Source organism: Nicotiana attenuata, unplaced genomic scaffold, assembly GCF_001879085.1.
Source record: "Nicotiana attenuata strain UT unplaced genomic scaffold, NIATTr2, whole genome shotgun sequence".
In the NCBI taxonomy this organism is placed as follows: domain Eukaryota; kingdom Viridiplantae; phylum Streptophyta; class Magnoliopsida; order Solanales; family Solanaceae; genus Nicotiana; species Nicotiana attenuata.
The window spans coordinates 15367-71176 of NW_017675285.1; the positions used below are offsets into that span (position 1 = coordinate 15367).

Below are 55810 nucleotides of genomic sequence, written 5' to 3' on the forward strand. Positions count from 1 at the left end.
GGGGGGGGAGGGCGATTCTGTTTTGGGAAAAGGGAAGGACACGATGTATATTTATATGTATAGCATCTTTGTTAAGACGCTATATCTATAGCGTCTTAACAAAAGACGCTATAGTTTCCCGCTTAAATTAATTCACATATAGCATGTTTTAAAAGACGATATACTTAACTGGCCAAACGGACGTTAAGGTATAGCTTCTTTTAAAAAGATGCTATATATATTTTGTTCACTATATTTTTTTTCCACATATTTTCTTTCTTTGAGTCCAAAAGAACCACATTTTAATTCCGGACTCCCCAAACGGTACGTAAGTCTTGAAGTGATAACCCTTAGGAGAGAACATCTTTATTCTTAATTAGTCAAAAAGCTTTTTTTAAGCATCGCTCACAAATGATTTTTTCCCCTTCTAGATGTACTAGAACCCCTTTACCTTCCTCTCTCTATAGCTTTCGTTTGTCGTATAAATTATACAATATGATAGAATCATGGGCGGATTTATATAATAGATTTTGGGGTACGTGAACCTATGATCGCTCCATCAAACTAGATATTTTATGTATGTATTTTTTAGAATTAATCTAATATTATATGTTGACATCTATGCTTGACGGCTGCATGATAGTAAATACTGAGTTATTTACCCAAAGAAACAGGGATCAATTCCCACTTAGAGTCTGTTTGGAAAGTCATGTGTAATTACTTGGATGTTTAATTACTAGGGTAGTAATTACTCAGTCTGGTAATTATACAGTATAGTAATTACAATGGCTTACTTGTTTGTCGTGATGTAATTACAGTGTAATTATCAGTGTCATATTTGGTTGTACTAGTGTAATTATATAGTTAAATAAAAAACTTCAGATTAACATATAAAAAAATTTATTGTGACAAATACTTATGTTATATAACAAATATTAAATATTACACTATTTATTATTATGTATTAAATATGTATTTTTGTAATAAAATATACAAATAATTATAAAATAGTAAATAATATTATAATAAAATAACTGGTATCCATATAAATAATTTTATTATTTAAAAGAGAAAAATGAAAATATAGCATAATTTAATAATAACAATATATGTCAAATTTCAACAACACATAAGATAAGCTCATTTGGTGCTTATTTGGTCTATTGATGAAGGTCATTGTAGCAATTATAGTGAAAGGAACAAAACTTGGAGAAGCTGTATAATGTATGGCTTGGTCCATTGATGGATTACAATCTATCTGAATAAGTTAGAAGGCACTCACTTCTTTAAAACTGACTAACAACATGGGTTTAATGAATTATCCCAAATGAAATTAACGAATCAGCTAGCAATAAACTAAGCATATGCAACAGGACAACGTTGGAGTGAAGTTGCAGAGAACGTTGGTGAAGAAATCTAGAGTAGAAAAAAATCTAACTATTTGCTCATATGAAAAATATATTTGAAAGGAAAAAAGAATTAGAAAGGTTGCCTTGTAATTACATGATGTAACTACACCCAATTCTTTACTCCCTCTTGAGAATTGGAGAGTGTAATTACTCTCTCCCAATTACTCCCAATTTCCCACTAACCAAGTAATTACCTGATCAAACAAACATGCCAAGTTGTGTAATTACACTCAATTACACACAAATCCAATCTCTTAATATTTTATATGTAACCACTGTTGGGATATACTATTAACCATGCGGTTTAGACATAGTACAATATTTTGTTCATTATGAAACAATTGTTTATTTAATTTATTCAATTCAATAAAGCACTGTTTTAAATAGATCATTTGTAATATGTGTGTCCTTTTAATTATGTAGTAGACAATTTAGTGTATGGAGTCTTAGCTCATGCACAGAAGATTAAATTGTTGGTTCTCATAATTAATAAACTATGTTCACAATCGAAGATATTATCGGACAAAATATCTTGATGATTGTAGCACAAGATTATTGTATAATTTGTCTTGATTATGGGAGTAGGTTTACTCCAACTTCTTGTGCTAGTATACTCAGTGTATATTAAACGGACCAAGTAGAGAAAAGGTATTTTTGTACTGAATACATATAAAACATTTTCTCTAATTCATTAAATGAGCTTATACTCCTAATCTTGATATAATTGTTATGATCGATGTAATTTGTTTATTGTTTTGATTTATCAAAAGGTACGACTCTATTTAGAGTTAGTATATGCCTAATAAATTGGACAATAACAAATAATATTTGTGAATAATAATTAGTTGATAGAATCCATGACTTGGTTTTGGGTTTGATGATACCCCTTTATATAAGCTTATAAATTTTCATGTGAAAACCCGGCCGGTGGATTTTGTATCAGTCACATGAGATAGTTTAAGCGGAATTATAAAGGATTTAATTAGTTAATTGAATTATCAGTGATTTAATTTAATTAACTGGTATTTGAAATCTTAACATGGGGAGTTAAAATAAGTGTTGATAAATTTTTGAAATTCATATTGAGGAGTTCCACTGCAGTTTTTTAGTGGAATAAATTGCAATTAATTATAGTAAGAATTAATTCATGCTAATTTAGAATTAATACTATAATTAGTAGCCTCTTATTATTTCTGTGGTCCCTGCTATACCAAGTAAAATCGGGACATACTTGGGTAAAAGTAGCTTGGGAGAAAAGTTACCCTTTTTGAGTTAGAGTAGGATTCTACTTGTAGAATCCTACACGATTTTGGGCTCCCTTTTAGGGCTTAATTTCAAGTCTATAAAAGGGAGACAGGTTTCACCTAATGATATACCCTAGAGTTGTATTGTTCTTGCCCACCCAAAAGCAAAAGTGTTCAATGTTTTACTAGGCATATAGTAGAAGACTGCAGCCCTAGATCCTTGCTGTTTGGAAGATTTGTGCGACTATTTCAAGAGGTTAGTGTTCCTAATCTCGTTATTACTGCGTTGTCTAGTTTACATGTAATTGATGCCTGATTGAATGATTGCTTCCACTGCACATGTTCTAACAACCACATCCATCCCTTTCTCTCCTCTCCCCTTCTTTCGCCCCAAAATTAATCCAAACAACATTAAACTTACACTTTTCTCCCCTCTTCTTTCTCCTCAAAAGAAGAGGTGGGTCCATAATTTGAAGTTTATGGGTTCTTATTATAATATTAAATTAATATGCAATGATATCTGGGTTCATAGTTATATATTTATTGATATTTAATTAAAAAATTAATAAAATACAGAGTCTACACAAAAATTATTGGATTTCCGAAAACCCTTAACTATATCTACATCCGCCACTCCTCAAAAGGTACATAAGTCCTGAATTAATGACCCTTAGGGGAGAACATCTTCATCCTTAATTAGTCCAAAGCTTTTCTTGAGCATAGCTCACAAATGGTTTTTTCCGCCTGGATGTACTAGAACACCTTTACCCTCCTCTCTCTCCATATCTCACAAATCATTTTTTCGTACATGGGACAATGCAATGCAAGTTCCATGGAATTATAATTACTTAGGTTGTTTGGTTCAAAAGAGGATTATTCACGAATTAATAATTATAGGATTATAATCCTGGCCAGGATTATTATCCCATATACACTATGGTATAGTTGATATTAAGATTTTGATATAAATTTTATATTGGTATTGACTAATACCTATAATCAAATATGAGATAAATGCAGGCTTATATTTTATTATGGGATTAGCCATGGTAACCAAACGATCCTTATAAGGTTTTCAGCATGAAATTATTAGTGACCTACATATAGAAAATAATTTAGGATCCATTTGTCCATAAAAAAAAATTCTAATTTTATTCTTTTAAAATTTGTTTTTCCATGCATTTTGCAATTTTTTGAATTTTTTTTCAAAAATGAGTGTTTCAAAAATCAAAAGGTGGTCATTTTTTCGTCACGCTCACAAAACTGCAATATATTTTTAAGTGAAATATATGTCCCAAGGGCGACCTAACGGTAAGGCAAATGAAGCCATGGCCTTAGGCCCCCAAAATATTAAAGGCCCCAATTTTAAGTACTATATGTCACATATATTTTATATAATTACTATTAATAAAATATTTTTAAAATATTGATTAAAGTTATACAGTTGAGTGATATAACGATAAATTTCTCTCTCGTTTAATTAAATAATATATTTATCTTCATTATCAAATCTAAATTTATTTCTTCTCTATGTACACTCATGTTTTTTTTTTTTTTATATTTATGTTTCTAATGATTTCACTTTCTAATTGTAATTCAGTTTCTCTGACTTAGCTATTTCTTTTCATCATATTTTATTGATCCATCCATTAGAAAGCAATTTTTTTGTTCATCTTTTTAAGAGAAATTCCCAAATGCAATGGGAAGCAACGTTCGAAAGTCGACAGATTATCGTCATGCCCCTCTACCTTCTTTCACTTAATTAATGCCATATTTTTATTTACGACAGAATTCCGAACCATGACGTGCACCTAATTCACACATCACGTGTTGTACACTTACCACTAAGCAAAAATCCTAGGAATTTGCTTTGTATGTCCTTATTATGGATTTTACAAAAGAAAATTAAAGGCCTTTTAATATATTTTGGCTTTAGGCCATAAAATCTGTTGAACCGCCCCTGACATGTCCGAATATAATTTCAAATTTCAAATAATATTTTTTAAAATTTAACTCCAAATATTATTTTTTTTCAGAAAATTATACTAGTAAATTTTATGTCCTTGCTTAGTTGCACAATCTAGTTGGGCTCCGACCAAAAAAAAAACAATCTAGTTGGGCAACTAGTTGCATTTATAGCTAGCTGGTTATTTTACTTTCTCCCACTTACTAAATCCTTAAAATAAGAACGGTTAAGGGTTAAATATATCCTTGTACTATCGAAAATAGGCCTTATTTATCCCCCGTTTGAGTTTCTTATTAAAAATATCCCCACCGTTATACATTAGTTGCATATTTATCCATCAGCCGTTAAAACACCCTCCCAAATTTTTAAGGATGACGTGGCATCCTATGATTGGACCAGACGACCCGCCCCATTCTTTTAACTAAAACCCGCCCGACCTATCGTTCTTAGACCCATCGTTATATTTGTTCCATTTTCCATCGAGCCTTTCTTCTCCCTCACAAAGAAAAGACCTAGGGTTTCTTATCAGTCGCTATTTTCAGCTCCACTGAAAGGCCTTCTCTCCCATTTGCTTTCTTCTTCGCTTAACATAAATTGGGTTGTGAAGATTTTCCACCATAGCAAGTTTTTTCATGTCAGAAAGTAGTTATTAATCAAAGAGGAGGTGCCATTGTGGGGAAATTGCCAATCACTTCACTTCAACGACTCCATTTAATCCCGGAAGGAGATTCTTTAAGTGCCCTAAACCTGATGTATGTATTATTTCGTTTATTCTGGTTCCATCTGATTTTTTTCGATAATTTAAATTTTTCCCTTGTATTATTGGTTCATAATTACAAGTCGTATGCTTTGTGTTTGGTAGATAAGCTGGTGCGGTTATTGGGAATGGCAAGATGATGTGTTACCAGATCGAGCGGTCATTACAATTAACAATATGAATTACAAATTGGATGCCACTAATGTTAAACTCAACAATATGAAGTCGACGTTGGATGCGATTATTCTTGAAAGGGACAGATTAAAGGTAAGAGTGGATAGCTTGAAGGCTTTAAAGAATTCGGAAGCGAACAAAGCCCGTAAATTGGAAGAGAAAGTCCTAAATATGAAGATCGTCATTATGATTTCATGGGCAATATTTATGGGATTTGTTACTGCAATGCTAATGAAGTGAAGTTGATATATGAAGTGCAGCTTTTCAAGTTTTTGTATTAGTACTTAAAGTTGTAAACAATGAAGTGTTTTAGGTCTGATTTTGGTACTTAAGTTAGGTAAATATGTAATTGGTAAAATTGTTATCTGCTTATTCAAATATTCCTTCCATTTGCAAGCTATCTTAAGCTTCTGTGTTCCGTCACCTCAGTACTTCTTGGGCATGTTATAGTTAAGCTATCTTTAGCTCTCTTCTTCTTTTTTTCTCTTTTGGACAATTTGTACTATTGTATTAGTCCCCTGTATTTAGTTCCCATTCAATTAATTAGAATGGTTATGGTTCCTACCATCTGGGCAGAGGAAAGAAACGGAAAGAGATCAAGTTAAGCCGAATATGTATTAATCATCTAATGTAGAAGGAAAAGAAAAGATTCACATCATGGGTATTAAAGAATTCCTACAAGCAGCATACAGGAAAAGAAGGATTCACGAAAAAGCACTCTCAAAAAGAGGAACAGATACAACGGATTAGTATAGCAAACACAGCTACAATGGAATTTGGGACCAAGGCAGAGTTAACTGATCAAGTGTACAAGGAAAAGGCATGGAATTCCATATATCTCAAGAGTAGGAAGTACAAGCAAGAGCATCAATATGCTAGTCCAAATGTGCATATAACAATCTGTAAGCAGATGATGAAAAACAACTATATTCAGTTAATAAACAACGAACAACTATCGCAAAGAATGATAATAGACAAATCTGCCCAGCAGCACTACAGAAATAGCAGCAGCAGTAAACAAATCTGAAATTTGCTATACTAACAGCAGCAAGAAATAGCAGCTAACAGCAGGAGCAAACAAACAACAGAACTAAAATCTGAAATTTTCATAACAGCAACAGTAAACAAATCTGCCCAGCACCACTACACAAATAGCAAATTTCATTTTGATGGACTGTTGGATGCAAAATTATGACCCCCAAAAACTTACAGACACTTGGTCATAATAAGACCTCCAATTTATCATCAAATTGAACAAAAAAATAGCAGTTGATTATACTGTCACAATGCAGTAATTACAAGCCCAAAAGACATCCTAGACCACACATCATTTGTTTCTCTTCCTTGGCACCAACTTCTCAATTCTTTGCCTACTTTGCATTTCCAATTGTCTTCCAGTAATAGCAGCTTTTCCCTCCCATGTAAGGCTGCCTGGTGAGTAAGGAAGATTTGATGGAACACTTAAACCATTATGATCACCTTTGAATGCAATTACCCTTGATCCTGAAGGCTGTGATGGTTGTTGTCTCTGCTGAAGCCTTGTTTTATCTTCTGACACAACCATAGGCCTTATAGCTGGTTCATCTTCTAGTTCTGGATGCTCAAAAGCAGCAGCACAGCTTGAAGTCTCTAAAATAAAATAAATACAGTATGGACTACCTGAATCAATCCCTACATAAAATAAATACAAATAAGAATAGTTAAAGGATACAAATAAGATAGACTTAACAGTAAGGAAATAGATAACTAGAATGGAAAGACTACCTTCTGTTAACAAATGAACTGAATGATAAATAGAAATTAAGACAAGAATTAAATTGAAGGTTAAACTGAAACTGAAAATCTATTAAACAGTTAAAAAATGAAGACTATTACACTGTTAAACAATAAAGAAAATCTATAAACTAAAAGCTATAAAAAATGACTATTAAACAATATAGAAAATGTTATCAAACAATAAATTAATGGACCACAAGGAAAGACAAACATGGGGACCAGAAAATCTATTAAATTTGTAACAACAGGACGACATAGAATAAGAAAGTGAAGACCCACTAGCTTTAAAATATTCAGTTGGGGTCAACAACCATATACCGACAAAAAATACCTTAAACCCCAAACTTAAGACCCCACAATCTCAGTTCTGTCACCATTTCTTTCATTAAACAAACAAAAAGGCTTCAGCAGACCACAAACTATACAAAAATCCAAAAATAAATCTATCTCGAATAAACACAAACGGAAAACCCACCTAGACAACCCATGCAAACAAAATCCACTCATAAAAAACACGTCTAGCGGTCAACTATAAATATTTAAGCTCATACTCAAAGCCATAACATGATTAAAGAACAAAATCCCTATAGGTGACTAATTCGCGGCAAATTTAAGCAAGAAAATACATATAACAGCTTCAACAAACATTTACTTGAAGAAAGCACTTACCTTTGGTTCTTGTTGTTGGAGATAGCATGTGGAACGAATGGATTTGAATGGGGTGTGATGAACCCTAGGTTTCTTTCTGAGGGAGATGAAAGGAACGATTGGAAAATGAAAATGGAAAATGGGGCCTGTTTTAGGAAAATGGATTCAAAATAACGATGGGTCTAAGATAAGTTATTGGGTCGGGCGGGTTTTAATTAAAGGAATGGGGCGGGTCGTCTGGTCCAATCAAAGGATGCCACGTGCTCCTTAAAAATCTGGGAGGGTGTTTTTAACGGGTGAGGGACAAATGTACAACTAATGTATAACGGTGGGGATTTTTTTGATAAGAAACTCAAACGGGGGATAAATAAGGCCTGTTTTCGATAGTAGAAGGACAAATCAGACCCTTAACCGAAATAAGAATGCATATAGTAGGTCGGTTGGTACAAATGGCCATCCCATACTAAATGCAGGCATTGATTGTTCAAAGTACAAAGGACCATCCTATTCTGGCTTTTTCCTACATCGCTATCACCTACTAATCCACGAACTAGCGATAGAGTAAGAGTTCAGAACCTTTTTATTGTCTTTTTGGACAAATGTGGCGTTAATAAGTGTAAAAAAAAGTTACTTTTCTATATATAACGCCGAAATTCTAGGCGCTATACCTTAACGGTAACTTTTGCCGTTAAGGCATAGCGCAAAGAATAAGTGCGATATACTTTTTGGCGCCGAAAATCTGTGCGCTATACTCTGACGACTTGACTGCCAGGTATAGCGTTTGGAATTAAAATGCTATATATATATATATATATATATATATATATATATATATATATATATATATATATATATAGCGCCTGGAATTAAAACGCTATACCTGTTTATGGGCCGACCAATAAGTTAACTGACATAACAATAATTTAAATGTGTATAGCGCACATTCAAAGAGCGCTATACATCAAAAATTTCAGTCCCCCGGGCTAGCCATTTCCTATATAAAGGGGTTAGGATTTTAGGAAAATCCATTCACAGAAAATTCTAACTCCCGTTCAAACTTTTCTTCTTGTTAAATTCTCAAGCATTTTTTCATAATGTCTGAAGAGCGTAGAATAAGAGTTTCATTATATTGGAGGGGGGGTGAGGTTGTGATGGAGAATAACTCTGTGATGTACAGTTTATATCCACAGTGTCATGTTAAATTACCACTTACAATGGAGTACGATAAATTGATATCGTTATTATGCAAAAAAATGAGTGTGAGTAAACGTTCAGTGATACTTAAAGTAACCGGAAGATATCCGTATTTCGTCACTCCGCAAGGGGTTGCTTTTTACTCGGAGTTAAACATCGACGATGATGAAACTTTGAGGGATTTTCTGAGGACTTCGGATGAATACCGGGAATTTCTTGTAATCAAAATGTTGGATATGTACTTCAAGGTCGAAGACGTTCCCAACAATGAAGTTGCCGGACAGGTTCCGGATAACCCCCAGTCATCGGGTGATTATTCTGGAGCAGTTTTTGCCGGACAGGTTCCGGATAAAAGAGTTTTCCTTGATTTAAACTTATCACCGCCTACTTTATATAATTCACAAGAGGAGTGGTAAACTTTAATTTTCCTTTGTGTTACGATGTACATTTTTGTTGTATTGAATTTGTATTAACGCTCATATATTTAACAGGGGGTACCGGCCGGATATGAATTTTACAATTTATGAACCCAAGCATAATTTTGGTGTGTTGGATCATGGTGGTCCATCCGGTAGTAATCACCTAAATGAAAATGTCTATCATTGATTTTATCACATTACGACTTGTAAGTGAAGTGATATAGCTATATGGAAAGTATTTATTAAATTCAGTAGCTTATTATTGTGTTGATTGTGCAGTGAAAACGAGCAAGTTGAACCACATGTACTCACTCAATTGCCCGAAGATGACGTATTAAATCGGGATCTGGCAGATGCACAGAGTGAGGAAGAGAACAGTGATTACGACAACAATTCTGATGGATCTGGAGATGAGACACCCTTTCCTCGTGAGGATGAGAAGGAAGGACCTGATTTGACGAGAGAGTATGCTCTAGGGGTGGGCATCGGTCGGTTCACTTCGATTATGAATATTATCGATTTTTTCTATCGGTTATCGGTTTACAAATACCATAACCCGATAACCAAACCGATAAGATATTGATTATCGGTTATCGGTTAATCGATTATCGATCATTATCGGTTTGGTTATCGGTTTACCCGATAAGATAAAACAACTAAAACAGCTTCGCAATGTATAAAACTGTTTCGCAATGTATAAAACAGTTTCAGTACAAAACTGTTTTGCTAAAACAGTTTTATAAGATTTTAAGAACTGTTTTGCTAAAGCTATTTTGCTAAAACTCTTTTCAAAACTGTTCTATTTCACAAGAATTTAAATTTACTGCAACATCCAATAAAATAAACACTAACCAAAGTTTCTATCTTTCATTCTTCAACCCAAAAAATATAAACAAAAATCCCAATATCAGTCAGTGACGAAAAAACAGAATATCAGTCATATTTTCACTTCGACACTTTCTGTAAATACAAGGGATCTAAATGAATAACAAATACAAGTGTCAGCCACGATGCACATGTTTGTGATGCAATTTTTGTAAATGTCAAAAGAAAAAGTGAGAAGTTGAGTCACTACCCTTCGACTGCTTTAAAGACTGGACAGCTTCATCAAATAGTTCTGCTAAACATAGAACTAATAGTTCTGCTAACAATAGAACTAAATCTACAACAATAGAACAGAGTTCAATACTAATAGTTCAACACTTCAACTAAGAAATGCGACTGAAGAGTGAAGAAGATGCGACTGAAGAATCTGATGGATCTGAGAAATGAAGTGAAGATGTGACTGAAGAGTGAAAGAAAGAAGCTGAGAAATGCGACTGACGCCGGCCAGAGTCTTGACGGGCTGACTAGTGAGGGCATGATGCGACTGACGCCGGCCTGAGTCTTTATGGGCTGACTGGTGAGGGCGTAAGGCGGAGAAACTGAGAAAGAATAAGAAAATCAAAGAGTGAACTATGAAGTATGAATTATGAAACCGTAGCATGTATATACTTAAGGGTAAACTAGTAAATTAGTTAATCCTTATTGGGTTATCGGTTTTACCCAATAACAGAATTGTCAAACCGAGCCCGAACTGATAACCCAATAAAAAAATTTTAACCCGGTACCGAACCATTAAACCAATAACCTGTAACGATCCGACCGGTCGTTTTGCATTTTTGAACCCCGTTCCCTTAAATAAGACTTCCCGCACTTGCTTTAGCTAATTTATGACTTACGGGGTCGGGTGGTTCGGAATTTAGAAGAGTTTTGAGCAAGAATAAGTCTAGTTGCTTCTTTAAGTTTCTTTAAAAAGGCCAAGTTTGACTTTGGTCAACATTTTGGGGAAACGGACCCGGAATCATGATTTGACAATTTCTGTGGGTCCGTGGGAAAATATGAAACCTAGGCGTATGCCCGGAATCGAATTCCGAGGTCCCTAGCCCGAGTAATGAATTTTTATGTGAAATTGTTAAGTTAAAGTTTCAAAGGTTTAAATAAACTAAGAAATCATTGTTTTCCTAGGTATAGGGTTCGGATTTCGATTCCGAAACTTGGTACAAGTCTGAAATATCAGTTAAGACTTACCCGTAAAATTTGGTGTCAATCCGAGTAGTTTAAGGGCGTTTTGACCCGTTGGAGGAGAATTAAGAACTTGAAGTTCAACAATTTGATTCATTTGGTTTTGGGGTTGATTCCTCGATTTAGCGTTGTTTTGAGTGTTTCGAGGGTTCAAGTAGGTCCGCCTCGTGATTTCATACTTGTCAGTATGTCGGGCGGGGCACGGGAGCCCCGAGCGTCAAACGAGCGAGGCTCGAGTGAAGTTAGACTTTGGAAAATGACCGAAGCTTGCTGCTTCTGTCATAACCGCATCTGCGGTTCTTGGACCGCAGAAGCGGGACCGCAGATGCGGTCATTAGATCGCAGAAGCGGAGAAGGGGCAGGCCAGGGGAAATCGCAAAAGCGGCCCAGGGACCGCAGAAGCGGTTCCGCCTATGCGGCCCCCAGACCGCAGAAGCGGTCGAGCCCCAAATCCCAAAAGCCGCAGAAGCGGCCAAATTCCGCAGAAGCGGATTCCGTAGAAGCGGAAATTCTTCCGCAGATGCGAAAATAACTGGGGGCAGAAGGGTTCATTAAATACGAACTCAAACTCATTTCTCTCATTTTTCACTCTACACTTAGGCGATTTGGGTTCTTCCAAGAGAGGGTTTCCACATAACTTGGCAAGGTAAGTAATTTCCCTTCATCCTTAGCTTAAATACATGTATATTAGGTATATATTAAACACCAAAAATTTAGTAAAAATCAAGAATTTGAGCTAGACCTAGGATTTTAATAAAACTAAGAATTTATCATAAAAATTTGCCATGTAATGAACTAGAAATCATATTTTTGTGATCCTTAGGTGATAGAGAACAACTTCCTTCGAAAAATTTCGGAATCCGGGCACGTGGGCCCGGGGTCAGAATTTAGGAAACTTGTGTTAACGGTTATAAAATTGCCTAAATAGTTAGAGTTCGACCTTGTAAGCCTTTATTTACTAGTTCTTACTTCGTTTGATTAGTTTGGGAATTTTCGGCTTCGAATTAAGGACTAGGGCTCGTTCTTGGACATTGGAAGTGTACTTTGGAGCGAGGTGAGTCTCCTTTCCAACCTTGTAAGAGGGAATTGTCCCCATAGGATTATAAATGAGTAATTGTTGTTAAATGCGGGGGCTACGTACGTACTAGGTGACGAGAGTCCGTGCGTAGCTACTATAATGATAATTGTTCGGGTAGTTTAGGACCCACGTCATGTCTAATTGGGGAATATTTCTTGTTTTAAATTGCCAATATGATCGTTTATGATTTGCTAGAGACTTGAGGAAATGAAAAGTGAACTTATGAGTTTGTTGAGTCTTGGTAGGAATTCCCTTGTATGTAATTGAGCTTATCTGCTTTCCTGATATTTTCTTGATGATTATGGACCGGGCCGATCGCCTCGGTGAGAATAGATGCATCTATGGTTCGTGCCGCTCGACGGATACTTACTGAGTACATGTGATTTATGTACTCATACTACGCTTCTGTACTTAAATGTACAGGATTTGAGGCAGGTGGATCTGGACATCATCCTGGTGCGCATCAGTGAGCACGCTTGGGGACTTCTACGGTGAGCTGTTTCTCTTTCATGCCGATCCGCAGCCGAAGAAGTCCTTTCTTGTACTTTTTGTTTCTGTCTAATCTGATTCAGACAGTAGGATAGTGTATTATTCTTTTGTGTATATTCTACTAGTCGCCCGTAGCTTGTGACACCAGGTGCTGGCACACACTGTAGTAGACATTTATTTTGGGGTTGTATCGCTATTTTAGCACTTTATGATCTTTACTGGTCTTATCTTTAAATTCGAAAATCTAGTATAACTGTCTTTGGCTTAAGTAAAATGAGAACTTAATCACATTCCGCATCGGCTGGCCTGACAACGGTGTTAGGCGCCATCATGACCTATTATGAAAAATGGGTCGTGACAACATGGTATCAGAGCACTAGGTTCACGTAGGTCTCACAAGTTACGGGCAAACCTGATAGAGTCTTGTAGATCGGTACGGAGACGTCTGTATTTATCTTCGAGGGGCTATAGGGTGTTAGGAAAGACTACTCTTTATTCATTATCCATCGTGCAGTGGTCAGTGTACTAAGTTTCCTCTTCTATTCTCTCACAGATGGTGAGGACTCGTACCGCNGCTCAAAGGACCCATCAAATCCCAATTTGAAATATCAAAACTCAAGCCCTAGTTCATCAATTTTATGCTTAATTTCCATGAATTCTAGACCAACTTCACAATATAATCGTGTTTAAGTTCAAAAATCTTACTTCCAATCGATTCCCCTTGTAAACCCTCTTTGATTTCCTTCAAAAACCTTCAAAAACGAGCAGCCATGGGTGAAAATAGACCCACCTTCGCGAACAAGCTGGTTTTTAAAAAACGTTCTGCCCAGGGGTGTTTTCCTTCTATGCGATCGCGGAACACTCCACGCGATCGCGAAGAACAAAATTCCAGCCCTCAAAATTCCTCTTATGCGATCGCACTCATCACTTGTGCGAACGCGATGAACAGACCCGCTGAGCTACGCGATCGCGAACAATATGCTGCGTTCGCACTAAACAACCCCTTAACCTTCTGCGATCGCAATTCACCCCTTTGCGAACGCATTGCACAATTATGGACATCTCCAAAAAAGCTTCTACGTGATCGCAATTGAGCCTTTGCGATCACATTGAGCAATTATACTTGCAACTGAAGCCTGCAATTTCTGCCAACTTTTAAGGTACAAAATGGTCCGTTTCACCATCCGAAACTCACCCGAGGCCCCCGGGACCTCAACCAAAAGCACCTACATGACTTAAAAACATCATCCAAACTTGTTCCAATCATCAAAACACACCTAACAACACTAAAATCATCAATTCACATCGGATTCAAGCCTAAGTTCTTCAAGAACTTCCGAAACACGCATTCGATCAAAAACCCAACCAAACGACGTCCAAATGACCTGAAATTTTGCACACACATCACAAATCACATAACGAAGCTACAGCAACTCTCGGAATTCCATTCTGATCCTCGGATCAAAATCTCACCCATCAACCGGAATACGCCAAAGTACTAACTTCGCCAATTCAAGCCTAATTCTACGCCGGACCTCCAAAATCAATTCCGATCGCACTCCTAAGTCACAAATCATCCCCCGAAGCTAACCGAATCACCGAAAATCACATTCGAGCCCTATAACTCATAAGTGAACGTCCGGTTGACTTTTTCAACTTAAGCCTTCCTTAAAGAGACTAAGTGTCTTATTTCTTATCAAAACCAATCCAAATCAACTCTCCCACACCAACTACCGATAACGAAACATGAAGAAGCAATAAACGGGGAAAACGGAGTAGTAACACATGAGACGACGGGTCGGGTCGTCACACGACTTAACCGATATTGCACATACACCTGCCAAGATAGGTATAACTAATGCCGCAACAATGGTTGAAGAAGATCCGAATGCACGATTATCAGGAAATAAAATCAAGAGAGTATTTAAGAAGAAGAAAACAACATAAGGTATTTGGGAATGTTGCAGTTGGAGAAATGAAGAACTGTTTGATTAGTTAATTTAGTATATTATTAGTACTATTATTAGTTATGAACAATATATTTGAATCATTTCACCTTTCTTCTCCTGTTTACTTTTTCAGTTTTACTTAATGTGGAGATTTCAATGGACAAGATATTTAAAACTTTTCATGGTCCTTTCTGTTATTAGAACTCACATTACTGTTTATGTAATTATATTTCAGTAAATAGTCAGTATCCGAACAGAAAACTACGAGAAAACACTTGCTGTTCCAGACAATAACTTTGGAGTTAATAGTGACAAAAACATACTTGCAGATCTCATATTTTACCATGAAACCTTTTGGGCAGCGACTATTTCTTTTGGAGATCTCATTACTTTATTCTTTTGCCAATATTCTTAGCATTTTCAATACTATAATTCTCACCTAAGAGAGATATAAATTTGTAATTTTCCTCCATTGTTCAGTGAAAGCAAGGGCAATTCCTCTTAGTTATTCTCTAAATTACAAAAGTTGCCGATTGTTACCATGTACTAGGATTATTTAAGAACTGATGTGTTATGAGTGGTTTAAGCATTTGCATTTAGGTATTCTTGACACTTTAATATCCATGAGATGTTAGTTTTATGTATAAGTTCTGTGAATGATATTGCACTTTTTGTTTTGCTTTGTCAAAAAGGCATACTAGTTGAGTGAACTGTATCTCTTTGGTGGTACTGATGCAATACCTATACTTTATAGCATTTACAGCACAATCTATAAGTTACTTACTTAGGTCTGCCAATGATGTCTGATCTTTGCTCTTACATTTTCCAGCTTTACGGACTGATAGGATAGAAAATTCATGTTCTACTACTACAGGCTAATATCGTGAATCATTTTGCACATTGACTTTCTGATAGTGATCACTAAATTAGATGCCTTCATGTCTTCCTATTGAACTGATGATTGTGTCCAACAAAGTCAAAAAAATTAATTTTGTTGTTTCTTAATGGGTCCAGCTTATTTAAACTCACCATTCTTCAACTTTTTTTGGCTTTTAATCATTTTGAATTAATTAACTTCTGCCTTTTTATTATTAGTCGTTCGTGCTTATAGTTTTTTTAAGTGAAATTACTAGAATACATCAAATCAATACCGTCTTATAATGTATATTTTACCAGAGTATTAGGAATTCAAGATAATATGGACATTAGTTTATGACATGATAGAGAAAATAAAGCGTGCAACTACAACGACATTTAATTAAATTTCTTGATATGTACTTGTGGACAGAAAGGTTTCGCTACAAAATTAGTATATATGTTTATAAAATCAAAGTTATTCAATTATATATTTTAGGCATTCATTTACTCCAAATTTACAGTACCTTATGAGTGTCAAGAATGGCTGTATTAGCAATTGTTGGTCTAACGCCATATTGCTGATATTTTATTCCAATTTTTTTTTAGCTGATTTGTATGTTTTATCGTTTGCAGACTTTATTTGTCCTGTTACTATCACAGGGGATGCATTTGGAAAACAAAAGGCACCACAACCTTTAACAGACATAACCAATCATCAACATTTCACACGATTACATTATACACCTTTAGAGAGTTGTGCACACGCTTCATCGTCTCAATCTCAGGCACGATATCCAAATTTACCTCGACAGGAACATTTGCAATTTGGTTTGTCAAATTCAAATGTGCAGACAAATTATCTTCTACCAGATTTAAATGAGCTTATTGCCAGGTTCGTATTATAAATAAATTTATTAATATAACATGAATCGTTTATTTATACTAACGGCATTTAATTATAATTTATTATTAGAACTTGAGGATGTCAATATTGATGGTTATGTACCAGGTATGTTTTTAATCAATAAAATTTTTATCTATTAAATTACACAAATAAATTACATTTATACTAATATTCAAAGTAATGGTAGTTTGATTAAATACTTAACGTAATAATACGTAAAAACAATCACAGAAAATAATGATGCAACTGAAGATGAAGACGAGTATGAAGGTATGTCTATCTTAACACAAACAATGATTCATTCATGTCCCCCTTTTCAATTTATATGGCTAAATTAATATGATTTTAATACTATTTAGAGCCTGATGTTGGATATGCAATTATTGACAATGAATGTATGCATATTTATTATTTCTATATGTATATACAATAAGTAGGCTAACCATAATATAACACCTTGACATTAATCTTACATTTGCTTATTTTATTCATAGAGTTCTGGGATATAGGCGATCCTACATATGAATGTGAACATTGTGGTGCTTACTTTTGGTACGAAGAAAGAATCAACAAGAAAATCAAAGCTAAAAAACCAGAGTTCTCTTTGTGTTGTAATCATGGAAAGATACTCTTACCAAAGCCAAAAGAACCTCCCATAATTTTAAAACAATTATTATTCGGATCAGGTAACAGGAAAATCTACTTTTACCATACTTCAATAGTATCTTCAATATATGAATAAATATTTATTCACCAACAAATACTTTTATCTAGGTCCAAAAAGTAACCACTTCAGAGATAATATTAGAAGTTATAACTCAATGTTTTCATTTACCTCAATGGGAGGAAAAGTTGATGCTTCTGTCAACCAAACAAAGGGGCCAAGAACATTCAAATTATCTGGGCAAAACTATCATCAAATCGGTAGTTTATTGCCTCCCGAAGGATCCACTCCCAAGTTTGCACAATTATATATATACGACACAGAAAATGAAGTTTAGAATAGAATTCATGCACTGGGGTTAGTATTTAATTATTCCAAATTTATATATGCATGAATAATCTAACAAAAACAAAAATTAGATCAATTTTATAAAACCTATTTTTATGCAGTCGTGGTGATAGAATAAACCAACTTCATGCTGAAATTGTTCAAAATTTGAAACAAATGCTTGATGAGCAGAATGTTTTGACAAAGTCATTTAGAATGGTGAGAGACAAATTTCAGGAAGTTACTCACTCCAATTTTAGACTCAGATTGATAGGAAAACGGAACTATGATGGAAGAAGATATAACTTACCATCAATTTCAGAGGTTGCTGCTTTGGTAGTTGGAGATTTTGATGTATCTAGATGTGACCGAGACATCATAGTTGAAACCCAATCTGGACATCTACAAAGGATAAATGAGTTGAATGCTGCCTATTTAGGTCTTCAATATCCTTTATTGTTTCCATTCGGCGAAGATGGTTATAGGGAAGACATTCCTTTAAATGGAAATGACGAATCAACTAGAGGAAGGCATTTTGTTAGCATGCGTGAATATTTCGCATACAAAATTCAAGAAAGGAAAGGCGAAGTACCAACAATTGTGAACTCAAGAAGATTATTTCAACAATTCTTGGTCGATGGATTTATAATGGTTGAAGCGTCTAGGTTGAAGTATATCAGAACTCATCAAAAACAATTGCGAGCTCAATTGTATAAAGGATTAGAAGATGCAGTTTTACATGGAGAGATAAATCCTTCTTCTCAAGGTAAAAGGGTAATTCTTTCATCCAGCTTCACAGGGGGTGCAAGATACATGATCCAAAATTATCAAGATGCTATGGCAATCTGCAAGTGGGCTGGATATCCAAATCTCTTCATCACATTTACTTGCAACCCAAAGTGGCCTGAAATTAGTAGATTTGTAAAGAGCAGGGGATTGCAACCAGAAGATCGCCCAGACATTTTATCTAGGGTGTTCATGTAACGACCCGACCGGTCGTTTTGCATTTTTGAACCCCGTTCCTTTAAATAAGACTTCCCGCACTTGCTTTAGCTAATTTATGACTTGCGGGGATGGGTGGTTCGGAATTTAGAAGAGTTTTGAGCAAGAATAAGTCTAGTTGCTTCTTTAAGTTTCTTTAAAAAGGCCAAGTGTGACTTCGGTCAACATTTTGGGGAAACGTACCCGGAATCATGATTTGACAATTTCTGAGGGTCCGTGAGAAAATATGGGACCTGGGCGTATGCCCGGAATCGAATTCCGAGGTCCCTAGCCCGAGTAATAAATTTTTATGTGAAATTGTTAAGTTAAAGTTTCAAAGGTTTAAATAAACTAAGAAATCATTGTTTTCCTAGGTATCGGGTTCGGATTTCGATTCCGAAACTTGGTACAAGTCTGAAATATCAGTTAAGACTTACTCTTAAAATTTGGTGTCAATCCGAGTAGTTTAAGGGCGTTTTGACCCGTTGGAGGAGAATTAAGAACTTGAAGTTTAATGATTTGATTCATTTGTTTTGGGGTTGATTCCTCGATTTAGCGTTGTTTTGAGTGTTACGAGGGTTCGAGTAGGTCCGCCTCGTGATTTCAGACTTGTCGGTATGTTCGGGCAGGGCACAGGAGCCCCGAGCACCAAACGAGCGAGGCTCGAGTGAAGTTAGAATTTGGAAAATGACTGAAGCTTGCTGCTTCTGTCATAACCGCATCTGCGGTTCTTGGACCGCAGATGCGGTCATTAGATCGCAGAAGCGGAGAAGGGGCAGGCCAGGGGAAACCACGAAAGCGGCCCAGGGACCGCATAGGCGGTTCCGCCTATGCGGCCCCCAGACCGCAGAAGCGGTCGAGCCCCAAATCCAAAAAGCTGCAGAAGCGGCCAAATTCCGCAGAAGCGGATTCCGCAAAAGCGGAAATACTTCCGCAGATGCGAAAATAACTGGGGGCAGAAGGGTTCATTTAATACGAACTCAAACTCATTTCTCTCATTTTTCACTCTACACTTAGGCGATTTGGGTCTTCCAAGAGAGGGTTTCCACATAACTTGGTAGGGTAAGTAATTTCCCTTCATCCTTAGCTTAAATACATGTATATTAGATAGATTAAACACCAAAAATTTAGTAAATTTCAAGAATTTGAGCTAGACCTAGGGTTATAATAAAACTAAGAATTTAACATAAAAATTTTCCATGTAATGAACTAGAAATCATATATTTGTGATCCTTAGGTGATAGAGAACAACTTCCTTCGAAAAATCTCGGAATCCGGGCACGTGGGCCCGGGGTCGGAATTTAGGAAACTTGTGTTAATGATTAGAAAATTGCCTAAATAGTTAGAGTTCGACCTTGTAAGCCTTTATTCACTAGTTCTTACTTTGTTTGATTAGTTTGGGATTGTTCGGCTTCGAATTAAGGAATTGGGCTCGTTCTTGGACATTGGAAGTGCACTTCGGAGAGAGGTGAGTCTCCTTTCTAACCTCGTAAGAGGGAATTGTCCCCTTAGGATTAATGTTTGATTGTTTGTTGCTAAATGCGTGGACTACGCACGCGTTAGGTGACGAGAGCCCGTGCGTAGCTACTACTATGATAAATGTCCGGGCAGCTTAGGGCCTACAACATGCCTATTAAATATATCTCTTATGTTAAATCATTGTTATGAACACCTAGTGTGTACTAGAGACTTAAAAGGGGATAGGAGCATACCCGTATAGTTAATTAAGTTTGATTTGTTATTCTTGACCATTTATGTGCCATGTGTGTGAACTTGATATTTCATCCTTATTTGTGGATCGGGCCGATCGCCTCGGTATGAATAGATGCATCTATAGGCGCGCCGTCGACCCTCGGCAAGTGCATAGTTTATTTCTGTTGGGTCAGGTCGTCGCCTCGGTATTATGTGCGCATGCTAATTGTGGAAAAGCCTATACATGCTTTATTTTGCCATTATCTCATATGATAAATTATAAACTTGATGCTGTAAAGTTCTTGACTTATACCACTTGCCATAAACTGTTGATACTTGTAAATACCATGATTTAAATACATCATACTTATATACATATATATTAATTGACCTTAGTAAGTATCGAGTCGACCTCTCGTCTCTACTTCTTCGAGATTAAACGTGATACTTACTGGGTACATATTGTTTATGTACTCATGCTACACTTCTGTACTTAAATGTACAGGATTTGAGGCAGGTGGATCCGGACATCACTATGGTGCATATCAGTGAGCGCATCTGGGACTTCTACGGTGAGCTGCACTCCCTTCTTGCCGATCCGCAGCCGAAGAAGTCTTCCTTGTATTTTTTTGTTTTGTTGTTGTTTCTGTCTATCCTCATTCAGACAGTAGGATAGGGCATTATTCATTTTGTGTATATTCTACTAGTTGCCCGTAGCTTGTGACACCAGGTTCTGGCACACACAGTAGTAGACGTTATTTTGGGTTGTATAACTGTCTTTACATTTTATTGATCCTTACTGGTTATGACTTTAATTGGGGGAAAAATCTATTATAATGGTTTTTGGTAAGGGTAACAGGAGAATTTAATTATACTTCCGCGTTGGCTGGCCTGACAAATGGTGTCGGGCGCCATCATGACCTATTATGGAAAAATGGGTCGTGACAACATGGTATCAGAGCACTAGGTTCACGTAGGTTTCTCATGTTACGAGCAAGCCTAATAGAGTCTTGTAGATCGGTACGGAGACGTCTGTATTTATCTTCGAGGGGCTATAGGGTGTTAGGAAAGACTACTCTTTATTCATTTTCCATCGTGCAGTGGTCAGTATACTAAGTTTCCTCTTCTATTCTCTCACAGATGGTGAGGACTCGTGCCGCCGACGTTCCGGACCCGGGAGGAGCTGATCCCTCCATTGCCAGAGGCCGAGGTAGAGGCCGGGGGAGGGCACTGGCTCGCTGTAGGGGACGAGGGCGTCCCAGAGCTATTCCAGATGCACCACCAGCAGACCCTGCGAGGGATCCCACTATGAGGAGCAGGGCGAGGCGCCTGCAGCTGTGCCTACTCCGGCAGATTTCATGACTGCGCCGGGATTTCAGGAGGTCATGGGCCGTATGCTCTGGTTCATGGACACCATGACTCAGGATGGTTTATTTCCAGCAGACCCAGCTGCTTCGCAGGCAGGAGGGAGAGCACAGACCCCTACTGCTCAGGCTCCAGGTCATGCAGTCGCGGTATATCAGACTCCGGGTGCACTACCCGCAGAGGGGGTTCAGCCAGTTGCTGCAGAGGTACCCCAGCCTAGGCCAGCTGTGGAGTTCGATCCGCAGAAGTTACTAGAGAGATGGACCAGACTTCACCCTCCAGTCTTTGGAGGTGAGCGTCATGAGGACGCTCAGGATTTCATCGACAGGTGCAGGGACAGACTGCACGCTATGAGGATATTGGAGTCGCATGGAGTCGACTTCACTACTTTTCAGCTTGAGGGCAGGGCCCGTAGATGGTGGCAGTCCTATGTTCTTGGTAGGCCCGCCGGTTCACCTCCCATCACTTGGGGTCAGTTCGTACAGTTGTTTCTGGACAGGTATATTCCGCCCTCTGAATCGAAAGAGCTGCGGTATTAGTTTGAGCACCTTGAGCAGGGTCAGATGTCTGTGACCGACTACGAGGCGAGGTTTTCTGAGTTATCTCGCCATGCACTTATGATACTCCCTACAGATGCAGAGAGAGTGCGGAGGTTTGTCGCCGGATTGCAGCCCAGTATTCGATCAGGTATGGCCCGAGAGGTGGAGATGGGTACAGAGTACTAGCTTGTGGTCGAGATTGCTCGCCAGATTGAGGGATATCGTCAGAGGGGTAGGGAGCAGATACAGCAGGACAAGAGAGCAAGATTCTTTGGAGAGTTCAGAGGTGCCCCAGCTAGGGGCAGAGGTTAGTATGGGAGGGGTCAGCCCAGTAGGCCCTCATCTTCAGCACCACCACCTCCCGCCCGGGGTGCTCCAGCACGCTGCTATTTCAGTGCCATGCCAGAGAGTTCCTACCGCCCGCCAGCTATTCAGGGTTCTTCCAGTGGGTATTCAGGTCCTCAGAGTTCTTCTGGTCCCTACTTCAGTGCTATGCCGGAGACTTCATATCGCCCACCGGCTATCCAGGCTCCTCCCACGGGGTCTACAAGTCATCAAGGACAGTCATTAGGGCAGCAGGTTGCTGCACCATGTTGTTTTGAGTGCGGTGACCCAGGCCACATGAGGAGATACTGCCCCAGGCTTAGGGGCAAGGCAGTACAACAGGGGCAGCAGCCCATGACTCCAGCACCAGCGGCCCAGCCACCTAGAGGTGGAGGGCAGAGTGGTAGAGGCCGATCCAGAGGTGGAGGCTAGACAGGGAGAGGTTAGCCAGCTACTCCTCAGTCAGGTGGAGGCCAGACAACCGGTACTCCAGCTAGATTCTATGCCCTTCCAGCCAGGCCGGATGCATTGGCCTCAGATGCCGTCATCATATGTATTATCTCCGTCAGCGGTAGAAACAAGTATCCATTACCCCGTATTGATGATTTGTTTGACCAGCTGCAGGGTGCTAGGGTGTTCTCTAAGATCGACCTGAGGTCAGGGTATCATCAATTGAAGATTCAGGATTCAGATGTTCCGAAGACCGCATTCAGGACTAGATATGGCCACTATGAGTTTCTGGTGATGTCCTTTGGCTTGACAAATGCTCCAGTGGCATTTACGGGTCTGATGAACAGGGTGTTCAGGCCTTATATTGATTCTTTTGTCATCGTCTTCATTGACGACATCCTGATATACTCACGTAGCCTGGGGGAGCACGAGCAGCATTTGAGAGTAGTGCTTCAGACCTTGCGAGAGCAGCAGCTTTATGCTAAGTTCTCCAAGTGTGAGTTTTGGCTGGAGTCAGTAGCATTCTTGGGGCATGTAGTGTCAGGGGAGGGATTAAGGTGGATCCTGTGACGACCTGACCCGTCGTCACGTGAGTTACCGCCCCGTTTCCCCCATGTTATGCTTCTTCATGTTTCATTATCAGTATTTGATGTGTTAGAGTTGGTTTGGAATGGTTTTGATAAGAAATGAGACACTTAGTCTCTTTAAGGAAGGCTTGTTTTGGAAAAGTCAACCGGATGTTGACCTATGAGTTAGAGGGCTCGGATGTGGATTCCGACGATTCGATTAGCTTCGCGGTATGATTTGTGACTTAGGAGTGTGATCGGAAGTAATTTTGGAGGTCCGGTGTAGAATTAGGCTTGAATTGGCGAAGTTAGTATTTTGGCGAATTCCGGTGGGTAGGTGAGATTTTGATCCGGGGGTCGGAATGAGATTCCGAGAGTTGCAGTAGCTTCGTTAGGTGATTTTGGATATGTGTGCAAAATTTCAGGTCATTCAGAGGTGTTTTGGTTGGGTTTCTGATCGAATGCGTGTTTCGGAAGTTTTAGAAGAACTTAGGCTTGAATTCGATGAGAAATGATGGTTTTAGTGTTGTTTGAGGTGTTTTAATGATTGGAGCAAGTTTGAATAAGGTATTGGATCATGCTTGTATTTTTGGTTGAGGTCCCGAGGGCCTCGGGGTGATTCCGGATGGCTAGCGGGAAGTTTTGAACTTAAGAGATTGCAGAACCTGTGCTGCTTCTGGTATTTTCGCTTCTGCGGAATTGGGACTGCAGAAGCGGTACTGCAGAAGCGAGAGGAGAGACGCAGAAGCGGCAGGGACCGCAGGTGCGGAATTGGTGACCGCATCTGCGAAGTCGCAGATGCGACAGGAGGACCGCAGATGCGGTATTTGAGCTCTTATGGGGATCCGCAGATGCGTTAATTTGTCCGCAAAAGCGGGAGCCGCAGATGCGGCCATGGAGCCGCAGATGCGGAAATAACTGGTCAGAATAGTTTTTATTTCCCTTCGCGAATTTTTTTGAAAGGGTTTCATATTTTTCACTTCGGACTTGGAGAATTTGGGCGAGTTGGAGGAGAGGAATTAAGGGACTTCATTGAGGTAAGAATTTCTAAACCAAAAACACGATTTTATGGTGCAAACACATGAAATTAGACTGAAAACTCAAGGATTTAAGGTCAAAAATGGTGGTTTAGGGCTTGAAACCTAAGAGAACAAAAAATGGGAATTTGAGGGGTCATTTGGACTCCGATTTTGGTGTTCTTTATATGTATAGACTCGCGGCGAGATAAGGAATCCGGTGATGTAAAATTTATAATTTTTCGAGAAGTGGGCCCGGGGCTCGGGTTTTGCCAACTTCGTGATTTTCGGTGTTTTTCGAGTCTTTTCGATTGGGTTATATTCCCTTAACATATTGTGACGTATTCGTTGTCGTTTTGGTCAGATTCGACGTGCGAAGAGGTGAATTCGAAAGGCAAGGGCATAGCAAGCTAGGACTTTGGCCGGCTTGAGGTTAGTAATAAATGTAAATGCTGTGTTGAGGGTTTGAAACCCCGAATTTGCACAACGTAGTGCTATGTGAGGTGACTTGCACGCCGGATAACGGGCGTGGGGTAGAGCACCATCGGGGATTGTGACTTGGTCCGTCCCGTTTAATAAAATTGATACCTATTTGATTGTAGATTTGTAATATCCTTATAAAAATGGATTAATTGTCATAATTGGGCTTCGTGCCAACTACTTGAATCCTTCAGGGATTATTTTACTGGTTTCTTACCGTATTTATAGATATTGAACTCAGTCCTGGTATTTAATACTGTGTTTGAAATCTCAGCCATTTTCTTAAATTAGAAATTAAGTTAATATTTTTAAATAAAGTTTAGGGCTGAATATTTTTATACTATTGTGTGATTTTAAGACTGAGCATGGGATCGGGCTGCACGCCGCAGCAGTATTATAATGATATTGATATGAGGCCAGGGGCCTGTTTGATGCCACGAGATGGCTTATTATTGCGCTTGGGCCGTAAGGGGCCCCTCCCGGAGTCTGCACACCCCCAATGAGCGCCGTCGACGTTAAATAAATGGAGCGGGCTGCACGGCCGCAACGGGTACTGGAGGTACCAGTTTATGTGTTGCATTGCATACTTGATTGCCATTAATTATTTATCTGCTGTGATATTCTATAATTGTTTTTCATTAGTTTATTGAGTTGATATTATTTAGATTGAGTTGCTGTAATTATAGCTAACTTTGTGCCTGTCCAGGATTCCTTACTCTCAACCCTTATTTATGTTTATTACTTTCTGGGTTGGAAGTACTCACAATACTCCCTGCACCTTGTGTGCAGATCCAGGTACACCACAGGGTGAGTGAGGATTTGTTAGCTGAGCAGCATGATCTGGGAGTATCGAGGTAGCTGCATGGCGTTCGCAGCCTTGATCTCTCCCATCTATCTTTATCCTTTTATTCGCATTTTCTTTCCTAGACAGATTTGTGATTAGGTGAATATTCTGTATTAGAGGCTCATGTTCGTGACACCAGATTCTGTGGGCTGACTAGTATTTTATTTTGGGGTTTTCGAATATTAGAGATTATTTCAGAGATTTCGCACTTAAATTTGGTAGTTTATTAGTGAATATTTATTTATCTATCTAGATTAATTGGCTAAGGTAGTGTACATAGTCGGGCTTGCCTAGCGGTGTGTTGGGCGCCATCACGACCGGGGTTGGGTCGTGACACTCTGCCACAACACAACCTTCACTTCCAAGGCCCGCTTTTGATCCCTCGGCCTTCACTTTCCAAAACCCTGTCTTTCAGGTGGATCCTCCTCAATATCCCACATATACTTATCCGCAACCACCCTCATTCGAGTTCACACCCAGACAAGATAAAACGCCTAAACCTCCTGAACAGGATGAGATGGCAAAAAGAGTGAGGAGCCTTGAGCAGAGTCTGAAGAACATGCAAGGTTTAAGCGGGCAGAAGAGTGTTTCCTATACTGATCTGTGCATGTTCCCTCACGTGCACCTGTGTCACGACCCCAAACCCGGTCGTGATGGCGCCCAACAATATTGCTAGGCAAGCCAGACCACAATCGTTCCCAAATTAACCGTCAACCTCAAACCGACAATCTAAAGAGATTATAATAGTTTTAGAATAATAATCCAATATTTATAATAGAATAATACTGAGAAAAATACGAAGTCTGATAAAACGCTCCCAAAGACCTGGGGTCACGAGTCTAGAGCCTCTAAAACAATCTGAATAACAATATCTAAATGAAAATACTCAAGTCTGGAAATGTATATATAAATAAAACTGAAATAGGAAGAGTAGTCAGGTCCTGCGAACGTCAAGCAGCTACCTCAACAACTCTGATAAGCTCTGGGAAACAAAGACTGCTCAGCTAAGCCTCCGGTGTACCTGAATCTGCACACAAGGTGCAGGGAGTAGGGGTGAGTACTACCGACTCAGTGAGTAATAAGCATATAAAATGTCTGAAGATAAGAAATCCACGAAATACCACAAAGTAAAGCTAAAACTAACAGTCCAACACCTAACTACGAACTAACAGCAAAACAACTTCAAATATATCAGTCAAGTATAATGTAAAGATGCAATGCGATGCACATGACCGCTACGACGCGTAGCCCGATCCATTTAACGTCGACGACGCTCACTGGGGGTGTGTACAGACTCCGGAGGGGCTCATTCAGCCCAAGCGCTATATAATCATACCATTCGCTGCGGCGTGCAGCCCGATCCATACTCAGTCCACAATATGCATATGAGTCACGTAACAGATTCAATAAATTTTCCAATTTCCAATTTATTAAGAAGGATATACTTTAGATATTTAACTTCAGGAAAAGTGACTTAGCATTTCATAACAGTGATTAAACACAGGACTGAGATCAATGATTATACAAAGCATGCTATCACAATGACATTCATCCTCTAAGGATGCTACAGATCGGCACAAGGCCCCAAACACGGCAATAAGCCCAGATATATTCAATACAGGGTGCGTATCAGTCGCCAATATAGAAACATTCTTGTTCGGGATTGATTAAGTCTCAATCCCCAGTCATAACTAATCCCGCACCTGCCATGGGGTGCGAGTCACGCCCTACAATAGCGTCACAATGTGATAAGCCGGGGTTTAAAACCCTCAGCCCATCATATACACCAACTACTCACCTCTAACCGGCCGTAGAATGGTCCGCAATGCCTTTTCCTTTCGTATCAACCTCCTCGCGCATCGAATCTAGTCAAAATCACAACGAATACATAAATATGGGTTAAAGAAACATAACCCAATCAAAAATACTCGAAAAGTACTAAAATTCACGAAGTTGGTAAAACCCGAGCCCCGGGCCCACTTCTCGAAAAATTCCGAAAATCACACCAACGGATTCCTCGTCTTGCCACGAGTCCATGCATATAAAGTTTACCAAAATCGGAGCTTGTTTGACCCTCCAAATTCCATTTTTACATCACAGCTTTCCAAGCCCTAGCTTGACCCGTTTTTGATGAATTTTCTACAATTTACATGTAATTTCTACCATTAATTCGAATATTTAGGCCAAGGAAGTTACCTCCAAGTGATTCTCAGTCAAAACCCTCGAATTTCCTTGNCAGTAGTCCGAGAGTTCGTCGATGTTTTTCCTTCTGATCTTCCTGGCATGCCTCCGGACCGTGATATTGATTTCTGTATTGATTTGGCTCCAGGCACTCAGCCTATATCTATCCCGCCGTACCGTATGGCTCCTAAGGAGCTGAAGGAACTGAAGGAGCAGTTGGAGGAGTTGTTAGCTAAAGGGTTTGTTAGGCCCAGTATATCGCCTTGGGGTGCACCAGTGCTATTTGTGAAGAAGAAGGATGGGACTATGCGGATGTGCATTGATTACCGCCAGTTGAACAAAGTCACCATCAAAAACAAGTATCCATTACCCTGTATTGATGATTTGTTTGACCAGCTGCAGGGTGCTAGGGTGTTCTCTAAGATCGACCTGAGGTCAGGGTATCATCAGTTGAAGATTCGGGATTCAGATGTTCCGAAGACCGCATTCAGGACTAGATATGGCCACTATGAGTTTCTGGTGATGTCCTTTGGCTTGACTAATGCTCCAGCGGCATTTATGGATCTGATGAACAGGGTGTTCAGGCCTTATATTGATTCTTTTGTCATCGTCTTCATTGACGACATCCTGATATACTCGCGTAGCCTGGGGGAGCACGAGCAGCATTTGAGAGTAGTGCTTCAGACCTTGCGAGAGCAGCAGCTTTATGCTAAGTTCTCCAAGTGTGAGTTTTGGCTGGAGTCAGTAGCATTCTTGGGGCATGTAGTGTCAGGGGAGGGTATTAAGGTGGATCCCAAGAAGATTGAGGCAGTTCAGAGTTGGCCACGTCCTACTTCAGTGACCGAGATCAGGAGCTTCTTGGGATTAGCAGGCTATTACCGGCGATTTGTGCAGGGCTTTTCATCTATTGCATCACCTCTGACCAGATTGACCCAAAAGGGGGCCCCGTTCTGTTGGTCCGAAGATTGTGAGGAGAGCTTCCAGAAGCTCAAGACGGCTTTGACTACGACACCAGTTCTTGTATTGCCTTCCGGTTCAGGGATGTATACAGTGTATTGCGACGCTTCTCGCGTTGGCTTGGGATGTGTATTGATGCAGGAGGGGCGAGTTATTGCATATGCTTCACGTCAGCTGAAGGTTCATGAGAAGAATTACCCTGTGCACGATCTAGAGTTGGCGGCGATTGTCCATGCTCTCAAGATATGGAGGCATTATTTGTATGGTGTGTCATGTGAGGTTTACACCGACCATCGCAGCTTGCAGCATTTGTTCAAGCAGAGAGATCTTAGTTTGAGACAGCGCAGGTGGCTTGAGTTACTAAAGGATTATGACATTACCATTCTTTATCATCCAGGTAAGGCGAATGTGGTCGCGGATGCCTTGAGCAGAAAGGCGGAGAGTATGGGTAGCTTGGCGTTCATTCCTGCCGAGATGAGACCATTAGCTTTGGACATCCGGTCTTTAGCTAACAGACTTGTGAGGTTGGACATTTTGGAACCCAGCCGAGTTCTAGCATGTGTGGTTGCTCAGTCTTCGTTATTGGGGCAGATTAAGGCCCGACAGTTCGATGATCCACATTTGGCGGTCCTTAGAGAGACGGTACTTCAGGGAGGTGCCAAGGAGATCTCTATTGGCGAGGATGGTGTGTTACGGCTACAGGGCCGTGTATGTGTTCCTAATGTTGATGGTTTGAGAGAGAGGATTCTAGAGGAGGCCCACAGTTCGAGGTATTCCATCCATCCGGGTGCCACGAAGATGTATCGTGACTTGAGACAGCACTACTGGTGGCGGAGGATGAAGAAGGGCATAGTGGAGTATGTTGCTAGATGTTTGAATTGCCAGCAGGTCAAATATGAGCACCAGAGGCCAGGTGGCCTACTTCAGCAGATGCCCATTCCAGAATGGAAGTGGGAGCGCATTACCATGGATTTCGTGGTTGGGTTGCCGCGGACTCAGCGGAAGGTTGATTCAGTGTGGGTTATTGTGGATAGGTTGACCAAGTCGGCCCACTTCATTCTAGTGGCGACTACCTATACGGCGGAGAGATATGCTCAGATTTACATTCGGGAGATAGTCAGGTTGCACGGTGTGCCGGTTTCCATCATATCGGACAGAGGCCCTCAGTTCACTTCCCATTTCTGGAGAGCTGTTCAGAGTGAGTTGGGACTCGCGTAGAGCTCAGCACGGCATTCCATCCTCAGACCGACGGGCAGTTGGAGCGGACTGTTCAGATTTTAGAGGATATGCTTAGAGCATGTGTGATCGACTTTGGAGGGCAGTGGGATCAGTTCTTGCCCTTGGCGGAGTTTGCATACAATAATAGCTATCAGTCCAGCATAGAGATGGCCCCGTATGAGGCATTGTATGGTCGGCGTTGTCGTTCTCCTATTGGGTGGTTTGAGCCCGGTGAGGCTAAGTTACTTGGCACAGATTTGGTACAGGATGCCTTGGATAAGGTAAAGTTGATTCATGAGAGGCTCCGCACAGCTCAGTCCAGGCAGAAGAGTTACGCGGATCAGAAGGCACGTGATGTATCATTCACGATTGGCGAGAAGGTTCTCTTGAAAGTCTCGCCAATGAAGGGCATTATGAGGTTTGGGAAGAAGCGCAAGCTAAGCCCAAGGTTTATTGGCCCCTTTGAGGTGTTGAGGCGGGTTGGAGAGGTTGCCTATGATCTTGCTTTACCTCCCAGTTTATCAGGAGTTCATCCAGTCTTCCATGTATCGATGCTTCGGAAGTATCATTCCGACCATTCACATGTGTTGGATTTCAGTACCATTCAGTTAGATGAGAGCTTGGGCTACGAGGAGGAACCAGTTGCCATTGTTGATAGACATGATTGCCAGTTGAGGTCCAAGAGGATTTCTGCGGTAAGAGTCCAGTGGAGGGGCCAACCGGTAGAGGAGGCGACCTGGGAGTCCGAGGAGGACATGCGGAGCAGATATCCCCACTTATTCAGCAGTCTAGGTACTTTTCTATGTCCGTTCGAGGACGAACGTTTGTTTAAGAGGTGGAAAATGTAACGACCCGACCGGTCGTTTTGCATTTTTGAACTTCGTTCCCTTAAATAAGACTTCCCGCACTTTCTTTAGCTAATTTATGACTTGCGGGGACGGGTGGTTCGAAATTTAGAAGAGTTTTGAGCAAGAATAAGTCTAGTTGCTTCTTTAAGGTTCTTTAAAAAGGCCAAGTTTGACTTCGGTCAACATTTTGGGGAAACGGACCCGGAATCGTGATTTGACAATTCCTGAGGGTCCGTGGGAAAATATGGGACCTGGGCGTATGCCCGGAATCGAATTCCGAGGTCCCTAGCCCGAGTAATGAATTTTTATGTGAAATTGTTTAGTTAAAGTTTCAAAGGTTTAAATAAACTATGAAATCATTGTTTTCCTAGGTATCGGGTTCGGATTTCGATTCCGAAACTTGGTACAAGTCCGAAATATCAGATAAGACTTACCCGTAAAATTTGGTGTCAATCCGAGTAGTTTAAGGGCATTTTGACCCGTTGGAGGAGAATTAAGAACTTGAAGTTCAACGATTTGATTCATTTGGTTTTGGGGTTGATTCCTCGATTTAGCATTGTTTTGAGTGTTTCGAGGGTTCGAGTAGGTCCGCCTCGTGATTTCAGACTTGTCGGTATGTTCGGGCGGGGCACGGGAGCCCCGAGCGTCAAACGAGCGAGGCTCGAGTGAAGTTAGAATTTGGAAAATGACTGAAGCTTGCTGCTTCTGTCATAACCGCATCTGCGGTTCTTGGACCGCAGATGCGGTCATTAGTTCGCAGAAGCGGAGAAGGGGCAGGCCAGGGGAAATTGCAAAAGCGGCCCAGGGACCGCAGAAGCGGTTCCGCCTATGCGGCCCCCAGACCGCAGAAGCGGTCGAGCCCCAAATCCCAAAAGCCGCAGAAGCGGCCAAATTCCGCAGAAGCGGAAATACTTCCGCAGATGCGAAAATTACTGGGGGCAGAAGGGTTCACTAATACAAACCCAAACTCATTTCTTCCACATTACTCTCAACACTTAGGCGATTTTGGTGATTCCAAAGAGGAGGTTTCAACATAACATTGCAAGGTAAGTAATCCCCACTCGTTTTTAGTTCAAATACATAAACATTAGGTAGATTTAACACAAAAAATTAGGTAAAATCAAGGGATTTGAGCTAGACCTAGGGTTTAATGAAAACTAAGGTTTTATCATATAATTGCCATGTAGTGAACTAGAAATCATATATTTGTGATCCTTAGGTGATAGAGAACGACTTCCTTCGAAAAATCTCGGAATCCGGGCACGTGGGCTCGGGGTCGGAATTTAGGAAACTTGTGTTAATGGTTAGGAAATTGCTTAAATAGCTAGAATTCAATCTTGTAATCCTTTATTTACTAGTTCTTACTTCGTTTGATTAGTTTGGGATTGTCCGGCTTCGAATTTAGGACTTAGGCTCGTTCTTGGACATTGGGAGTGCACTTTGGAGCGAAGTGAGTCTCTTTTCTAACCTTGTAAGAGGGAATTGTCCCCATAGGATTTTAAATGAGTAATTGTTGCTAAATGCGGGGGCTACGTACGTACTAGGTGACGAGAGTCCGTGCGTAGCTACTATATGATAATTGTTTGGGTAGTTTAGGACCCACGTCATATCTAATTGGGGAATACCTATTATTTTTAAATTGCCAATATGATCATTTTGATTTGCTAGAGGCTTGAGGAAATGAAAGGTGGACGTATGAGTTTGTTGAGCCTTGGTAGGAATTCCCTTGTATGTAATTGAGCCTTATGTGCTTTTCTTGATATTTTCTTGATGATTATGGATCGGGACGATCGCCTCGGTGATAATAGATGCATCTATGGTTCGTGCCGCTCGACCCTCGGCAGTGCTCAATTTATTTTCTGTTGGAGCGGGCCGTCGACCTCGGCATGATTGTGCATGATTTATATGCTTACATTTAGATATGACGTGATCACTTGTTTAATATGGAAAAGGGAAAACTGGTAGTTTAATTATGTCAAGAACATGAATATGACTCTTCTCTTAAACTTGTGTTATTAGAAATTCTTCATGCTGTATATCTCACTTTATTATATTATCTTGACCTTAGTAAGTATCAGGTCGACCTCTCGTCTCTACTTCTTCGAGATTAGACGGGATACTTACTGAGTACATGTGGTTTATGTACTCATACTACGCTTCTGTACTTAAATGCACAGGATTTGAGGTAGGTGGATCTGGACATCATCCTGGTGCGCATCAGTGAGCACGCATGGGGACTTCTACGGTGAGCTGCTTCTCTCCCATGCCGATCCGCAGCCGAAGAAGTCCTTTCTTGTACTTTTTTTTGTTTCTATCTATCCTGATTCAGACAGTAGTATAACTGTCTTTGGCTAATGTAAAATGAGTACTTAATCACATTCCGCATCGGTTGGCCTGACAACAGTGTTAGGCGCCATCATGACCTATTATGGAAAATGGGTCGTGACAGCTTTTATTTAATTATTTTTTAGGAAAAGATTCAACGTCATCTAAAACATGTCTTGAACCACGTCACATAAATGCACCCGCGGTCCACGACACATTTTATCTAACGTTGTTGAGATTTGGATTTGGGTCACATGAAATGCACACCCGAGTTTAGGAATGAAATTTTTTAAATAGCACGCCTAAAGCAACTACGCACTTTCAAATTTGCGAGGGCCATGAAAAATTCAACTAAATGGCGCACCTCGATTTCTAAAGATTTAAAATTAATTAAATGAGGGCCATGCATTTTGAGATTTTATTTGACACGGCACACCTCGATTACGATTTTAAAGGAAATTCAAACTAAAGCGTTTGAGGGCCATAACCATATCTTACTTAATATGGCACGCCTCAAATCTACTTTTTCTAAAAGCCCAATTAATTAAGGAAAAACTTAAAAGAATTTTAACTACTTTTCGAACCAATTTTAGGCTAAAGGACTGACCTTAAAAAAGACGAGTGAATGGCAGAATAGGCTTAGGTTAATAACAGTTACAGAAACATTGCGCTCAAATAACTGACCCCAAATACCAAGGGACATGGCTTGCCCCAAATCCAGGCCCAACGTGAGCCCAAATCTTTTGAGAATTGAGTATCAAAGGGTGCAGGACTCGAGTTTTAGTCTTCGGACACACGGAAAATATCAGAACATCAAAATGTGGATGCGAGCCCAACGTGGCTTTCAATAGCACATAACCATTTGGCAATCATGCTCACTTAAATCTTCAGCAAACCCAAAGGACAATTATGCGACATTTTAGATCTAATTGAACTTTTTTTCAATACATGCAATAGCAGATCAAAAACTCATAAGCTTATCAAATGAACACATCTGGATTTAAACTTAAACAGGCTTATAAATGACCAGGGCAATTCTGCACAGGGCTAGTCCCTTTAAGTAATCAACCAAATCATTTTTCGTTCAAAATGACTATAATCTAACTAACTTGGAAGCCATTCAATCACCAGTTAATTTCAAAAATATAAACATTCTGCTGCTCATAATAACATTTGCCCCTAATATTGCTCAATTTTAAGACAGCGCTCACATAGTAACATGAAAACTCTCACAACCTGAGCTTAAAACCCCTCCTTCACAACAGACAAACCATGCTTCAAAACCATTACAAGGCTCAAATCCTTATTTCCAAAAGAGGATAGTAACCACATGAGTTGGCTGTATTCAAAAACTTTAACAAAGCTACTACTAGCTAATTTCATATGAGTCTAAGGACATACATCACAAACAACTCCATTTAACAGAAATACATCACAGTAATTTAAGACATGGTGAAATGAGCCAAAGCAAAGAAAGAGAATCAACCTGAATAGCCTAAAGAAAATGTGCCAAGAAAATAAGATCCTAAACAAAAAAAAAACAACTTGTGATTGATTTCAGCTAAGGAAACATGTCTTCCAAGTAACAAGAAACATTCAGAACTTCATTTCCAACTCATGGTTCAGAGTAATACCTGGCAATAAAAAGGAAACAAAAAGAAGTGAAGAATCAGCAGACAACAACAGCAGACTAAGCCCAGAATCAGCAATGAAACAGTGCAGAAATCAACAAATTAAGCCTCAGATTTTCAACCCAACTCTGATACTCAAAACCCCAAATGCACCATTTCTACTGAACCTTTTAAATTCTGACTTTTCGCAAAGGAATTAGAACTTGAAATCAAGCAGAAACTCAACAATTTTCAGTACTTTTCTTAAAAAAAGAAAGAACTCAGCCGTTTTTAAATTTCTCAGGATTTTTTGTCTCTAAAAATCTCTTTGTTAAAGAAGAAAGGGTGCCTTTATAGGCAAGCTTTTAGGGCAGCAATAATGAAATCAGTTTTGCACTTTAAACCTTTTGTTATTTTCATTTTTGCTCAAGTACCCCTAGTGTAAAAATCAGATTTTTCAAGTAAGTGCCAAATGCACCTTCCTAGCAGCTTCCTAAATCAGTTATAAAGATTCTTTTCACCTAGAATTCCCAGATTACCCCTCAAACCCTTGCTTTTTACCTCTCAAACCAGACCAGATATGGGTCAAATTGACCCAATTCAAAGTGTTATGGGTCTGTAAATCCAGGTCGAATCCCCTTTTGGGCTTTCTGATTTTAGAACTCAAATTCATGAGACCTGAATCTAATGAGCCCCGCATGGGTTTCCCAAGGGGAACTCAGAACTTCTTTTTATTTGAAAACCAAAAAAAAGACAATGAAATAACACCGAAGAAACAAAGAAATTAAAATAAACATGAATTATTAACTTTAATTTAAGCCATGCAAGCAGAAAGGATTCAAAAAGCGAAAACAATAGAGACAATCAGAAGAAACGAGGTGAGAAGATGAAGACTGGAACCTTAAACGAAACAAAAGAAGAATAAAAATGAAGGAAGGAAACAGAAAGATGAAAATACCTACAGAACAGCCGGAACAAATCTTGAAATCACCCCTCAAGCCTTCGATTTTGGCCGAAATGGGCCTTAGTCGTGTGTTCTCAAACGAAAACACATGAATAAGGTCAACTTCGACCTCAAATCTTCATCAAACCGGCTGATTCGTGATTTTGGGGTTTTAGGGTTTAGGCTTTTGATTTAAGATTCGACGGGTTCAGGTAGGATTCGAGGGAAAGTAGTTAGAGATTGAGGGAGGCGAGAGGATTCTGGGATGTTAATTTGGGATGATTTGGGGGTGGCGCCGCCGGCCTGAGGCGGTGGAGAACCAAGGCGACGCTAGGGTTTGGGTTGAGTCTCTGAAGAGGGTGAGATGAGAGTGAGGGAGACGAGTTGNAAAGTTGATTCAGGAGAGGCTCCGCACAGCTCAGTCCAGGCAGAAGAGTTACGCGGATCAGAAGGCACGTGATGTATCATTCACGATTGGCGAGAAGGTTCTCTTGAAAGTCTCGCCAATGAAGGGCATTATGAGGTTTGGGAAGAAGGGCAAGCTAAGCCCAAGGTTTATTGGCCCCTTTGAGGTGTTGAGGCGAGTTGGAGAGGTTGCCTATGAGCTTGCTTTACCTCCCAGTTTATCAGGAGTTCATCCAGTCTTCCATGTATCGATGCTTCGGAAGTATCATGCCGACTATTCACATGTGTTGGATTTCAGTACCATTCAGTTAGATGAGAGCTTGGGCTACGAGGAGGAACCAGTTGCCATTGTTGATAGACATGATTGCCAGTTGAGGTCCAAGAGGATTTCTGCGGTAAGAGTCGAGTGGGGGGGCTAACCGGTCGAGGAGGCGACCTGGGAGTCCGAGGAGGACATGCGGAGCAGATATCCCCACTTATTCAGCAGTCCAGGTACTTTTCTATGTCCGTTCGAGGACGAACGTTTGTTTAAGAGGTGGAGAATGTAACGACCCGACCGGTCGTTTTGTATTTTTGAACCCCTTTCCCTTAAATAAGACTTCCCGCACTTGCTTTAGCTAATTTATGACTTGCGGGGACGGGTGGTTCGGAATTTAGAAGAGTTTTGAGCAAGAATAAGTCTAGTTGCTTCTTTAAGTTTCTTTAAAAAGGCCAAGTGTGACTTCGGTCAACATTTTGGGGAAACGGACCCGGAATCGTGATTTGACAATTTCTGAGGGTCCGTGGGAAAATATGGGACCTGGCGTATGCCCGGTATCGAATTCCGAGGTCCCTAGCCCGAGTAATGAATTTTTATCTGAAATTGTTAAGTTAAAGTTTCAAAGGTTTAAATAAACTAAGAAATCATTGTTTTCCTAGGTATCGGGTTCGAATTTCGATTCCGAAACTTGGTACAAGTCCGAAATATCAGATAAGACTTACCCGTAAAATTTGGTGTCAATCCGAGTAGTTTAAGGGCGTTTTTGACCCGTTGGAGGAGAATTAAGAACTTGAAGTTCAATGATTTGGTTCATTTGGTTTTGGGGTTGATTCCTCGATTTAGCGTTGTTTTCAGTGTTTCGAGGGTTCGAGTAGGTCCGCCTCGTGATTTCAGACTTGTCGGTATGTTCGGGCGGGGCACGGGAGCCCCGAGCGTCAAACGAGCGAGGCTCGAGTAAAGTTAGAATTTGGAAAATGACTGAAGCTTGCTGCTTCTGTCATAACCGCATCTGCGGTTCTTGGACCGCAGATGCGGTCATTAGATCGTAGAAGCGGAGAAGGGGCAGGCCAGGGGAAACCGCAAAAGCGGACCAGGGACCGCAGAAGCGGTTCCGCCTATGCGGCCCCCAGACGGTAGAAGCGGTCGAGCCCCAAATCCTAAAAGCCGCAGAAGCGGCCAAATTCTGCAGAAGCGAATTCCGCAGAAGCGGATTCCGCAGAAGCGGAAATACTTCCGCAGATGTGAAAATAACTGGGGGCAGAAGGGTTCATTTAATACGAACTCAAACTCATTTCTCTCATTTTTCACTCTACACTTAGGCGATTTGGGTTCTTCCAAGAGAGGGTTTCCACATAACTTGGTAAGGTAAGTAATTTCCCTTCATCCTTAGCTTAAATACATGTATATTAGATAGATTAAGCACCAAAAATTTAGTAAAAATGAAGAATTTGAGCTAGACCTAGGGTTATAATAAAACTAAGAATTTATCATAAAAATTTGCCATGTAATGAACTAGAAATTATATATTTGTGATCCTTAGGTGATAGAGAACAACTTCCTTCGAAAAATCTCGGAATCCGGGCATGTGGGCCCGGGGTCGGAATTTAGGGAACTTGTGTTAATGGTTAGAAAATTGCCTAAATAGTTAGAGTTCGACCTTGTAAGCCTTTATTTACTAGTTCTTACTTCGTTTGATTAGTTTGGGATTGTTTGACTTCGAATTAAGGACTTGGGCTCGTTCTTGGACATTGGAAGTGCATTTTGGAGCAAGGTGAGTCTCCTTTCTAACCTCGTAAGAGGGAATTGTCCCCTTAGGATTAATGTTTGAGTGTTTGTTGCTAAATGCGGGGACTACGCACGCGTTAGGTGACGAGAGCCCGTGCGTAGCTACTACTATGATAAATGTCCCGGTAGCTTAGGGCCTACAACATGCCTATTAAATATATCTCTTATGTTAAATCGTTGTTATGAACACCTAGTGTGTACTAGAGACTTAAAAGGGGATAGGAGCATACCTGTATAGTTAATTAAGTTTGATTTGGTATTCTTGACCATTTATGTGCCATGTGTGTGAACTTGATATTTCATCCTTATTTGTGGATCGGGCCGATCGCCTCGGTATGAATAGATGCATCTATAGGCGCGCCGTCGACCCTCGGCAAGTGCACAGTTTATTTCTGTTGGATCGGGCGTCGCCTCGGTATTATGTGCGCATGCTAATTGTGGAAAAGCCTATACATGCTTTATTTTGCCATTATCTCATATGATAAATTATAAACTTGATGTTGTAAAGTTCTTGACTTATACCACTTGCCATAAACTGTTGATACTTGTAAATTCCATGATTTGAATACATCATGCTTATATACATATATATTAATTGACCTTATTAAGTATCGAGTCGACCTCTCGTCTCTACTTCTTCGAGATTAGACGAGATACTTACTGGGTACATATTGTTTATGTACTCATGCTACACTTCTGTACTTAAATGTACAGGATTTGAGGCAGGTGGATCCGGACATCACTCTAGTGCATATCTGTGAGCGCATCTGGGACTTCTACGGTGAGCTGCACTCCCTCCTTGCCGATCCGCAGCCGAAGAAGTCTTCCTTGTATTTTTTTGTTTTGTTGTTGTTTCTGTCTATCCTGATTCAGACAGTAGGATAGGGCATTATTCATTTTGTGTATATTCTACTAGTTGCCCGTAGCTTGTGACACCAGGTTCTGGCACACACAGTAGTAGACATTATTTTAGGTTGTGTAACTGTCTTTACATTTTATTGATCCTTACTGGTTATCACTTTAATTGGGGGGAAAATCTATTATAATGGTTTTTGGTAAGGGTAACATGAGAATTTAATTATACTTCCGCGTTGGCTGGCCTGACAAATGGTGTCGGGCGCCATCATGACCTATTATGGGAAAATGGGTCGTGACAGTTCAAAATCAAATTGGATCGCTTAATAAAGGATTTGAAAGAGAAACAAATTTTTGGATCAGTTAAATCAGGTATATAATTAATCTGTTTTAATAAATTCTTATCAGATTTATAATCTAATTTAATAAAGCATTTACTCTTACATATAAATTACAACCACTTACCCCAATTGCAAATTATTATTTTTTGCAGTGATATATACTATTGAATTCCAAAAGCGGGGGTTGCCTCATGCACACTTATTGCTCTTTCTTCATAATAAATATCCAAATGTTGGAGATATAGATCAAATAATTTCAGCAGAAATACCAGATGAATCGGTCGATCCGTATTATTATAAGGCCGTGAAGAATTTCATGATGCATGGCCCGTGCGGTTCTGCTAGAAAATTCTCTCCTTGCATGCGTAATGGTAGATGTACAAAACACTTTCCAAAGAAGTTTGTAGAAAATACCACAATCGATGAAGATGGATATCCTGTATATAAAAGAAGGGACAATGGTAGAACTATCCAGAAAGAAGGAATTGAATCGGATAACAGGTACGTGGTGCCACACAATAGATAGTTATTGTTGAAGTATGGCGCACATATAAATGTTGAATGGTGCAATCAATCTCGATCAATCAAGTACTTATTTAAGTACGTTAATAAGGGTCATGATCGTGTGACAGCAGCTTTTTCTCAAAGTGTGCATGAGGAAGACTCATCAGCTATTGATGAAATAAAAATGTATTATGATTGTCGATACATATCACCGTGTGAAGCTGCTTGGAGAATTTTTAAATTTCCAATTCAGCATAGAGAACCTTCGGTAGAAAGACTTTCCTTTCATCTACCAAATGAACAAACAGTTATTTTCTCTGATGATGATCCAATTGATGAAGTTGCCAATAGACCAAATGTAAAGGAATCAAAGTTTTTAAGCTGGTTTGAGGCAAATAATACATATGAAGAAGCAAGAGAAATTAACATATGCAGAATTTCCTCTTAAGTTTGTGTGGAATAAAAAACTAAAAAAGTGGGAAAAAAGAAAAAATTCTGCATTTTCAATAGGGAGAATATTCTTTGTACCACCTGGAAGTGAAGAGCAATATTACCTTCGAATGTTGTTGAATGTAATTAAAGGACCTAAGTGTTATGAGGATTTACGCAGAATCAACAATCACGACCATTTAACTTTTAGAGATGCATGTTATGCACTGGGTTTATTAGATGATGACAAAGAGTATGTGGATGCCATAAAGGAGGCAAGTAACTGGGGAATGTCATCATATCTTAGGCAATTATTTGCTATGTTACTATTATCCAATTCAATGTCACGACCAGAATGTGTTTGGGAGGCAACATGGATTTTATTATCAAATGATATCTTACATGAAGAAAGAAGAATGTTGGATAATCCAGGTATACAATTCGACCTTCTACTTAAGATTTTAATATTATAAAATTGTTAAAATATTTTTACATTATTTGTGCATACAAATTAAATCTTTCTCTATTCTACGATCTACATTTAGGCTTGCAAATTATGAGCGATTAATTATTAATATATTTTGTTGGAGACATAATCGATGTAGCCTTCAAACGAATTAAGGTTACATTAATTTGCTTTTATTATTTCTAAAGGAAATCATTTTGATCTTATCTTTATATGACTCATGGAAACTATATACTTTTATGATTAATTAATTAATTATATACTTTTGTTAATTTAGAGGCTGAGCTAACAAACGATGAACTAAAGAATCGTTGTCTACAAAAGTTGGAATTTTTTTTGAAAGGTTGCGGAAGAACGTTATACGATTTTCCAACAATGCCAAGACCGGTTTTCAATGAAGAGGAAGTTGACAACACGAATAGACTAATCTGTGAAGAATTGCGTTATAATAGCTGCTCTTTGTCTAAAGAACATGAAGAATTATTGGTTAAATTGACAATGGAACAAAAGTTAGTTTATGACAGAATTATCAAAGCAGTGCATGAGGACAAAGGTGGATTCTTCTTTTTATATGGTCATGGAGGAACCGGGAAGACATTTATTTGGAGGACTTTGTCTTCTGCCATAAGATCTAAAGGAGATATTGTGTTAACAGTTGCGTCCAGCGGAATTGCATCTCTTTTGTTACCAGGACGCTGAACAGCTCATTCGAGGTTTGCAATCCCACTCAATGCAACTGAAGATTCAACATGTAATATCAAACAAGGTACTCCTTTATCAAAATTGATTATCAAGACAAAGTTAATTATTTGGGATGAAGCACCAATGATGCATAGATATTGTTTTGAAGCTCTAGAAAGAACTCTAAGAGATATTCTTAGATTTAAAGATGCATCCAATTTAGATCGTCCATTTGGAAGAAAAACCGTTGTTCTTGGTGATGACTTTAGACAAATACTTCCAGTCATTCCAAAAGGTACTAGACAAGATATTGTTAATGCTACCCTTAATTCTTCATATTTTGTGGAATCACTGTCAAGTCTTAAAGCTAACAAAAAATATGAGGTTGGAAGGAAATCAGATGGATTCACATTTGAATGATCTAAGACAATTTTCTGATTGGATTTTAGTAATAGGTGATGGTATGATTGGAAATTCTGTTGATGGTATCGATAAAGTTCACATCCTTGATGATCTTATCATAAATAATTGTGGCGATCCAATTTCTGCGATTGTGGAAAGTACATATCCAGATTTTTTAAGTCATTGCAGTGATATAACATACAACAAAGAGGAATTCTTGCTCCCACTCTTGACGTGGTTGAATCAATCAACGAATACATGGTTTCACTAAACCAAAGTCAACCAAAAACATTTTTGAGTTCCGATACAATTTGCATGTCAGACGATGCTTTTACAGGTTTGGAACACGTACATACACCTGAATTCCTAAACACTATTAAGTGTTCTGGAATTCCAAATCACGTTATCACTTTGAAAGTGGGTGTCCCAGTGATGTTATTGAGAAATATAGACCCATCTTCAGGGCTATGTAATGGAACAGGATTAATCATCACTACACTCGGAAATCGGGTTATCAAAGCAAAAATTTTATCGGGAAATATGGCTGGACAAAAGGTCTTCATTCCGAGAATGTCATTAACTCCATCTGATGCAAGAATACCTTTTAGATTCCAACGAAGACAATTTTTAATAGTTTTATCCTTTGCAATGACGATAAATAAAAGTCAAGGACAATCTTTATCTCATGTTGGGTTATATTTAAAAAAATCGGTCTTCACACATGGCCAGCTTTATGTTGCTCTATCACGGGTTACAAAAAGAAAGGGATTAAAGATTTTGGTTTATGACAATGATGGAGAAATTTCAAATGAAGCAATAAATGTGGTTTACAAAGAGGTTTTCCGTAATTTACTTGGAGAATGATAGCAAATCTGATATCTTTTCGCAACATTTTTGGTTCTCATGCTTCTGTCTTTGCTAAACCATATTGGAAATAAACTTCAGAAACAATAGTTGACAACTTCAATTGGTATGCTTAACTTTTATCTCATCATCATTTGTTGTTACTATTTTCAGTTACTTTTAACTATTAACTTCTTAATGTTTACATCTACTAACAAAGAACTCGCCAAGTTATATTTCTTCCAATAATACACGCTACTTCAATTCTATCCTTCCTAATGATGTCATTTGATTTCAAGTTAACTTAGGGCTTATGGAAAAGATGGCTACTCACATTTATTTCATTAAGGATATAACAATTTCGAGGATGCAACAGAAGTTGAAATGTCGGGTTGTTCGTCTATGGGAAGCCCCGGATTGTTACAATTCCGACACTAATTTCTCCATTGAATTGGTTCTACAAGATGAAAAGGTATTAAAAATCAATTTCTTTTACTTACAATTATTTTGCGTCTTTAATTTTAAGTAGCAAAATCTGCAATTGTTGTTATGCTGTTCACGTATTTTTAAACCTACTTTCTCGATTGGTTGTAGAAGATTTCAATATACTACAACAATTCACTTTTTGTTCTTACAATATTTGGGTTAATAGTTCAATTATATAACTGACATAATCTGGATACTTATATAATCTTTAAGGACTTCTTTACTTAGCTAAAGGAGTTTCAGTGTAATTTTTTGCTCTTCCATCATTGTAAAGAAAAGAATTATTTTTGCACTTTCTCGGTACTATTGACTAAAGTTACTTCTTTGCTTATCAAAATGAAAAGGATGAGGGCTTTTCTCAGTATAATAATTTTACTGTTTCGTTCTGTTTCATTGGAAAATACTCTTGAACAGATTTTGAGACTTGCACTTTTTTCCAATTTGTTTAAGTAAATATCATCTTTTTATTTAAAAACTGTATTTTCTATGGCTTGCACTAATTATGTTTTCCGCAATATGAATAAGTAGTTGTCTCAGCAAGTTGTCTAATAAGAAGTTGTATTTTAATTCTTCTGTCATGCTAAATTCTCTTTAAAATATACATTCTCTTCGAGGGACCTACATCAAATTCTGAATCAAATTGTAGTTACTTCAACTGGGCTACTGCTTCAACGTTTAAGGAAAAAAGAATGATAAACGGTTATAACTCTGCCATAATGAGAGCTCAGGTTAGTTAAAAGTTCGAAACTTTCTCACTCGGATTACATGCTATCTCCACATTTTTTTATTTTTTCTCAGCATATAACCTTCTATTTCTATTTTGGTACTTACCCATTCTCTCTTTGTCGCTGTGTTTTTTCTTTTCTTCAGTTTCATAAAAATATTATTTCCTTTCATTGCTTCAGTGTTTTGCACCTCTTCCCATGTTGTCCCTCTTCATTCCACTTATTCCTTATGCTTTTACATTATTTGAATGTTGTTAACATTTTGGCTATTTTCCTAATTTATGCCTTCTTTATAATCTCTACCTATTTTTATCGAAATAATATTGAAAATACCAACTTCTATTATTACCGGAGATAAAATATCAAAAATGCCGTTCTCCGTTGTTAAGTTGGGAGTTGTTCGTTCTAAGTTCAACTATATGTATCTATTTAATGTGATTTCTTTTACGGCGATCGGATACAATCTTCTATTGGCATGTCCGTGCTGCTACATTTGAAAACACAACTTAACGAGTTTGGATTATATGTTATAGCGAACTTTAGCGTTTGTCACAAAAAATGGATTTGGCTGAACCTGTACGTAATTTTTGATATAAAAGGGCAATCCGGTGCACTAAGTTGTAGCTATGCATGGGATCCGGGAAAGGGCCGGATCCACTTTTACCAATGGATGTCGGCGACCCTATGACCAATTGATAACTAAGGTTCATTTGGACGAGACTGAATTATTTGCTAAATTTAGCTTTTACCTCAAAATTCTAATAATTATTTTTTTCTGCCTCTCATTGTAATATATTATTATTATTTAGATGTGATTGGCGGAATTGTCAGCTTGGATTTGTGGTATTTTATTAATTCAGATGACATAGATAACTCTTGCACGACTAGCTTGATATAAAAGGGCAATCACATATTAATACATGTATAAACACATTATAGTAGGCTTCTCTGTTTGAGAATAGAGGCAATGTGACGACCCAACCCGTCGTCTCATGTATTACAGTCCCGTTTCCCCCATTTATTGCTTTTTCATATTTTATTATCAGCAACGGGTGAGTTAGAGTTGAATTTAATTGGTTTGGATAGGAAATGAGACACTTAGTCTCTTTAAGGAAGGTTTGGTTTGGAAAAGTCAACCGAACGTTGACTTATTAGTTAGAAGGATCGGATGTGAATTCCGGTGATTCGATTAGCTTCGGGAGGTGATTTGTGACTTAGGAGTGCGATCGGAAGTGAGTTTGGAGGTCCGGAGTAGGATTAGGCTTGAATTGGCAAAGTTGGCATTTTGGCGAATTCCGGTGGATAGGTGAGATTTTGATCCGAGGATCGGAATGGAATTCTGAGAGTTTCAATAGCTCCGTTAGGTGATTTTGGATATGTGTGCAAAGTTACAGGTCATTCGGAGGTGTTTAGGTCGGGTTTTTGATCGAATGTGCAATTCGGAGGTTTTTAAGAAACATAGGCTTTGATTTGATGAAATTTGAGGATTTTGATATTAACGATAGTGTTTCGAGGGTTCGAGCAAGTTTGAATAAGGTAATAGAACATGTCTGTGCTTTTGGTTGAGGTCCCGGGGGCCTCGGAGTGAGTTCGGGTGTTTAAACGAGAGTTTTGAGGTGTGTTGCAGGTTCAGCTTTTCTGTCATCTGGTATTTCCGCTCCTGCAGAAACGGACCGCAGAAGCGGTTCCGCAGGAGCGAGTGGTGGATCGCATAAGCAGTTAATGGCCTGGTGGAGTGTTTCCGCAAAAGCGGAACATTTTTCGCAAATGCGAGTCTGCAGAAGCGGATAATAAACCGCAGAAGCGGTCTTGGGTGGTTCGCAGAAGCGGATGAGGAGACGCAAAAGCGGACGTTGGGCTTTTAATGAAAATCCGCAAAAGCAGGATGTTGGCCGTAGAAGCGGTCCCGCATAAGCGGAAACGGGACCGCAGAAGCGAAATCAACTGTTGGCAGAAGGGTTAAAATATTATATTTCATCCGCGAACAAGAGGTAGTTTCCACCATTTTTAAGCGACTTGGAGAGCTTTGGGCGAGAAATTTCGAGGGTTTTGACTGAGAATCGATTGGAGGTAAGTTCCTTGGCTTAATTACTCGAGTTTATGGTAAATTTATCATAGAAATCAGTGGAAATTCATCAAAACGGGTCAAGCTAGGGCTTGAAAAGTTGTGATGTAAAAACGGATTTTGAAAGGGCATTTGAACTCCGATTTTGGTAAAATTGGTAGGTGTAGACTCGTGGCGAGACGAGGAATCCAGTGACGTAAATTTTATAATTTTTCGAGAAGTGGGCCCGGGGCTCGGGTTTTGCCAACTTCGTGAATTTTGGTGTTTTTCGAGTCTTTTCGATTGGGTTATGTTTCTTTAGCCTATTGTAATGTATTCGTTGTGGTTTTAATCAGATTCGGCGTGCGAAGAGGTTAATTCGAAAGGCAAAGGCATAGCGAGCTACAGTTGTGGCCGGCTTGAGGTGAGTAATAGATGTAGATGATGACCTGAGGGTTTGAAACCCCGGTATATCACATTGTGACGCTATATTGAGGCGAGACATGTACTCTATGACGAGTGCGGGGTCGATTGCGACTGGGGATTTTGACGTAGTCCGTTCCGATTGATGTTCGTAATGTTCTTGACTAGAAACTGTTTGGTAATCATCCTACTTGAATTTTATGAATATGTTTGGGGCTTTGTGCCTATCATGTGCATCCTTCAGGGATCCTTATCACTGCTTCCATGATGCTTAGCATATTTCATGATACCAGTCCTGAGTTAGACACTGCCTCAAAATGTTTAGTAAATAAATAAAGGTTTAAGCACCTAGCTCTATAATTCCTAATAATTGAAACTAAAAATGGACAATTTGACTGTGCCCGAGTGGCTTGCATGCATATATATATCTGGACTGAGTGTGGATCGGGCTGCACGGCGCAGCGAATGCTACGATGATATTGCGCTTGGGCTATAGGAGCCCCTCCGGAGTCTGAACCCCCACAGTGAGCGCGGTACCCAAATGGATCGGGCTGCGCGCCGCAGCGGTCATGTGCATTGCATTACATTCATGCATTTTATATCTGTTGGTCTTAATTGTCATTGTCTGCTGTTGTTTCATCATTTAACGTGTTGAATCGTTGATTATAGCTTTATATTGTAATATTTCGGGATTTCTTACTTTCAGTCATTAATATGTTTATTACTCACTGAGTTGGAAGTACTCGCTTTACTCCCTGCACCATGTGTGCAGATTCAGGTGCTCCGGAGACTTAGTGGAGCTGTTTGCTGTTTTCGTGAAGTTTATTTTCAGGAGTTGTTGAGGTAGCTGCCTGACGTCCGCAGGACCCGACTCCGCCCCTTTGTTTCATTTATCTTTCCATATCCTAGACTTCTTTATTACTATGGATATATTACTCTATTACATCTAGAGGCTCTAGACTCGTGAGTCCAGATCTATTGGGGAATGTTTGGATATTCGTTATTATTTTTCGTACTATTTTGTTTAGATTCGGATTGGAACCTTGGAATTTGCTATTTTAATCATATTATTGGTTAACGGATTACGTATTTGGGTTGAGAGTATTTAATTGGTCGGGCTGGCCTAACACCAGTGTTGGGCGCCATCACGACCGGGATTGGGGTCGTGACAAAGTTGGTATTAGAGCCTAGGTTACTAGGCCTCACGAGTCGTGAGCCGGTTTAGTAGAGTCTCGCGGAACGGTACGGGGACGCCTGTACTTCTCCTCGAGAGGCTGCAGAACCTTTAGGAAAACTCCATATTCTTGAAATTCTTGTCGTGCGGCTTTGTGATTCAAGAACTAAATCTTTGTATTCTATTCTCTCGCAAATGGCGAGAACTCGTGCTACCGGACGCGATAGTCGACCACCAGTACCACCCACTAGAGGTCGTGGACGCGGACGTGGTCGTGGTCGAGGTAGGGCAGCAGAGACAGCACCTGCTGACCCACCAGCTGCCACAGTTCAGGACCAGACTCCAGTTGTCGATGTCCCAGCAGCACCTGTGCATGCACCAGCAGTGCCTATTACTATTCCCTGTCTCCAGGAGACCTTGGCTCAGATACTATCAGTTTGTACTGGCCTGGCTCAGGCGGTCTCAGCTTCTACTGCAGCAGCTGCTTCCCAGACCGGGGGAGGACATCAGACCCCTGTTGCTGACACACCTGAGCAGGTTGCCCAGGGATTTCAGACACCGGAAGCAGCCATAGCTCCTCCAGTTGCTTCAGTTGCTCCAGTTGCTCCAGTTGCTCTAGTTGCACCAGTTGCACCAGTTCCAGCCTATGAGGTTCCAGCTATGCCGGACGATGAGCAGCGTCGTCTTGAGAGATTCGGCAGGCTTCAGCCTCCGATGTTCAGCGGTGCTGAGGGCGGGGATGCCCAGGGTTTTCTGGATAAGTGTCAGTGTATGCTTCGCACTGCAGGAATCTTAGAGTCGAGTGGTGTGGCTTTTACTACTTTCCAGTTCTCAGGGCCTGCATTTACCTGGTGGGAGGACTTCGAGAGGTGTAGGCTGGTTGGTGCAGCGCCCCTTACATGGCAGCAGTTCTCCACACTCTTTCTGGAGAAGTACGTACCGCAGTCTCACAGGGAGGAGCTGCGTCGTCAGTTCGAGTGGTTGGTTCAGGGGGACATGTCTGTGACCCAGTACGAGTTGAGATTCACGCAGCTAGCTCGGCATGCCACTTGGATGATCCCGACAGATCGGGAAAGGATTAGGAGGTTCGTGGATGGCCTCAACTATTCACTCCGCATTTTGATGATCAGAGAGAGGATTATGGGTGCCTCGTTTGAGGAGGTAGTTGACATGGCTCGAGAGATTGAGACGGTTCGCTGTCGGGAGCGTAAGGAGAGAGAGGCAAAGAGGCCTCGAAGTTTAGGTAGTTTCAGTGGTGCTCCGTCTAGGGGCCAGTTCCAGCGTGGCAGAGGCCGTTCCTTCAGGCCTCCTCAGTCAGGTCGTCCAGAGTACAGTGGGGCCTCTTCAGGCCGTGGTCATCAGGGATTTCAGCAGGGCCAGACTTCACTTAGTGCCTTCCAGCTTAGAGCTCTACACCTGCCTCTTCAGCCCAGGGTTCTTCAGCAGCGAGGGGTTTCCATCAGTCCCCTTCTCCAGCGCCGGGTAGTTGCTACGAGTGCGGTGAGTTCGGTCATATGAGGAGACAGTGTCCTCGGCATCATTGTAGTCAGTCTCAGCAGAGGGATCAGCCCTCATCTTCTGCTCCTGTTTCATCAGCACCCGCACAGTCAGCTAGGGGTAGAGGTCAGGTAGCCAGGGGCCGCCCCAGGGGTGGAGGCCGGACTGGCGGTGGTCAGGCTCGATTCTATGCTCTTCCGGACAGGAAGGACGCCATTGCCTCAGATGCTGTTATCACAGGTATTATCTCAGTCTGCCGCAGAGATGCCTCTGTCTTATTTGATCCCGGATCTACCTATTCCTATGTATCTTCATATTTTGCTCATCACCTGGGTACTACCCGAGGTTATCTTGCTTTGCCTGTTCACGTATCTACCCCGGTGGGCGATACTATCATTGTAGATCATGTATACCGATCCTGTTAAGTGACTATTGGGGGTCTGGAGACCCGAGTTGACTTATTCTTGTTGAGCATGGTTGATTTTGATGTTATTCTGGGTATGGATTGGTTATCTCCGTACCATGCTATTCTGGACTGTCATGCTAAGAATGTTACGTTTGCTATTCCGGGTATTCCGAGGATTGAGTGGCGTGGTACGACTGATTATGTTCCCAGCAGGGTAATTTCTTTTCTAAAGGCCCAGCGGATGGTTGGGAAAGGTTGTCTATCTTATTTGGCTTTCGTGAGAGATATTGGAGCTGAGACTCCTAGTCTTGACTCCGTCCCCGTCGTGAGGGACTTCCCTGATGTGTTTCCAGCAGACCTGCCGGGCATGCCACCGGACATGGACATTGATTTTGGTATTGATCTGGTGCCGGGCACTAAGCCCATCTCTATTCCTCCGTATCGCATGGCACCAGCAGAGTTGAAAGAACTAAAGGATCAGCTTCAGGAACTCCTAGATAAGGGGTTTATTCGTCCTAGTGTGTCACCGTGGGGTGCACCGGTTCTATTTGTAAAGAAGAAAGATGGCACAATGAGGATATGCATTGATTACAGACAGTTGAACAAGGTGACAGTGAAGAACAAGTATCCACTACCTCGTATTGATGATTTGTTTGACCAGCTCCAGGGGGCAAGGGTATTCTCGAAGATTGATCTCCGTTCAGGCTATCACCAGCTGAAGATCAGGGATTCGGATATTATGAAGACTGCCTTCAGGACTAGATATGGGCACTATGAGTTCCTGGTTATGTCTTTTGGGCTGACTAATGCCCCAGCCGCGTTCATGCATTTGATGAATAGCGTATTTCGGCCGTATCTGGATTCATTTGTTATCGTTTTTATCGATGATATCCTAGTGTACTCGCGTAGCCAGGAGGAGCATGCTCAGCACTTGAGAGTGGTGTTACAGAGGTTGAGGGAGGAGAAGCTTTATGCAAAGTTCTCCAAATGTGAGTTTTGGCTTGGGTCTGTAGCTTTTCTGGGACACGTGGTGTCCAGTGATGGTATTCAAGTTGATCCAAAGAAGGTAGAGGCGGTGCAGAGTTGGCCCAGACCGTCCTCAGCCACGGAGATTCGAAGTTTCCTCGGTTTGGCAGGTTATTATCGCCGGTTCGTCCAGGGTTTTTCCTCTATTGCTTCGCCCTTGACTAAGTTGACGCAGAAGGGTGCACCATTCGTATGGTCAGACGAGTGCGAGGAGAGCTTTCAGAAGCTCAAGACAGCTTTGACCACAGCTCCAGTGTTTTGCCATCAGCCTCAGGTTCTTACACTGTGTATTGTGATGCTTCGAGAGTTGGGATCGGATGTGTGTTGATGCAGGAGGGTAGAGTTATTGCATATGCTTCTCGTCAGTTGAAGCCTCATGAGCAGAACTACCCCGTACATGATTTGGAGTTGGCTGCTATAGTTCATGCGTTGAAGATTTGGAGGCACTACTTATATGGCGTATCTTGTGAGGTATATACTGATCATCGCAGCCTTCAGCATTTGTTCAAACAGAAGGATCTTAATTTGAGGCAGCGGAGGTGGCTTGAGTTACTCAAGGACTATGATATTACCATTTTGTATCATCCGGGGAAGGCCAACGTAGTGGCCGATGCGTTAAGCCGGAAGGCGGTCAGTATGGGTAGCTTGGCGTACATTCCAGTTGGGGAGAGGCCCTTTGCAGTTGATGTTCAGGCTTTGGCCAATCGGATGGTGAGGTTAGATATTTCGGAGCCTAGTCGGGTGTTGGCTTGTGTAGTTTCTCGGTCTTCCTTGTATGACCGCATCAGAGAGCACCAGTATGATGATCCACATTTGCTTGTCCTTAAGGACAGGGTTCAGCACGATGACGCCAGAGATGTGACTATTGATGATGATGGCGTGATGAGGATGCAGGGCCGGATTTGCGTGCCCAATGTGGATGGGCTTCGGGAGTTGATATTAGAGGAGGCCCACAGCTCGCGGTATTCCATTCATCCGGGTGCCGCGAAGATGTATCAGGATTTGAGGCAGCACTACTGGTGGAGGAGAATGAAGAAAGATATAGTGAGTTATGTAGCTCGGTGTCTCAACTGTCAGCAGGTCAAATATGAGCATCAGAGACCCGGTGGTGTACTTCAGCGGATAGATATTCCCGAGTGGAAGTGGGAGAGGATTACTATGGATTTTGTGAGTGGTCTCCCTCGTACCTCGAAGAAGTTTGATTCGATTTGGGTGATTGTGGATCGGCTGACCAAGTCCGCGCACTTCATTCCGGTGTGTACTACATATTCTTCGGAGCGGTTGGCAGAGATTTTCATCCGGGAGATTGTTAGGTTGCTTCTATCATCTCGGATAGGGGCACTCAGTTTATTCCCATTTCTGGAAGACTTTTCAGCAAGAATTGGGTACACAGGTAGAGCTGAGCACAGCATTTCATCCCCAGACGGACGGGCAGTCCGAGCGTACCATTCAGATATTGGAGGACATGTGTGTGTGCCTGTGTTATCGATTTTGGAGGTTCTTGGGCTGAGTTCTTGCCACTTGCAGAGTTCGCGTACAACAACAGCTATCAGTCCAGTATTCAGATGGCACCGTATGAGGCCTTATATGGGAGACGGTGTAGATCTCCGGTTGGTTAGTTTGAGCCCGGCGAGGCTAGACTATTGGGGACAGAGTTGGTTCAGGATGCCTTAGAGAAGGTGAAAGTGATCTAGGAGAGACTTTGTACAGCTCAGTCGCGTCAGAAGAGTTCTGCGGACCGGAAGGTTCGAGACGTATCCTACATGGTGGGCGAGAAGGTCTTGTTTAAGGTTTCGCCTATGAAGGGCGTTATGAGATTTGGAAAGAAAGGAAAGTTGAGTCCACGGTTCATCGGTCCTTTTGAGATACTTAGGAGAGTTGGGGAGGTGGCCTACATGCTTGCTTTGCCACCCAGCTTGTCGGGAGTTCACCCGGTATTTCATGTTTCTATGCTCCGGAAGTATGTTAGGGACCCGTCCCATATGTTAGACTTCAGCACGGTTCAGTTGGATGATGACTTGACTTATGATGTGGAGCCAGTGGCTATTTTGGGTCGTCAGGTTCAGAGATTGAGATCAAAGGATATAGCTTCGGTAAAGGTGCAATGGAGAGGTCGACCCGTAGAGGAAGCTACTTGGGAGAATGAGCAGGAGATGCGGAGCAGATATCCTCACCTATTTGAGACCTCAGGTATGCTTCTCGACCCGCTCGAGGACGAGCGTTTGTTTAAGTTGGGGAGGATGTGACGACCCAACCCGTCGTCTCATGTATTACAGCCCCGTTTCCCCCATTTATTGCTCTTTCATGTTTTATTATCAGCAACGGGTGAGTTAGAGTTGAATTTAATTGGTTTGGAGAGGAAATGAGACACTTAGTCTCTTTAAGGAAGGTTTGGTTTGGAAAAGTCAACCGAACATTGACTTATTAGTTAGAAGGCTCGGATGTGAATTCCGGTGATTCGGTTAGCTTCGGGAGGTGATTTGTGACTTAGGAGTGCGATCGGAAGTGAGTTTGGAGGTCCGGAGTAGGATTAGGCTTGAATTGGCAAAGTTGGCATTTTGGCGAATTTCGGTGGATAGGTGAGATTTTGATCCGAGGATTGGAATGGAATTCCGAGAGTTGCAGTAGCTCCGTTAGGTGATTTTGGATATGTGTGCAAAGTTTCAGGTCATTCGAAGGTGTTTAGGTCGGGTTTTTGATCGAATGTGCAATTCGGAGGTTTTTAGGAAAAATAGGCTTTGATTTGATGAAATTTGAGGATTTTAATGTTAACGATAGTGTTACGAGGGTTCGAGCAAGTTTGAATAAGGTAATAGACCATGTCTGTGCTTTACTCCCTGCACCATGTGTGCAGATTCAGGTGCTCCGGAGACTTAGTGGAGCTATTTGCTGTTTTCGTGAAGTTTATTTTCAGGAGTTGTTGAGGTAGCTGCCTGACGTCCGTAGGACCCGATTCCTCCCCTTTGTTTCATTTATCTTTCCATATCCTAGACTTCTTTATTACTATGGATATATTACTCTGTTACATCTAGAGACTCTAGACTCGTGACTCCAGATCTATTGGGGAATGTTTGGATATTCGTTATTATTTTTCGTGCTATTTTATTTAGATTCGGATTGGAACCTTGGCATTTGCTATTTTAATCGTATTATTAGTTAATGGATTACGTATTTGGGTTAAGAGTATTTAATTGGTCGGACTTGCCTAGCACCAGTGTTGGGCGCCATCACGACCGGGATTGGGGTCGTGACAGGCAATCTATCTTCTCTTAACAGAAGAGTGTTAGAAGTTATTTTTTGTCAGTGTCAGCAGTAAGCTTAATTGTATTGTGTGGCTGCTACAAAATTTACTCCTTACTTGAGATATGTTTGCATGAGTTTGGTATCTTTCAAAAAATACTTCTATATTTGATCTAATGGTTAGAACTAATATTACTTTATATATTGTCAATGAAATGCAAACAATTGCTATTTATTTGCTGAATTCAGGTTGGCTTAGCCACATGCGGAGTTGGAATTTGAAATTTATGGTTTCTGAATTTGCCGCATAACTCATAGTTCATTTTAGTTATTGGGTTCATTGGATTTGGCTGAACCCGTACGTAATTTTTGATATAAAAGGGCAATCCGGTGCACTAAGTTCTAGCTGTGCGTGGGATCCGGGAAAGGGCCGGATCCACTTTTACCAATGGATGTCTTTGATCGGGGGCCCTATGACCAATTGATAACTAAGGTTCATTTGGACGAGACTAAATTATTTGCTAAATAAAGCTTTTACCTCAAAATTCTAATAATTATCTTTTTTCTGCCTCTCATTGTAATATATTCTTATTATTTAGATGTGATTGGCGGAATTGTCAGCTTGGACTTGTCTGTCCTTTGGATGATAGAACAGTGAATTCTGTACAGAAAGAAATGCAGCAATGCTTATTATCTCCGCAGACCACTTCTACTTGTCAGAGGCAACAATCATCTTGGACAGCATGGGATCCAGAGGAAAGTCAGCCATTTTTTCACCCACTTTGGTTCACTTACCATCCTCATCAAGGGCACTAAGCTTAAACAACAGCTCCAGGGATTTAAGTAGAGCTTCAGTTGTTGGACTATACATGAAGTCAAAGTTCATCAAGTCTTTAATCACAAGGCTCTTGAGTAACAGGACGACATTTGCAAGGTTGATCCTTTGTATTTCTAGAACTGTGTTGTCTTATTAATCCTTCATGTAGCTATCACTGCTATGTCGGTAATTGACATAAAATCTTGATGAGAATTAATGTTTTGATTGTATGAATTTCATCTAAGACTTAAAACTGTTATATAGATTCCGCTAACCAGGATTGAGTATTTTTGAGATCTTGATTATCCATGCGAGTCGTCGTTTATATCATCGACCAACATAACTTAGTTGCTCATGTTCTCATATACTTCTGATCCAAAGTACAACACATCAAAAGGTGTTGTCTTAATTACTGTGAATTATAGATGTGCTTAACTTTCCTTTATTTTTTCTAATCATAACTTGAGACAAAAATTTTTACTTTTTCAGGTGGACTAATCTCTTTTAAGCCAGTACTTTTGTAGCAATATACATCTGTTTCTAATATATCCCTCCGCTCTTTTTCCCTTTAAAATTATCCGCGCATATAAACAAGCCTATTGCAGTAAGTTCATTTCCGGGAAATAAAAATCTGCACTTTTCTTATGTTTGTGTTAATAACATAGGCCAACAGAAAAAAACCTTTGGTCACATAATGAATCATGAAATACTGCTTTCAACCTTTAACTTTCCATACTGCAAAAACATTATCATAATTCTGCAAC

At 40.3% G+C, this 55810-nt stretch overlaps 1 pseudogene; it reads left to right on the forward strand.

Annotated features, from left to right (window-relative positions):
- The first annotated feature begins 9794 nt into the window (after positions 1-9794).
- LOC109219904 lies at positions 9795-43229 on the forward strand (annotated as a pseudogene).
- Positions 43230-55810: the final 12581 nt, after the last annotated feature.